The sequence below is a fragment of the Semicossyphus pulcher genome, unplaced genomic scaffold, assembly GCF_022749685.1.
Source record: "Semicossyphus pulcher isolate SPU_LCO1_2020_fin unplaced genomic scaffold, fSemPul1.0.p SCAF_16, whole genome shotgun sequence".
Classification (NCBI taxonomy): domain Eukaryota; kingdom Metazoa; phylum Chordata; class Actinopteri; order Labriformes; family Labridae; genus Semicossyphus; species Semicossyphus pulcher.
In genome coordinates this window covers 15,529,144-15,591,405 of record NW_027211670.1, presented here as the reverse complement: position 1 = coordinate 15,591,405, position 62,262 = coordinate 15,529,144, and the positions used below count along the sequence as shown (strand labels likewise).

General features: G+C 41.2%; 3 protein-coding genes across 4 annotated transcripts; 1 reads left to right on the top strand and 2 right to left on the bottom strand.

The window, feature by feature from the left end:
* Nucleotides 1-8,576: 8,576 nt before the first annotated feature.
* Nucleotides 8,577-39,808, bottom strand: LOC138593738 (breast cancer type 1 susceptibility protein homolog). The gene is made up of 21 exons (XM_069664830.1): nucleotides 39,760-39,808; nucleotides 38,549-38,630; nucleotides 38,400-38,453; nucleotides 37,979-38,059; nucleotides 37,806-37,894; nucleotides 37,677-37,713; nucleotides 37,479-37,576; nucleotides 34,720-37,377; nucleotides 33,492-33,565; nucleotides 32,555-32,678; nucleotides 31,960-32,017; nucleotides 26,891-26,979; nucleotides 26,446-26,654; nucleotides 26,268-26,355; nucleotides 23,871-23,948; nucleotides 23,671-23,711; nucleotides 23,128-23,211; nucleotides 19,693-19,750; nucleotides 14,461-14,534; nucleotides 12,716-12,776; nucleotides 8,577-8,796 (listed from the first exon to the last, which is right to left on the bottom strand). Exons 2-21 carry the CDS (start codon nucleotides 38,620-38,622, stop codon nucleotides 8,702-8,704), a joined length of 4,224 nt encoding a protein of 1,407 aa, XP_069520931.1. The 5' UTR covers nucleotides 38,623-38,630; nucleotides 39,760-39,808; the 3' UTR covers nucleotides 8,577-8,701.
* Nucleotides 39,809-40,920: 1,112 nt separating this feature from the next.
* On the top strand, nucleotides 40,921-46,342 carry becn1 (beclin 1, autophagy related). Its single transcript, XM_069664200.1, has 11 exons — nucleotides 40,921-41,196; nucleotides 41,320-41,384; nucleotides 41,530-41,588; nucleotides 41,723-41,813; nucleotides 41,899-42,035; nucleotides 42,110-42,304; nucleotides 42,384-42,530; nucleotides 42,706-42,855; nucleotides 42,952-43,012; nucleotides 43,113-43,255; nucleotides 45,459-46,342. The coding sequence occupies exons 1-11, from the start codon at nucleotides 41,070-41,072 to the stop codon at nucleotides 45,625-45,627; spliced, it is 1,344 nt and encodes a 447-aa protein (XP_069520301.1). The 5' UTR covers nucleotides 40,921-41,069; the 3' UTR covers nucleotides 45,628-46,342.
* Nucleotides 46,343-47,287: 945 nt separating this feature from the next.
* On the bottom strand, nucleotides 47,288-59,787 carry LOC138593176 (serine/threonine-protein kinase tousled-like 2). 2 transcript variants are annotated; one of them, XM_069664062.1, is made up of 21 exons: nucleotides 59,284-59,787; nucleotides 57,589-57,683; nucleotides 56,303-56,374; nucleotides 55,412-55,484; nucleotides 55,227-55,264; nucleotides 54,926-55,018; nucleotides 54,486-54,593; nucleotides 53,839-53,931; nucleotides 51,474-51,584; nucleotides 51,258-51,394; nucleotides 51,014-51,166; nucleotides 50,803-50,869; nucleotides 50,620-50,717; nucleotides 50,458-50,539; nucleotides 50,262-50,353; nucleotides 50,029-50,118; nucleotides 49,422-49,591; nucleotides 49,103-49,241; nucleotides 48,684-48,795; nucleotides 48,486-48,593; nucleotides 47,288-48,257 (listed from the first exon to the last, which is right to left on the bottom strand). In XM_069664062.1, exons 2-21 carry the CDS (start codon nucleotides 57,679-57,681, stop codon nucleotides 48,084-48,086), a joined length of 2,103 nt encoding a protein of 700 aa, XP_069520163.1. In that variant the 5' UTR covers nucleotides 57,682-57,683; nucleotides 59,284-59,787; the 3' UTR covers nucleotides 47,288-48,083. The 2 variants fall into 2 exon arrangements, with proteins under 2 accessions (XP_069520163.1, XP_069520164.1); XM_069664063.1 differs by lacking the exon at nucleotides 54,926-55,018.
* Nucleotides 59,788-62,262: the final 2,475 nt, after the last annotated feature.

Below are 62,262 nucleotides of genomic sequence, written 5' to 3'. Positions count from 1 at the left end.
CATTATCAGGTCAAATTTTTGCATCATCTGAAACATTGATTTATTCCGTTCTTATCAATCTCGGTACTTTCTTAACATCTTTCATGAAACACCAAAAAAAGTCGACCTTGCAGAGCTGAAGGAGGGAAAGTCCAGGGTCAATGAAGTCAGCATTTGTCTCTCTCTGGGAAACATGAAAGCCTGTATGATCCATATTTCCATTTCTACAGCCATTGTGCTGGATTGGCTGAAATTCTGCCTTTCTCAGGTGAGATTTTGTTGAATGAAGCATGCAGTCTCATTCATAAAAATGTGATTGGAGGTCGTGTTGATGAATCAAAATGATGAAACAACAAGCGTGGCCTAAACACAAAGGTTAGGGTTAGGGTAACAAAAGGTACCCTGTTGGGGTTCAGTCATGGGTTGATGTATATCAGTTGTTATCAGTCATCAATGTATTCGAGTATTTCTTTCCCTCCAAGACAGATTGTACTTTTTGCCTCTGGTCGGGATGTACACTTAAGCAGCTCTGTCAGGGACACTCCAACAATTAAGGCTTAAGCTGGATTGATTGTAGGAGGACGACGCCTCAGACAACTGAACAAGTGTTTCTTAGTCTTGTTCCTCAGGATGCATCAAGCTGCTCCTTTTCAATCCAACTATCTAATCACACAGCATTTAACTGGAATGTGGAGTAAATGTGTTACAGAGACCCAACAATCAACTCTAAGAACAACTCTCAGGTTGCAAATGCAGCCGACAACCTGCATAATAAGTCCTTTGTGAGACGAGGCAGTGATAGACTGTGATTTTAAAAGTTCAACTGTATTTATAGAAGATTTAACATGTTAAATTAAATATGGTCTCACTGCAAAGGAAGGACGTTTATGTACTCCAGAGCAAGACGGGAATCTATCCAGCTGAACTGCTCTTCCGACATCATTATTACATGCACCATTATCTTGATACAAACACACTTTGCAGGGGGTCCGTTTCTCATTTTAATTCCACTATAAAGCAGCAGTGATCAGTGACCGCCGAGGCTCAACCCTTCTGCATCTTTAATGCCTCTTCTGGTTGCACGGTGTCAGTAGCCATAAAACTGCACCCTGATGCTCTGAGGGGGGAAGATGGCCGACACAAGTGCTCTATTATCAACTTTGTTTTACTCAAATCCCTGCGTTTAACTTCACAAGGAAAGGGAATTAGGTGAAATAAGGCCGGCACTGAGCATTACAAGCAGCACAAAAGCAATGCCAGGATAATGGCTGCCGTGTCAGTAGGAGAGAGTGAGTCATTAAAAATTGAAAACCCATTTAAACAGTATGTAAAATTGAGCAGATTAAAAATATATGTGCCCTGTGTCCACAAGGGCTGAGGCTTTTCCTTCTGTTCTCTCTGCGCAACAATGAAGGCCACACATTTGAGTCAAGATGAGAGAAAGCACACACACAAAACAGCAACGCAGCTTTTAATACAAGCTTGCATACAGCACCAATACACTAAATTAAATTGGAGTTGCGCTTGCAAATTTAACCAGGAGTAAACAAAGCTGCACAGAGCTTATTTTCAATAGGGGAGAAAGTTTTGGAGGCAGCGTTGGCTTGCTCGCAAGGAAACCAAACCGGTTGGTTTTCTACAGTTTCCTAGTTCATGACCCCGGCTTTAAGGCCTTTGTCAAAGACAGGCTTGTAAGCAGTGTTTGAGCTGCAGCCAAAGGGTACAACCAAAATAGTGTTAAGACACTCTAAAAGGCTCCAGGTCAGCAACTAACGAGGATCACAGCAGCAAAGTGTGAGAGCAGGCAGGGTCATCATAGACAAGTGCATCCATTATTCACAGCAGCTCCACTACACAGGGATTACATGGACGAGTACATCATGTACACAAACATCAAAGTATTTAGAGAAGCTAAACTAGCCAACACAGAGGCGTGACAGTGGGGAGTCATTGTTGTCAGGGCTCAAAATCTCACTCTTCCTTGGGTAAACATATCTGTGTCAGAGCTTTGTTTTAGTCTTTTGGCTCATCTGAAAATTGGAACATAAGTCAATCTTCTGACTTAACGTGTCGAACACGGCTGGTACCTAGTATTTTAGCTTTTCCAGGTTTAATAGGTTGTGAGCAAATTTCCACCATATGTGCACAACTGACCCAGGCTGACCCTAACACATGAATACATTAACACATCACAAACAAGAAATTACAATCTTGAGAGTTGAACCCTGGGGCTTCAACTAACAGTTTTTCAATTATCAACTAGTCTACCTATTCATTTTTGAATCATCTGATAAGTCTAAGGGGAAAATACCAATTTAAATTTCTCAGAGCCTGAGAGGATGTTGTTTGCTGTTGAAAACAGTAAAAAAAATAAATAGAGTTTCCTGTCTAACAAGATGAAGAAAAACAGCAAATCTTCACAGTAGAGAGGCTACAGCGCAGGAATCATTTGCATGTTTGCCTGAAGGGAGGCTTTGTGAGGCTGTCAGGCACAGCAGTACACTGAGCCAAATATTAACGTTAGCATGCTAACATGATAATACTAACAAGCTTTTTTAGCGAGCTTAACTTGAAACATAATCACCATCTTCTGTTAGCATGCTAACATTTGTTGGATGGCACTTTAAACAGCTGGGGCTAACAGGAACAACATTAGCTTTAGAGCTTTAAAATCTTATTAGTGATGGTGCTAGATGAAAATTTAAGCTAGCAACAAAGTCATTACGATTAAACCAAAAAGAAAGACGAATTTACAAAATTGCATGTTAATTCGTCCGATGGTCGTTGGCATATTTCAAGTGTTGGACTGACTGTCAACCTTAGAGCATTACCACTAATCTGGCAAGAAATTTCTGGAATCAAAATGTATCGAAACTGTTGCACATTTATAATTTGGCGATCGACTACTTTGGCTAAATATCAACGTAAGGATACTAACATGAAAATACAAACATCCTAAATTTCGCAGGTGTAAGCTTTACCATGGTCACCATTTTATATTAGCATGCTAACGTTTGCTAAATAGCATTTAACCAAAAAAGTAAAGCTAAGGCTAATGGTAATGTCATAACTTTAGCAGGTATATAAGTGCTGAACAATTGTGCTAGATGAATGACCAACCAACAACACTGCTAACCCTAGCACCTTGTTACAAAGTGGTTGAAAACATCTTGTATCAAAATCAAATCAAATTGTAGCTAGCATGACATTTGAGGTTTTACCTCCTCACCCTGTTGGACTGTTGTTTTACCTCCTGTCAGAGCAGCAGAACAAACCCCAAGCTAACACATAATCATCTGTCACTGTAAGAAAACAGGAAAAATCACTCTGCTTATGCTGAATTTAGCTGCGAGGCAAAGTACTGCCCTCAGGTGTTTGAAGCCAATCTGCTTGTACATGTTTGCATACACGTACACAGATGTGCGGCTTCAGAAACAAACAAGCTCGCTGAAACTTCCAGATGGCCGAGCAGATTGTTTTGTGCTAATTTCCCCAGTGAAACGTTTGAACAGAAATATCCTCCACATAGGGATCGTCCAAGTCCACGCTGAGGCTTTAAGACAGAATCACTGCAGACGGATCACAAGCAGCCTACTTTGAAAAGTCAGTAAATGTGTTAAGATGGAGAATCTACAGCTTGTGACCAGTCAGTTATGTAGCTGGTCATTCCCCCTTATGTTCATGGTGCCCAAAGGATGTATCCCATTGACATTGTAAATGGACTGTACTCATATAGCGCTTTTCTAGTGAACACTCAAAGCTGCTTTTACACTACACTTTCACACACACATTCATACGCTCATGGCAGAGGCAGCTACGTAAAGTGCCCAACTGTCATCACATTCAGACACCGTTTGGGGTTCAGTGTCTTACCCAAGGACACTTCCACATGTAGACTTAGGAGCTGGGGTTCGAACCACCAACCTTCTGATTGAAAGACGACCAACAACCATCAGATGCCTTGTCATTCAATTTGGTGCAAACAAAGACGTCCCCCTTCAGGTTGAATTTAAATGAAATTGGTGCCTTTATATCTGCTGCCTTCATCGTATCAAATTTTTAATTAGTCCGATGAAATCTACAGACACTCACATTAGCCTCAGGCACTCATTGTGTTAAGCGCTAATTAGCAAATCTTAGCATCTTAACAAGCTTTGGAGAACATTGCAAACGTCCGCATGAAGGCACTGTTACTATGAGCATGTTAGCATTTAGCCAAAACAACACCTGGAGCCTGGAGAAGAGCCAGTGTCAGTCAAAGCTGGTGTTCTCTGTAATCGATAGAAGCAATAATATTTTAATTTGGTGCCATAGCTGTGGAGAAAGTTGTACAAACAGCTCCGTTTTGCTGCAGGCGATGGCTCAGAGCGGTACAGGAACCGAAACACGATGAGAATATACCGATGGATCGTCTAAAAAATCTTTCAAACCTGACGATTTTGAAACGAGACATGACATCGGACATTGGGGCGGCTGTGGCTCAGTGGAAGGGTCGGTCGTCTTTCAATCGGAGGTTCGATCCCCAGCTCCCTCAGGCTACATGTCGAAGTGTCCTTGGGCAAGACACTGAACCCCAAATTGCTCCAAGTGGCATAGCCGATGGGTATGAATGTGATATCTGATGGCGTCTGCCATCAGTGTATGAATGTGTGTGTGAATGGGTGAATGTGATATGTAGTGTAAAAGCAGCTTTGAGTGGTCGCAAAGACTAGAAAAGCGCTATATAAGTACAGTACATTTACAATTTATCGGAGGCGGGCGTCCTGGATTGAGGAAGTGTAGTTTAGCGAGCTCCCTGGCTTCCGTCAGATGACGTGTTTTACGTAGTCTGTTGAAGGTTTTCCAGGGCCCATTGGAGAAGCGGATAGCGTCCTCGAAAGGCACAGAGTGAAACAGCATTTTTTCCCGACCATAATGGCATTAGCTCCCCATAATAGCATGATAGGAAGGTTGAAAATCAGCGAACTGGCCCTTTAAGAAGCTCTCAGCTAGCATGGCTAGAAACTTCTTGTGATATGGACGACAGAACTGATATAAGAGTTAAGATATATTGTCCTGCACAAAGTCTGACTTTCAGTGACAGACTCTCTGTTACACTTTCTGTTACATTGTTAGGATTCAGGTTATTGCTGACACTACATTGAAAAACTAACATGATGTTGAGAGTAAGGCTGTGACTGTCCGAGGGTAAACAACGCCTGTGCCTTTACTTAACAAAAAAACACCCTGGCCTGAACAATTCCATTAACCGTACAGTAAAAGGCGGCACACAGTGCTGCATTGTGAGCCTCTGTTCCGTGTCATGCTGTAACCTCAGCTCTCATAGAGAGAAACAGAGCTGAGTGTACGCTCCGCTGCAGCTCAGCACTGAAAAATCAGCTGACTGGAGGAAAGCAGCGTCCTGGCGCTGTGGCGTCTGGCACCGAACATCTGGCATTCAAAAGGCCTCGGAGCGAACGTGCTGACATTACTGTTTCGTGTGGGCTCTTTCTCTATTTCCAGCCACCTGGTTTTTGAGTCGTTGTTGTCTTCATAATGAATGACGCTGGATACAGCATTTGTATTTATCCTGTAAGCGAGCGCCTCAAACACAAATTGCAAAGCGGGAATTGATGGGAAATGTTGGTCTTCAAAAATTCTGAATGAATAATAACAAAATTTAAAGAACTTTAAAGTCTTGAAATAAGCACTAAAAAAACTCTGTAACAAAACAGGAAGTTATAATCACCACTTCGCCCTTCAAACTGACGTCTACATAACGTTGATTCAGGGTTTAGTCATTAAAGACGACTCGTGCCCTTGAGGCAAAATTGTTCCAAGAAGCTCATTCTGCTTGAAATATTAACAAATGGCTGCAGGATTGATATGTTTTCCTGATATTTCTCTGCCCTTCAAACACTCTCTCGCTCCCTAATTCCTCATTGTCTCAGTGGGTTATGGTTTCACAGATATGTGTCCCCACAGCATCAGTTCTGGTTATTGCATAGATTATAATCACCGCTGTGCAAACCACGAACACATCCTGCGGGATGTTGAGTCAGTGCTATAAGTAGAAACATGCATTATTTAGGTGGCATGTTTGCCATATGCGGAGAAACATTGTCAACATGATGTAGGTGGTCTCATTTTTCATGGATGCGAGACGCAAGAACAGAATTTATGAATGAAACAAAGTGGCATTTGCAGAATTTTTAAACTGATAGGAGCAGGTTGAAATTCTGGGAAAGATGTGCGTTCTAGTGCTAATCTGCCCATCTGTATACTAATCGCATTTACACAACATTCCAACAGTGGAGCAATCTGGGGTTCAGTGTCTCGCCTTAGGACATGTCAACATGTGGACTGCAGGAGCAAGGGATCAAACCACCAACTGTCCATTGCAAGACAACCCGCTCTACCTCTGTGCCACATCCGCCCCAATGCAGGTGAAACAAACACATTGTAACACGCCGATTCCCAAGATTATAACCCTGTAATGGTCACTCTGTTTTATATAAAGGTTCCATATTTGTTGTTGCTAACGTGCTGAAAAGAGACATGAAGTATGTGGGATCATATTTGTTGGGTTTGGGTTGTTGAAGTCTTGAATGCAGATTAAAATGTAATCCAAACCTGTTAACCTACATAGCACAGCCACACTCATTGGATAATCAGTGGATGAACATTTGTCTTATTAGATTTGCAATACAATCAAGGCCAGTGGTGCTAAAGGGACTGGATGCTTTACTGAAAACTCGACAGGCAAATTAACAGGTCAGACTCGGGTCTTGTGAATGAGGTCAGGTTAAGATGTTTCACTGACTGCAGCGATCAAATTAGGTTTGTCCATTTAAGCAGATTAAGAAGAAAATCATTCAACTATTAAACTTAATGCTTAATGTTGTTAGAAAGCTATGGAAGCCCTTAAGGGACATGCATCCATTCATATATTTACTTAGGAGTATTTCTGGTTATTTTCTCGAGATCTCAACTATAATGAAATAACAACACGGCATCACCGTCACGTCACACGATCAACTCGTATCTCCAGAGTTGTAAAAGCACAAAACAAACAAACAGGTTTAACTTACCTCGTTGCTGTGGGCAACGGCAGCATGGCATGTCCTGGTCTGTAATATCACAGCGACCAGCCTGTTGTTTTGTTTTCTAGATCGCTGTAAAATGATCCCGTTATCGCGAGAAAACCAGCTTTGTTTGTCGAGATCTCGAGAAAACGACCAGAAATTACTCATTATCACGGGAAAACTGAGTAAATAAAGTCAGTTATAACTTCAATAAAGTTATTGTTATTAAATAAAATGTCCGCTAAGGGCTTCCGTAGATAATGGACGACAACTTCCCATCATTAAAAGTTTTCGAACAAAGATGTAAAACCTGCAAAACTTGTGTGTTTGTAGCGTCCCTCTACATTTCTTTAGTGTAATTTGAGGGTTTCTGTACATTTACAGTGAAATGTAAAATAGACAAATGTGTCTTGTGGTTGTATTAATCAACACTTGAGAGACACTTTAACACAACTTCCACAAGTATTAACTAGTGTTAGTGTCTTTTTAGGTTTGCTTTCTTTCCTTTATTGTACGTCAAAGCAAATGAAAAATATTTAGGTTTTTGTTTGAATAAAAGAAGCTCATTGAAGACAACACAAAAAATGAGTGAATCAAGTTTTACGACTAAATAATCAGTTATAAAACAAATGTAACACTGTCACATTTCATTCAGGAAAAAGGGTTTTAGGCTATTTTCTGACCACTGCACACAAACATGTGGCCATCTCCTACAGCAATGTTTAAATGTAGCCTAACCTGACGTGCACATTTTATCCTCCTCTTATTCTCATGAAAGCTGGTACAGTGCACACACAGAAGGGTCACTTTCGTGCCCGTTCCTGTAAATCTCTCCCGTCTCGTTTTATTCCCACACAATGGCTGTTAAATAATTCACGAAAACTCTGTTGCAGAAAATGTTGCAGCATACAGGACATGTGCAGGAGAGCTCCAGGATCTCTGCAATGACCTGAAAGCTGCAATACACGGGGGGTCTGCAAACAACAGTCGAACAATCCTGAAGCAGCTGTGGGAACAGCAGAGAACAGGGATGACAAGAGCTTATTAAAATACATTAGATCCGACAGCAGACATCGAGAACTAAATACTGTAAATGCTTTTTCACGACCCCAAAGGAAGATACTGAGCATGCAGACAGGTACGACCCTACTTTATATTTAATATTACCTTCGCTTGCTCTTAAAGGAAGCTTACCTCAGCTTTATGTTCAACCCTTAAACTGTTTTAAATATCCTGGAAGATATTATCATAGCGTCTATAATTAAAAGTTTCTGATGAGGTAAAAAGTTCGCTCACTATTTTGCATCATCTCTGCTGCTTTTATACAATTACAGGCTTACATAATGTATTTTTCTTACTTTGTAGAGCTGCTTTTAATCCTTCAACTTATTTTTCTCGCCCCCAATGCGATAAAAAAATATGATTTTATCAGTGTTTGACAGCACAAGGTGGAGTGTTTGGATGTATTAAAGAATAAAAGACACAATTGAAGTCTGTTTCTGTTGATTCAACTTTATATACATCATGCACACACACAATAAGAAGAGCTTTAAGATTATTGACAATCAGATGGAGTTAAATTACAGTTTGGGACATTTAAAATTGACGTTCTAAAAAACTGTCGATGGCTGTCAGTTAAATGCATTTGGCCCTCCGGCTCATGTTGTGTACTTGCTGTAGTTTTGGAGCGTGTAGGTGGCCACAGTGTCCAACAGCCAACCACGTGTCACAACTGTAGCTCTTCTAGAGAGACCTGTTGAGCAGATGACAGAGGGGTTTTCAAGTAAGGTGGCAGATGTCAAAATCATACATCTTGCACAGCACTGTTAAATGATACACACAGATATGAAAAGCTAACATACACATTATCAAAAACTTGCTATCATCTCTCATTCTCCTTAAAAAGACATGTTGTGAGCTAATTAAGGGCCTACTTCCTGTACAAAACCAAAACAGTTCAGTGTTTGTCGCTGCGCTCTCAGTTGAAAATAGTAAAACATTTTGGAACACCGTCGCGCTCGTCAGTGTCACTTCTCCCTCACCGACCAATCAAAATCAAGCAGGGGCGGGACTTACGATATCAACTTTGTCAACAACGACGGATGAGAAGCTAATCCTTTCATTTTTTCGAGGGTATAATTTCCAGGTGTCAAACTGCTGCTGATGCTGGGACACGATTCCTTTACATTGCTTTTATGTTTTTAAAATTTCCTTGAATAAAAGCAAATATCAATCATACAGAGCAACTTAAAAACTAACTTAACGGTCTCTAACAAGGGAAGCTTTCGTAACTTAGCAACAGTAAGCGTCTTGAGAAGATCTGAAATTGAGGTCGTGGGCGCTGTCAGCGCAAAATAAATACCCTAAGCAGACACAGGTGTGTGTCTAATATTTTTCTTCATTTTGTTTGTATATTAATATCTATTGTTTTTTTGCCAATTCATATAGTTTATATTATCATTCATTATGCCAGTATTTTTTGAGTGCTGCAAAACTGTTCTTAACCTCTCCTGTCAAGTCATCCGTTTTTATGGTCTTTAAACTTACAGCTACCTTTTAAATAGGTTTTATATACGCATGTCCAATTATTGTTCTTGGGAAATGTAATCAATTGAAGCAATTCATTCCTCAGTGTGTGCTAAATTGATCGCTAAAGCCAAGTTCCCCTGTTGTGGAGGTGTACTGGCAGTGCCTACATGTACCTACAGGATGTATTGCATATGAGCAGAAGCAGCATTTCTATGACACGGAGAAAGCATAGAGAAATATGATGAAAAAATGTCAAATATGTGCATTGTATATACAATTAAATAAGAGATATATAAGGATAAGGATAAGTTGCTGAATATCCACTGTAAAATATTTTCTCGTCAATAACCTTCTCTAGGCTTTTATTTTGGTAAGTTTGCTGTGTGAGGTCTAGTTTCTTGTCTAGATTGCAAAAAAAGCAAAGGTGGCAACTAGAAATACAAGCTGAAGTAGCATGTAGTTCTTCCGGGCCACCACCTACGTCAAAGCTCAAGAGCTTAAACCGAAACTAGGGGTGGGAAAAAATATCGATATGGCAATATATCGTCGTCCTTACTCGTGCAATACAATTATTGATAGGCTGGCACCAAATATGGATATTTTATGACATGAATGGCTGTAACGTCAACGGAAATCAATAGGCTGAAGAAGAAGTTGACCGCAGGACAAAAGATCGCGATGTATTATTATATGATTGTCTTGCAATATATCAATAATCGCAGAATCGCTGTATCGTGATATTATCGTAATTGTGGGCCGTGTATCGCGTATCGTATTGTGACTTACCCTGTGACTCCCACCCCTAACTTTAACTTCTCATTTCACTAGAGAAAAACCATCTTTGCTCATCATCAGAGATTTTATAACGTGTTGTGAAAAGACATATTCCTTTAAGGCGATAACCTGAACCGACATGTCCAGAATAAGTCTTACATAATCTGGAGAGGAGGAGATGCATTCACACGTTTCGATTACATCAGAGTCTGGTTGAGTGAAGAAAGGGATGTGTGTGATTTCAATCAATTGTGCAATACAAGAGGATAAAGGTGGATAGAGAAGGAAGGGGCGATGGGCTACTCGATTACCTGTGCTATGAGTGCCAAAGGACGTGGAAGAGGAAAAGCTTCATTAAATATGCAGCAGTGTAAATGAGGAAGCCAGGAGAAGGTTGGAGGAGGGGATGAGACTCGGAGCCACTTTCTGCCTCTCTGTTTCAATCTGTCAGCTATCCTTGTGCTGCGGCAGCCTGTCTTTTCTGAGGTTGTTTTGACATTTCCCCTCGCTCCAATCTGACATTTTCTCTTGGCCATTTCTCTGCTGCAACACTTTCTTCACTCTCGTTTGCCTGGCGAGTCACTCCCCTTTCTCTTGTAAGAGTACCTGTCTCATTTTGGCAGGCAGCATCTGCCATTTCGCAGTTCTGTTGCTGTCCAACGGGTCCTCACAGGCACAACGCATTCAAATCCATGTGCACAAGACATGCAACACAGACATATGCATGCCTGTGGGGACTGTGTATACACTACAACCTTTCAAAAGAGAAATCTGACCTCATACAAATTATTTTTTTCAGCTAAAAAAAGGAATAAATTGTGATGAAGTTGTGGATAATGTGAAGATATTATTTAAACTGAGTTTTTTTTATTTTAGTGAGCTAAAACAGTCCATGAAAATGAACATTTTTTAATTCCAGCCTGGAGCTAGACCTCTGAATAGCTTTACCCATCTCAAATTCTGTCAAGCGATTCATAAATGATGTTGCTTTAGCTAATAAATGTTAGCTAATGAAGACAGCCTGGGAATGCTGGTTGGTTAGCGTTTGCTTGCTAGCTAAGATACGTTGCATACCAGCATGAACTGCTCTTAAAATCCTGCTCCTTTCCCCAACAACACTATTTCTCTTTTTTTGTTAACATACAAAACATTTTTTTTGTATGTGAAATGTTTTATGTTAAAAACACTTGAAAATGAGAAGATATCTTTTTAATGGTTTGAGCAAACTAGCCAACATAGTTTGCTAGCTTGAAAATATTAGCCAATTTGCTCACCCTCTGTCGTAAAAGGACACTTGAACACTCTAGCAAGGTAGAGCTGACTGTATTCAATATATCTTAATTACATAAATAATTATTTTAAAAGTCCTGCGGTGACACTCCTCTGAATAGCTTCACTCATCTTAAATTTTCTCAAGCGATTCAACAAATCGTGTTGTTTTAGCTAATGGTTGTTAGCGTCTGACTGTGACAGCCTAAATATAATTACAGTCAACAGTTCATCACTTTTCTAATCTTTGTAAAATGACTTTCTCTAGGAGAAACAGCTTCACAGGCATTAGCAGATAAAAGCTAATACAGACAACCTGGGAATGCAGTTGGTTAGCACGTGCTTGCTAGCTAAGATACGTTACCTACAAACTGCTCTTAAAATCCTGCTCCTTTCCCCAAGAACAATTTTTGTCGTTTTGTTAACATGAAAACGTTTTTAAGTAAGATTTTTGTTTCACGTTAAAAACACTTTAAAATGAGAAGATCGCTTTTTAATGGTTTGAGCAAACTAGCCAACGTCGATTGCTAGCTTGAAAATATTAGCCAATTTGCACACTCTCTGTCTTGTAAAAGGACACTTGAGCACTCTAGCAAGGTAGAGCTGACTGTAATCAATAAATCTTTATTACCTTAATAAAATACAATACAATATATTAAAAAAAGACTCGCAGGGAAAACCTTTTTGTCTATTATTCTTCAACAAACGTTTACCTCATCATACTTTTGTAGAACACAGTCATCCTGTACTCTCAGTAATAACTCTTTTTCTCTGTAAAGTGCTCAACCTATGCTAGCAGCATGCCAGCTAATATAGCCTCAAGGACACCTTTATATAAAACTATTGTCAGCTTTTCCATCACACTCTGTTCCTGTCTGACTCACCTCAGGTCTCTGCTTGTGCCAGATTGAACCCCCAGGCGAAACCTTGTATGAACTTAGTAATCAGTTACTACTGCTACTGTCGTATTTCTATTCATGATCTCTATATTGGAATGTGTGTAAGAGAGAGACTCGAGGAGAGAGAGAGTGAGTGACACTAACTGCAAGATTGAAAGTGTGTTATAATAGGTTGAAAGTGACATTTATTTTCAGACTCACTGCTGTATGTAGATGGCGACGACTCTGATCCCGGCTGCACAACGATCAACTGATGAGACTTCTGTGCAACAAAAAGGAGGAAATGAAACATAATGTGACTTTGCTAAACAACACTGTATTTATGTTCCATTTTGAGACGTTTAATCAAATCCAGGAAACAATTAACAGGCATTAACTGTGATAATGGTTGCTGCTTTGAGAATCACAGAAGTGACGCACTTCACTGACTGCCTCATGTTCCCAGCAGGTTACAGTTTGTTATACTGCTTTGATTTGAGTCATAGGAACCTTAAAGAGCACTAGAATCATGGAGTAGGACTTTACAGCCCTGCTTGACTTAATGCAAGGCTGTACTTAAAGCTACATGCTAACATTACCCTCATGCCACCTTTGTCATTTTACATTGGACTAAGCAACGCCAGCATAAAGCCGCCCCAGTGTTTTTAAACAGAGTGAGGTGTAAACGGCATGCTTCAAATACACACACACACTACGCTGTACCGCCCCGTAAGCTCTGCGGTTTACACAGACGCCGTTTCGCCTCTGTTACAACCTCCGATGCCGGCTCAGAGCTGGAACGACTTCACCCCACCATTCTGCCTCCGTGCGTTCTACATAGAAGACGGAACGTAACAGAGGTGTAATAATCCCGCCTTGAACTGGCAGAGTAAAAAAGGCTATTGTCACATTTGAAAAGACAACGCTAACAATGCTGAGAGGGTAGAAAGTACACCATAATTTTGCATGTTAGCATGTTTGCAAATTAGCACTAAAGACAATGTAGAGCTGAGGTTGATGGGGATTTCAGTAGTTTTGCAGGCATCTTTTTATTACTCAAAGTTTAAGGGCCTGTGTCCACTAATGGCGGTTTTTTTTGCCTATTTTCTATACAAAATGTAACAAACAACAAACAAACATATCCTCCTGGGATAAATAAAGTTTTTCTGATTCTGATAACCAATGCAGTTCAGCGCTGAGCATCCTCAGAGCAAAAACAACCTCAGCATCAGCAGTTTTTGCGCTAACAACGCTCTCAGTTGAAAATAGTAAAATGTTTGAAACCCTGACGTGCTCGTCAATGTCACTTCTCCCTCACAGACCAATCAAAAGAAGGGGCGGGACTACCAATATCAACCTTGTCAACAACAGTGGCGGAGGTGAAGCTTATCCTTTCATATTTTGGAGGGCACAATTTCTCGGTCTAGAGCTGCTGCTAATGCCAGGACACGATTCCTTTCCATCGTTTTTACATTTTCTTTGTAAAATGTCCTTGAATAAAAGCAAATATGAAGCACACTGAGCAATTTAAAACAGACTTAACGGTCACTACCAAGGGAAGCACAAGTGCCACAAGACAACTTTCGTAACCTAACAACAGTAATCGCCAATGAAAAGCGCCCTGAAAGTGAGGTCGCAAGAATCGCTGTTAGTGGACACAGGCCCTTAGTCACCTTATATTTTCTGCTGAAAGTGATTTCAATTTATACTTTAGGGATTCATGAATATCTACTGGAAATTTCATAGCAGTCTATAAGTTTTCGAGGTGTTTCAGTCAGAGAGATGACAGACAGACCAATATTTGCCCATCCTGTAGCCATGATGCTAGTTGGGCTAAAAACTGTAATCCAATAATAAACGAGTATTCAGATCGGAGGGATTCTTAAGTTCTTTTCCTTAATTTGTCATCTTGCATTTCACAATAACTATTAATCTTCTTTCATGTAGGAGAGGCTGGATACTCTTACCTGTTTACTGTCGAGGAGGAGAGGATCTTTGACTACTGCTGCTCCGCAGAGCTCCACCATCCACTCCATTTCATCTACAATAAACACACAAACACATACACAAAATAGTGGGCAGTTTATGTTGACTGTCTCTTTGGTCACACCTTAATAAAATCCTCTCTACTTTCATCCTATTTAACCCCAGGGGGACACAGAGCAGCAGACTCATTTCAAACCCAGACTTTGAAAGGACGGACGGAAAAACAGGTCAATATGCAAGTCTCTGCTCAAATCAATACGTGCATCTCACTCAATCACCCAAACACATTTTACTTGGTTTGGAATACATTTGTTTAGAGTTTAACATAACATGCCTCGACTAACGTAAAATAAGCTGCTTCCCGTGAGAACGCCGGTGTCAGGAAAACCACAATCCACTTGAAGTATTTGCTGCACAACTACAAAACCTCATCATTTAACATACACCAACGTGAGCCATTAAATAATGGATGAAATCCCGTTGGGCTGAAGACAACAGACTCCATCCGCGTGTTTGTGCCATGTAAGAAAAAGTCTTTAAAATCATCACGCTAAGCTAGCAGATGTCGAGCCATTAGCAAAGCTTCATCGATCCAGCGGGCGGCAGGAGGAGGATGCTGCAGGAGCACTTTAAGAGCTCCAGGAAGAAGGAAACCAAAGAACGCTGCCTGGTGGGTTTTTAGACAATGAGCCCCCTGGGACCTTCACCCATGATCTATCCGTCTACTCATTCATGCTGGAAGGATGAAGCAATAAAGCATCAGTATGAAGGGCAGCCTAACTTTTTCCTGCCTTGGTTTTTACAGTTTAAAGGACTAAGCTTATGCAGAAGCTGCAAGACCAGTATTTATACACTGGAGCCCGACCGATATATCAAGTGGCCGATATTACAGGCTGATATAGGTCTAGTACAGATATATCGATATCAGTTTATGTTTTTGTTTCTGCAATGCGTCAATATTGAATTTTTTTTAACCTATTTTTTCACCTATTTACAATACTCTCACACATAAACTGAAAATCTCAAAGACTTCAGTTTCGATCTCTTGGGCGTCCCCGAATAGCGATATACGGTAATGGCCGGAGGACACCTCCCAATTTAACCAGATATCCACAGCTGGCTCCCTTTGTCACGGTTGTAACTCTTGATTTCCTTCTCAGTTTCTTTTTCTTTGGATTTTCACTTATTTTTGAAGTTGTATCTGTAGTCATCGATCTTTTCTTTGTTTGTTCAGCCATAGTAGATTACTGTTTACTCGCAACACTTGCAGAGACCGGAAAAGCAGCCGCTTAGCTCCGCCTACCCTCTCTAGCAGACCAACCACTGCTGGATGATGGAAAACGCGTCACTAACTGGGCGCCACTTGTGATTTTTTCCCGTGAATGTCGCCACAGACACCCTAGATAGTGACTTAACAGACATTTATTTACATGAAAATCTTGATTATTAGGTACAGCATATCACAATATTGTCATTATTTTATGTAAACCAGTCACATTTTCTCACTAAGCATGTGAAAATTTCATCTGTTGGAGCCCCGAGTGTGGCCATGCTTTCACACAATTTCAATACGATTAGATGAACCCCAAGCTAGCTACCCTAGCTAGCTAGCTACCCTCAGATTAATTGGTGTCAATTTAGCGGTAAAAAAAAAACAGGTTTTGTAATTTGGTGGATAAGACACACTTTTAATGATTTTTTATAATTTATACAGTGGGCTGCGTCCTATATACCGGTCTGACCAATATAGGAATATAAAACGCAGAAAGAGGCATTTTACCAAGACGATGGTGCTATAATCTAGCTAAAGCTTTTTCAGAGACAAATAGCTGTAGAAAACCATTTTTCCCTCTGGGTTACCCCAAAAACAGACTGCGTCTTGTATTCCAGTGCGTATTATATCCCGGTTTGTACGGTAAGTAAAACTAGCAGAATAGTAGATAGACATAGAAACTAGAGTTACAGCTAATATACACTCTAATATTTGTTTTTCTTATCAATTAAACTTCATATTGTTATCACAATATTGACCAACGTAATTGCACATTGCAGTTTTCTCATATTGTGCAGGTCTAATGAGAATGTATAATAATGTTGAATAATCATATTAAAAGTTATCTGTTCCAGACGTAAGACTCCTGGTAACCTAATAATGATTTACATTCTAGCTCAACAATTCACTATATCGGCTGCCATATTGATAATAGGTGGATTTTTCTCCCTCTAGTATCGGTATCTATCTCAGTCTAAAAATCCGATATCAGTCTAATACCAACCAATTTCAGAAGATGAGGAAAGCAGGAGCACTTCGGCACGACTAAGGGCTCATTTCCTTCTTTCTTGTCAGAAAAAAAATCCTTGCAGCAAACTGACACCATGGCAACCGCTGTGCAATATGACAAAACCTCACCAAAAAAATGTCTCCTCACACAACTCCTGAGTCTGTATTCAATCCACCCACACTCTGGAAACACCTGTCATTGTGCGCTAGTGCTGAAATGACGAGGGGGGGTTAAAAAAAATAAAAAACAGAAGGTTTCAAGCTGCGTCAGTCAGACGCTGTGTGAGCTGCCCTTCTTTTTATTGTTATTTCTCTTTTTAAAAGCAAGGTGAATATCTATTGTAGTCCTGCAGGAAACAACATCAATAGCCTTGAATAAGTTTGGCTGGGCAAAGGAATTTTTGATTGAGAAAACACAACAAACAGCGTGACGGCCGCGGGAAAAAGGAAAACATTTGATGACAAAAGTTTATTCTCCCCTGCAGTCTTTCCTTTGAAAGCATATGCAAATAAAAGAGTGAAAATACTTTGTTTTGTTTAGGAATCAAAAGACATTATTCATATTATTTTGCATTGTTTGTGTTGTTGGAGGCCTGTATTTGTAAGACAAACAGGAAACCAAACATAATAGAGCAAAAGATAGCATTTAGAGATGTTATATTCTACGATATCTGTGTCATTATATACACCATATGGTATCAAACATTACAGTTTTACATCCTACAACTTCAGTGACCCGCATGAAACTCTGATAGCAGCTGGAATATTACAAGTTACCCATGACCTCTCCATTTAACAGAACTCCCTTTACCTTTCACTTTTTCTCACAGAGCTCGATAGATAGCGTATCCCCCGGCCTGCTGGATAATTGAAACAAATAAAAAACTCACTTCAATAACTCCACTCACTGCAGGACCCTCTCTGCTAAGCTTAATGAGATCAATATCTTCACTTTACATGCTGACTTCACTGCAGGAACCAGGGAGAGTAATGTAGGCCATTTTAAGTCATGTGCGAGGTGGACGGTCGGCTTTGGGAAAAAACTGCTCTGCTACAAACTGCTTTAGAAATATATTTTCATTCATTAAATAGTATAACCTGACCTGTTAAACAGCCGGTAAACATACCAAAGATAAGGTAAGGATTCAGAAATGGTGGCTTTAGAGCTGCACGATAAATCGCTTAACTATCGCAATAGCATGTGCGCATGTGCAATAGTCACATCGCAGGACGTGCGATTGTGAGGCTAATTAACTGCAACAAGTCAAGCTGCTACTTTATAGTTGCTTGGTGCAAAAGGAGTAGTCGCCATTTTCTCGTTTTCCATCACTACTCTACAACAAAAGTCCGTCTGATATTAGTGCAGCCCGTTACGTGACTCACCTGCCTGTAAACTACATGCATGCAACGCTGCTGCTAATACGATGATCGTGGCTTTTCAGTGAGTGTATTGCCGTTATCAGCGGCACCTCGTCCTAGTGCTCATTAATGCTGCGGCTACATATTCGGGCTGGGTACAGAGCCGACGTACTGGACAGTGTTTACTTTGAGTGGCATTACCGGCAGCGCGCACACGGTTTGAGGTTGTGTGTGTCGACAGGAAGTAGGAGACGGTGAGCTTTCGTTTCCAAAAGTTACCAAGCTGGTCACGCCGATTAAACATACATTTGAACACTGTTAGAAATGGTAGATAGATAACGTAAAGTAACACAACTGCAGCGCCTCACCTGTTTTCTCTCTACTATTTAATGCGGGTGTCAGAGTCGCTAAACCAAGAGTGATTGAGATTGAGAAGTAGTTGATTGTGTTTTTTTTACAAACAAAACATTATCGCAACGTCACATTTTTCCAGTATCGTGCAGCTCTACGTGGCAGAGAGAGTACTTAGTGCATATTGGTCACAATTCTTTCATGTGTGCTGAGATTTACACGAGAGGATTGATGTCTGTCGGCTTACTATGAGTTCCAGCCGGGAGCAGGTTAGCTTAGCTTAACATATAGACTGAAAACAGGGCAAACAGCCAGCCTGGCTCAGTCCAAAGTTTATACAACCCAATTACAAGCACCTCACTTTTTACCTTGCATTTGTTTTTGTTTAATCTGTATAAAACCAAATAATAAAACAACGAACAGTTGACATTTTGAGCGACGAGCCTGAACTTTTGCTTTGCTGCACCAGTGTGACACGACCAGATTAAGACTCCTCTCATCGCACTGTTGCCAAGACACCAAATAAGTATTATTTCCCCAAATGTCAAACTATTTCTTTTAATTAAAGAAACTCTCAAATATCAACATGAACCTTCAATGTTGGTCTCTACAAGATGGTGCTAAAGAGAGCTAGAGTCAGTGTAAACGGACTGTATTTATATAACGCTTTTCTAGCTTTCAGACGTCACGTTTACCCATTCACACACTGATGGCAGAGGCCTAAGAGCCAATGTCCAATCAGATCTATGCCCAATCACACCCGATGGCTTTGCCTTCAGGAGTACGGAGTGTGCAACGGCACAGGACCTCGCGCCTACAGCAACGCTTCAAAAGTACCTCAACTCAGCTGGGAAACCACAGACCTGGCAACCCTGGCTTCGCATCCCATAACATGATATGGAATTTAGTTTGATCATAAAGCCTGATGCTCCTCTTCAGCTCTGTGTTATCAGAGAAATATATATATGAACTACACAGCATATGGACATGTGACAGCATGTGGAGACAAAGTTTCAACTGTGCACGAAAATACGGACGGATTGCGACGTCTGTGTCATGTCTGCTCCTCTCCTAACATCTGCCTCCTCCCCGTGCTCATGATAACTCTGATAAACTACTCATGGATCACCTCCTGCTCATTTCATTCAGTGGTGGAGATGTATTTTATTCTTCGTAAAGGTTGTTGTTGTTGTTGTCACAGTCATAGTGTTGATGTGTTTACCTGTGCTCATGTCTGTAAACGGCCCTTGGAAGCAGATCTTGAAGCCCTTCATGAGCAGCTAAAGAGAAAAAGAAGATGAACAGTGAGGGTGATCCTTCCTAATACGTCCGCACAGACACATTTATTCAGTGAGTTAACCTTTGCTCATTATGTTTCTGAACTCTTCCCCCCGTCTTAAAGGTGATACTGCAAGGGAAATATCCATCATAAGGAACGTTTTGCAATCTATACCAGGTTTTCCACACTTCGAGACCTGGTTCGTTTTTCACCCTCGCTGTGACTCAGGGATGAGTCGGACAGAAAGGAGCAAACAGTGAGGTAATATCACGCTTTTAACACGCAGAGACAAACGACCCGCCCGGCTCTAGACACACTGTTTTATTGCACTCAGGGTCAATCAGCTTGCTTGAAACGGGAATGTAAAATTGTTTCCTTGAACCGTGGTAACAACCCGAAAGGAAATGTGCAGCTCCCGCCGCGGCCTCGCGTACAGGATGAGAGTGTTTGGAAGATAAATGTCCGAGCTGCTGGAGAGAGAAATTCTAATTTCTCACACCTCCCCGTCCCTCCGTAATGATCATTAGCCAGAGGTGCTTGCTGAGATGAAAAAGTGTTTCTGTTACAGATTTTTAATTTAGACAACACCTAATGTCCTTCGGGAGGTATTAAAGTGTGCGATAACGTGCAAAGCGCACACACACAGTTTGTTTGACTGATTTCCTGTGCATCAACATTCAGGAGACAGACTCCTGCCATTTCAATTCACCTGCGAGTCCGTTTGTCGCCGCGGTGCAGGTGACGGAGAGCGAATGCGAACAGGACAATCCGTCTGGCTCCATCAAAGCGGCGCGGCTGTGTTGAAGCCACTTAAATAAGCCTGAAATTACAGACTAATTCAATTAGCAGAGGTTCTTCAAAGGCAGCGATACAGCCGACATGGCATCCAGCCATTTCTAATTTTTCCCCGTCAGAGGGAGGAGAGCCGGGGCCTGCTGGCCTTACACCAGGAGGAAAAGTACAATTAGCTTTTACAGCATAGCCTCAGCTAAGAGGATGGTGCAACAGGAAGAAATAGGTTTGAGCGTTGTTGGTTATTAGGACGCTGCATTTGATTTTCTCCACAGAACAAGACGATTACTTTTTATTGGAGTTCATGTGAGGTGTGTTTCTCTCTCACCCTGAAACCTTTCTGTGTTAAGATGAGTGTTTTACCACATTCTCATTGAGTATCTACTTTAGTCCTGATCAAGACAGCAGCTTAACAAAGGCTCACAAAGACTTAGCAGTGTTTTTTCAAATCAGCCCTAATCCTGTTTTTATAATCTTCCAAGTTTATAAAATCATTTAAAGTTGACTCGAGCAAAAACTTTTTACCAAAGCCAAAGCAGGTCAAAGAATGACTTAAAGCCCTTTCCCGCTTATAGATGCCGTTTCTGCTGCGTCATCGCCTGACGTCACAAACGCGCCTGAGACAGGGTTAGTAAACAGTGAAGATGTTACGGGGGTTAGGTCTTTATTGTATCTATTACTCATTCAGTCTGTTTATCAAACTCCGCGCCGACAAATTTGGAACGATGTTCGAGCGCTGCTCGGACGGAGACGGGCAGAATTTGTAGCTGAGAGGACAAGAAGTCGCAGAAGTTACCGACGGAGCAAAGCATCGCGCCGGAGAGGGGGCGGAGCCTTTCCCTTTAGCGGATGTTAGCGGGTTTTTTGACCAGTGGGAAAGCGGCTTTACATTCTTGGTCAAATCAGTATGCTCTTCTCTCACAGAAATGTTTCCTGTTTGAGTCAAAAGATGTTAAATGACTCTTGAATAAGAGCCCCCTGGTGGTACAGAGGTCTCAAAGCGAAATTACATAACTGTGCTGCTGTCTCTTGTTTGATTCTGGCCATAAACCTTTGATATGTATCAATGTTGAAACCCTTCCTCTCTTTTAACGTCTGTTTAACCCCAGAAGAGAGCAGGTGAATTTAGTATTATTACATTAGTTTCAGTATTTTCTAAAAGGCAGTAGCTGCTGTGAAATGCCGACAGGTCAGCTTGTGTTTGTGACCTGGTTTGAACAGATTCTGCTGTCGTTGAGCTGGGGCCACCTCTCCCATCATACTCAGCGACCAGCCTCGCCTAGCAATGCCACGCCAGAATCTCCTCTTGACTCATCACGGTCGAGCTAGCAGCACCGTGAATGAATGAACGGAAGATGAACTCCTTCTGCACCTGACAGTGTTTACTTTTACAGGGACACTGCAGACAGTCAAGAGCAAGAAGCTTAATCTTTAACAAATGCTTAGGATCAATATTATACAAAGTCCCTTACAAACAAATATTATAATTTAAATAGATGAATGGCTGAATGGCTCTTTTACTATTTTTTTTAAAATAATTTTTTTGGCCTCTGTCTATTTTTTTGAGAGAGTCGGACATGAAGGAAGAGAGAGTGGGGATGACATTAAGCATTAAGGGCTGAAGGCTGAAGTCAAACCTGACTCAACCGCTGAGCTAAACCGCTGCCACCACAGATCTGTTTCTAAGGTTTGGGAAAGCTGTAAACACTTAAATGTTTTCCACCTAAATGTTGCAAGTTTTTCAGACCCGTTTAGAGATGCCGATTGTCTCTTTTCCCATTGCCCGTGAAGTATACTCCTGTCGGTCTCTTTTATGCTGCGTCACCGTCTGACGTCACAAACACGCTGGAGACAGGGTTAGTAAACAGTGACGATGTTAGGGGGTTAGGTCTTTATTGTATCTATTACTCATTCAGTTGGGCGGAGATTAGCGTGTCGACACAGGTTTTGTGTTCCCATCAATGCCGATCGGAGCCGAGGCGATAATTACCCGGGTCTACTGCAGAGTCTTTAGACACGGGTCTGAATGCCGATTGTAACCTTTCCCACTGAGCAAAACCGGTGGGAAAAGGGCTTCAGCTAGTCTAACAGACTTTATTGGCAGAAAAGCCTTTTTTCAGCCATTTTCTTAAAGCGACAGGATCATAAATGAGAGCAACATTCTCTGTAAGTATTAAATAAGAGAGATAACTTTATGTGTTTTTGTTTGAGCTCATCTTGTTAAAGAAATATATGTTTTTTAAATTGTTAATAAGTAATACTCTTTTATCTGAACTTTGACTTTAATTGTTTCTAATTTAGTTGTTCGGCTTTGAGAAATACAAAAGCTTATATAATTGTATCAAATCTAATATTCATTCAAATGTATCGAGGACATCTTTTAAAGACTTGTAAGGTCAAATCTTGTAACTTAGATTAAAATTTGCAACAGGGAAAACATTTCTTCAAAAAACAAAACAAAACATGGATTTAATAATTAACCCTTACAGTTGCAGGGGAAAGAAAGAGCCACGGTTTGATACCTTGAGGAGCTTTACCATTAATGAAACACTGTATTATAACCGTACTGTTCGGTTTGAGACTCACGTTATTGTCTTCGGTGGTGCGAGCTCTCATGGGGCCCTGATGGTTCGGTCCATTCACGACGTCACCCCTCACTTCATGAACGCTCTGTTGGCAAACAAAGCAGAATGACTCCACGATACACCTTTCCTGTTGCTATTAGCTTTTAAATAAGTGAAGCTATTATTCACCGCGTCCTGATAAAAACACTGCTGATAGACAGATTATATTATTTGATTTATTTCAAGGGTCAAAAATGCTCCTGCGCAGAGCATCCTTCAGTTTGACAGAGCTCATCTTGTAATCGTATTTTCTACGTACACTGTATGATGCATAAAACGCTTATAACAGCTCTGGATGTCTCAGAAATAGTTTTGAATTAATGGGGATATTAAACAAAGTCTGGCAAAAGATTCTACTTGCATGGCTCAGAATAAGATGCAGAGGTTACTAAAACAAATGCATGACGAATAATTTATGAGGGATCACAGCGAAGCACATGGAGAGATTCATCATGCAGCCTTAATTCAACAAAGAGACATAGAGAGCGCACACAGGCGGGCGTACCTCCTCTAACAGCTTCTTTTGTCTGAAGCACTCTGAGATCCCTGCGGAGAGGAACAGAAACTTATGAGCTTATTGTCAGAAGCACAAACAGTCTTCTGGTGGCGACGGCGTTATGTAACTCTGCTTTTGTGTCAGCCGATCCATCCCAATCACGCTGCGTGGAATTACGAGAAACTGTTGTGCGAGTCAGAAGGACTTACACTGGAAGCTCACAACCCATTTCCTGCCCGCGATGCCGAGGAAGTACTTCAGCGTGCGCTCGCAGACCAGTTGTTCATCTGCCGGAGAGAAACAGAGATGTGTGAAAAGATTAACGATTGTTCACTGGGTTATAAAAACAGTCAACAGTATGCCCTGAGTTTATTTGTGACACAAGCAAAGTTGAGGCCAATCCTTTTTTATAATGTATTTTACTTTGTATAATGCCGATACTAACAGATAACACTCCTGTATGTGGTGTTGAAAGCTTTAATGTGACGCAAAATAAAGCAGAATATATGTTAACAACTACTGCCCGCTCTTCCAGGAAATTACTTTTTCACTGTGTTATCATTTAAGCTACTTACATTTTTATCTGCTCATAAAGTACCATATAAAAGGACTATATGATGTTCCACACAGACGGCCTCGACAGTAAATCTGGGAAAATCTGCAAGCTCATGTTTTTACTAACTGTGGCAGATACATCTGACCGTCCCAGACAGAAACATTCAGACACGTTTCCATCAGGAAAAAAAGTTCATCTAATATGGAGCGTGTTAAAACTTGGTATGAAAATCGCAGGGTAACTCAGGATACGATACGCGAGACGATAATATCACGATGCAGCGATTCCGCGATAATCGATATATTGCAAGACAATCATATAACGATACATCACGATATCTGATTAACTTTTTCTTCGGCCAATTAATTTCCGTTAATTCAGTCATGTCATAATTAGCACTGCAAGGAGTCATGATGTTGCGATGCAGTGAGTCAAAATCGCAGGGAAATCTGTTCAGAGCGCTAAATATCGCAGCCTATTGATAATTTTATTGCACGAGTCAGGACAACGATATATTGCTGTATCGGTATTTTGTCCCACCCCTACTTAAAATGTAGTTGAGGCATATTTATAAGAAACCAAGATGGCCGCCGCTGATGCTAACCATTTTGATTATGCTAATGAGTCATTATGAAGCTAAGTGAACTGTAGTTCACATCAGGTACAACGATGCCTACTTAAAGCTCCTGTGAGGAACTTTCAGTTTGCGACGATTTTGGCGCCCCCTGTGGACAAAGAAGTACTTCTTATCTCTTTGCTGATCTCGTCCTGTACATGCGTACGTTGTGTTTTCTGTTAAAAAATCTTCTTCTATGATTTAGATGTATCTCTCATCGAGAATCTTTGCAGTGAAAAATGTAAACAAAAGTTTTTTTCGCCCACATGCTGTCAACCTCCTCGTCTGACACCTGACCCGCAGCAGCAGTTACAGGCATTAAGAAATAATCAATCCTGTCACTGTTGGTCTTGCTTACTTTTGTTGGTCATATGGATGCATCAGTGTTAGTTTCAGTCTGTGTCATAACCACAAAAAACACACTCACAGGAGCTTGAATCATGTCACACTAAACGTCTATTATATTTGTATTAAGTTAAACTAGGAGCCAGATGAATCGGACGTTGGAGCTAGCTACCTAGCTCTGCAGCCTACCACTACGTTACACGTTTTGTTGCTTGATTGGTTTTAGCGTCCAGGGGAACTTTGGTTTGCTATAGAAAACCTCCCTCTGGGATTCCCCCCAAAAACAGACTGAGTCTTAAATTCGAGATTTTACGGTACCTGGTTATTCAACAAACAGAAATTTGATGCCAAAAGAATAAGAGCAAAAATAAGGATAAAAATCTCCTTATCGTTTTCAATTTTCAGATAATGAGACAATAACAACGAAACACGACGTCTGCAGGGGAATTAAAATGAATTTAAACAGTTGAGTCATGAACACAGAGAGTAAAACAGTGAACAGCTTCAGAGGCATTTTGTGTTTGATCATCAGGGTCAGGAGGTTATTCTTCCCTCAGGAGATACACTCATTATCTATTGATCTGTGTTCCAGGCAAGAGTCAAGTACACCGTATTGACACGCCTCAGACATAATTTCAAAGGATTATTACTTTCCACTAATGATGAGAAAGGGACAGCTCCCACTCCTCTGCGACCTTTAACCACAGAGATCAACCGACCCAATGTTCCCATTTTTCAGTTACTGGGGAAACAGCTGCCATTAGAGACGGAAAAAAGTCTTAAACAGTGACAGTTAATGTGGTGCTTTGGAGACAGCGAGCTCTGAAATTAAAAATAATCTATCAGAGAGGGTAATTAGCAACAAGCGGATGATTGGAGGAGAGAGCGAGTGGGTGAGAGAGAAACAGAGAGCTTATCTCGGAGGAGCGCTTTTAAGAGACGCGCAGAACGAGCTGGAACGTCGTGTACAAAGAGGAACGGACGTCTGGAAATTCACATGTTCCTGCCGGAGAAAATATGTCAAAGCAAGACGTCGAATGACGTGAAGTGGAATCAACCATTATCAAAGCATGCAACACTCATACTGACCGGTGTGCATGACGATGTGGGTCACCTCTGGCGTCACATGGGGCGTCACACGGGCGCCAACTCGCTTTGCAAACTTTTTCACCATGATCTGCAGGAGACAACTTGTGATTGGTTAATGTCCTCTACTACAGAGAGATTTAAACAAACACATTTACTGACTGAACGGGTGACCGGGCACCTGTTCGCTGGGGCCTAATCCAGACGACGCCAGCACCATCGTAGCTTTGCCTCTCTCTCTCGGAGGAGTGTCGTTCTCTTTGTCTTCCTGCCCATCTGATGGAGGGGGGTTGTTCTTTAATGTTTTGGCTGCTGAACTTGAAATAAGCGTCGCCTTTGAGGCTCCGGCGCCTTTGACACTCGGCAGTGTGTGTGTGGAGCGCTGCACTGCTGAAGAGAGAGGAAACAAATATAAAGTCCTTCACAGATAGACAGAACTAGTCAGTTAAACCTTCAATAAGCACACAGTGAGGCCTCCAGACACCTGACCTTTTATTTTCAATAAAAAAAGACTTAAAAATAATGTTTCTTTCTACTTTTGTGCTCTATAAAACTGAACCCTAATAAATCATTTACAGAAAAAACCTCAGCCTGCCTCACATTGTGTCCCTCACCAGCATCCTTACCCATCTCTGCAGTGCTGCTGTGCTGTGGGACCCCTTTACCATCAGATGGTGTTGTGCTGGGCTCTCCCTCTGCTTCTGGAACAACTCTCCTGCAAGTAGAGACAACAACTTTGGTTCATTTGAGACGAATGAGAAAACGTGTTAAAGAGGTGGTAAAGACAGCATGGACGTGCTGCTGAGGGTTAGTTTTGTTGTTTGTTCTTGTTTGTATTTACAGGTGGATGTTTGCTCTGAAGTGCTGCTGTAGTCTGAAAGCTTTGAAGAAGATGAAGAAATCCAAACAAATCGTTTCCAAACATTTAAGCTAAAAAAAAATCATTGCATATGAGTGCTTTTAAAGTGCTGAGTGTCAGCTTTAATTGAATGTGTGCACCCACAGTCAGTTTAAAGGGACAGAAAGTAACTGGTAAAGCAAACATGCGCTTAAAGTCAATGTTTGGTGGCAAATACTTTGCAGTCAATGATTATCTAAAGACTTCGATCCACAAACATCAGCAGATAGTTGGTTTCTTCCCCTGCAAAGCTCTGACTGCTCTGTACTGCAACAACACTCACTTGTCGCCGAGAGTCTCATGTTCAGTGAGTGAAACACGAGATCACTTTGATTCAAGCGACCCACAAAACCAATGTTGGCAGTAAAATACTGGATGGACTTTGTGTTTGTTTAGAGTCATTATCCTGCTACAATATGCGCCCCTTTAATTTAAACTCATAGTCATTGCTTTAGGAAAAACAAGAGCTGCCTCCTGACGGTTGTACGCCTCTGCCAATCAGTCAGTTTGCAACACGCATGAGGGTTTCCAGTGGCCTGGAAAATAAATAGAAAATAATCAAAAGAATACGTTTACCCTTAAAACAATCCAACTGCAAATTTTGGCCTAAATTAAACAGGAGACGTCGCACCACAATCATCTACAGCAGCGATCATCTCTCGCTCTATTTCCAAGCAAACGTTTGATGGTAAAATAGATTTAATTTAATTCCTTCCAGTTTTTCTGAGATTTCGCCTTGGTCACAGTGACGTTGACCTTTAACCCCTAACCACCATAATTGAATCAGTGCATCCCTGAGTTTAAGTGGAAGTTTTTGCCAAATTAGTAGAAAATCCCTCCAGGCGTTCCTGGAATATTATATTTGCAAGAATGCGGCAGGAAAATGGTTAAAGGTGTTTTTGATGGCACAGTGAAGACGACATTTGACCTTTTAGGTTAAATCTGTCATCACTGCATCATTTGATCCTTTTAGACGTGTGAAATGTGCTCTGATTAGAGAATGAATTCTTTAGTTAAGGCAAAATGCTTCTGAGAGATAAAAGTGACCTTGACGGGGCGCCGGTTTAGCTCAGCGGTTAAATCGTGTGTCCCACATACAGAAGCTACAGTCCTCGATGTGGCGGCCCCGTGCGCGAGATATGAAGGCGTCTGGGACTTCAGGGTCTGAGACCTGAGGGAAAAAGAATTCTGGGAATTTTAAAAACTAAGAAAATTATTTGGGATGCATCGATTGAGAAAATCAGTGCTGATAAAACAACTATTTTGCAGATGGCTGATGTTTTTCTAAAAAACTGTAATCTTTGTAATTATTAATGCGCTCGTCTTCATACGAGGCCAAAATGAACTTTAATTATAGAAAATAAATGTATTCAGGCTTTCATCACACTTTGAGAAAGCATGAATTCAATCTTTCAAATTGCCAAAACATCTTTTGATTCAAACTTCTTTCACATACAAATTATCTTTTTTCAAAAAATAACTGAACCTGAAAAGCCTCCTCAGCCTGTTTTAGAATCACCTTGTCACAGTACAAACATTTTTCTGTGCTAACGTAACTTAACAAAAATCTTTCTGAGAGCATAAAAACTTCAATGTAACAATTAAATTTACTGCTCAATTAAAGCAGTTAAATAATAAAATCATCGGCGCATGGCACTGCCACAGCCGACGTCTGTCAACACGGCCGATACCGATGTTCAGCCGACGCATCGGTGCATCCCCAATAATTATAACTGACGAGTTATAATTAAAGAGAAAGAAGACTTCATCTTAAAGCTCCTGTGAGGAACTTTCGGTTTGTGTTGATTCTGGCGCCCCCTGTGGACAAAGCCGTACCTCTGATCTCTTTCCCGATTTTGTCCTGTACATGCTTAAGTGTTGGTTTTTAACAAACATCTCATCCTGCTTTCTTTAACAGTCACATGTATCACTCACTTTCAATTTTGGCCCTGGAAAATGTAAACAGACAGCATGCAGTTAATCGCTTCATCTGACCCCTAAATCCCACAGGATCCGTCTCCGGTGCGTTTCTGGTCCGTCAACGGCGTGAGCCATCGCCCACAGGAAGCGTGTCTGGTCCGCAGCGCAGCGGAGCGCTGGCCCAAGCAGCTGGATTTGTAAGATCACAAGATCGCGGGAGAACTACATTATCGCGCGAGAATTGAAAAATCACGCGATAACATCAATGCTAACAGAGCAACACACAAACTACAGCTCAGTTTGCACATCCGAGGTTGATTTTCTGCTCATTTGGAAATCATTCAGCGATTATTGTGCTTCTAGCATGGAGGAGTAGACTACTTAATTAAAAGTGTTCTTTTTTCAAGATTTCAGTGTGTTGATCTTAAAATAAACAAGGAGTCTGTACCGGTCTGAACATGGTGTTTTATTTTGAAAAGACCGGATGCTGTATGCTGCTTTCGTGTGTCACTCTCTGTTTGGAACGATCTGCTCTGTTGAGCTTGACACGTGTTTGAAGCGGCCTCCGTCAAAAACAGACCGGAGACGGACCGCGGCACGTGCTGTGGAATCACGATCATTGACTTGAATGGGCGCGATCGACTCTGGAGGTCGCGGCGCACACGGAACGAGCCGGAGACGGATCCTGTGGAATCGAAGGGTTACTCCTTTAGTTATTAAAAATAACTATATAGAAATAATCAATCTTGTCGCTGATGGTCTGGTTTGCTTTTGTAGGTCATATAGAGGCATCAGAATTAATTTCAGTCTGTTTCATAACCAGCAAAAAACTCCTCACAGGAGCTTTAAGCTTATACTGTTGCACTGTTACTGCGCCTGGTCCTGTAGCCTATTTTGAGATATTTTGTCTTATTTTTCCTGAATGTGATATTTCTTTCAATGCTCTGTTTTTAACTGTGTAAAGCACTTTCAGTCGCTCTATGTATGAATGGTGCTTTATAAACAAACCTGCCTTTTGGGTAAAAAATGTTACTACATTTGTGTGAAATGGTGTCGACACTGGTGAATGAATTCTTCATTTTGAGAGACAAGAACGACTTTAAATTTTGTCCCTTGATGACCAAAATCGAATCAGTTCATCCTTGTAGCAAAACAGAATCAAAGCAGGAGAGATAAATCACTGTGGCACCACAAGTTTCCCTCTAAGTGCTCTAAATGACATATAAGATGCAGTCTGTAATGACTTTCTTATTCTCCGCAGCATAAGCAGATTCTGGGTTCATTAGTGAGATTATCCGCCTGTCCTCTCCAGATGCATCGCACGCCGAGAACCAGACGAGCAACACACACACACACACACACACACACAGACGCTAACTTTCTCCTTCAGTTAAACACTCAAAGAGACCAATTACATGCCACTCGCTCCAGTTATTGTTCTACTTAATATGTAGCTCCAATTAAAATGTATTAACAATGTATACAGCCCTCTGAGGAGAGAGACACAACCCACTGAGGCAGATATTAATTCATTACATTTGTTAATGAAATCACGTTTGACTTCAAGGATCGTCTCAGCTGATTGGCCTAGTGACCGAAAAACCTCTTTGTGCAAGCCGGGCTAGCTGTCTTCACCTGTTCACAGTCTTTACGCTAAGCTAAGCTAAGCTAACTAACTGCTGGCATGTGGATGCATATTTAAAGTGTCACACTCTTATCTCCCTATTTGCTGTCCTTAATGGATGCCTAGTCACACAGCCAGTGGTTATTAAAAGAGGGATGGCTGAAGTGATTACGGGGACTCTGGAACAGTGTGAGGAAACGTATGCGAGTGCAGCGACAAAGGACAGACGTGGAGTTTCCCCTTTTTATCTCTAAAGTTATTGTCCACGTGTTTATGTTACAAATGATCTGTCAACGGAAGCACTGGCGCAAGGACGTGTAAGAGCGCGAGGTGCGAGCTAGCCGGGTGAAGAGCACTGGAGAGTTTCAGGGCCGGGAATCACAACAGGTGGGCCAAAGAACACCGAGGCTTCATATGCACGGGCAACAGAGCCCTTAGACGAGAGCTGGTATTCTCCCAGGGTTGAGTTTGCAGTGACAAACATGATAATTCTCGGCCAGAAAGTAAAGAAGTATATTTTCCAAAATGGCTGGTTGTCGATGGCGCCATAATCTAGCTCAGTGGTTACCAACCTGGGGTCCGGCACCGCCTCAAGGGGAAGCCAAAGATCACTGGGGGTGCGCGAGGCTTTGTCTGCACTGAGATTGTCAGGATTAGATTTGCACATGTTAAATAAAATAATAAAAAAAGCACTAATCAGGCGCTGGTTTGGCTCGGTCGGTAGAGCAGGCGCCCCATGTATAGAAGCTACAGTCCTCGTTGCACTGATCGCAGGTTCGACTCCCGGTCTGCTGATCCATTTGGTGCATGTCATCCCCAACTCTCTACTCCCCACATTTCCTGTCTCTCTTCGGCTGTCCTATGAATAAAGGCAAAAAGCCAAAAAAATAATCTTAAAAAAAAAAAAAAAAAAAAGCACTAATCTAATAAAAAAGATTATAGTATTTACACCGACTGTATTGTCCTGCTGTGTCTGGCCATGTTGTTTGGATTCCTTTGTTGCTTACTGTGTTTGTGATGGCTTGTTTGTCAAAGCACTTTGTAAAATCTTGTTTTTAAAAGATGCTATAATAAAATTAAGTTATTTTTATAACTCACAGATAAACAATTCTTTCCTTTGGATATGCGACAACACATTGTGATAAATCCCTTTTCTTTTACTATGTTTATTAACACGATATTTTTACACATCAGGAGACAGTAAAAATGTCAAAGCACTCGTACTAAAAGTTCATTTTACCATGTTTACTTACTGGTCTGAACCTTGGTCTGTGTCCTGGTTACACGAGAGGGGTCTGTGAGCGTCCGGGCCTGGTGACACAAAACAATCATCAGCTCTCTAAACTTCCACCAAGCTAATCATGAGTTTGACTGAAGAGTAAAGACTTCCGCTAGTCGTCACTAAGATACAATCTGTTCCTCAGACAAAGAGCAAAAGGATGAAATCAAGTATCTTGTCTTTGATGTGCACTTTATGCAAAATTTGAACCCAGGGTTAACTTTGATGTTGAAGCATTTGTTATGAAGTCAAGTGGTTAACTGATTTGTCCATTAAATATCAGAAAATAACAAGGGCCGCTGGTTTAGCTCAGTTGGTAGAGCAGGCGCGCCATGTACAGAGGCTACAGTCCTTGAAGCAGCGGCTGCAGGCTCGACTCCTGCCCTCAGCCCTTTGCTGCATGTCATCCCCCACTCTCTTCTCCCCATATTTCCTGTCCCTCTCAAGCTTTTTTTCAGCCAGTTTTCACTTTCTAGAAAACCAACCATTTAGTTTTGGCTTAAACAATCATTTTCTAATCAATTTTATGGATGTTAGCTCTAAATAAAACCTTCCTTTAGTCTGCTCACCTGTGGTTTTGCTGCTCTGTTGTTCTTCTTTTGCAGGACTTTCTTCTTTCTCCTGAAGCACCTCTGACACCAGAGCCATCAGCTTCTCCAGCCGCACCAGCTCCTTATGCATCTCGATCTTTTGCTGGAATAAGAGACAATGACAAAACAAGAACATCTTATAATTAAAAAATGGACATTAACTTCAATAAAATTCAGGAAGGAATAAGAGTAATTACAAAAGCAGCAATGCAACATACACTACAATTAAAGGGACAAATACCAGCTGCAGGATTGCCTCCTTTTTTTAACTGGTGCTGGTTTGCAACAGACTGTGTTAGTTTAATAGTGTTTCAATGCTTCACTGGACTTATACTTTGAATGCCATCCTTTGAGTTTACCCCTCAAGTAGGTCCATTGATTATGTTAACAGATGCACAGCACAACAACACCAAACCTCTGTATTCTCAGATGTTTTTAATCCTGGGCTTTTTCTAAACCCTGGGGGTGTGAAACTTGAACTCCCAGTCAAATTCAGTCGACAGATAAAAGTGAGAGCGCTGGAAGATGGATGAGGTAGAAAACAAGAATCATCTCCTAGGCGGCATTTCTTCTAACGTAAATGAAATGCAATTTAGAAAAGCTGCTGAGGGGGACATTTTTTACTGAGCGAGGTAGTCTGTCATCCAGGAGCTGACAGTTTGGTTCGGGGGAAATGCGGTGGCTGCCCTCTCTGGGGCGTAGTGCGACAGTGCATCAGAGGGAGCACAAAGCAGGAGGGTGATGCTGAACAAGCAAATAAATGGACTCAAAATTAAATGTGTTTGATTCAATGGAAAATCAAATCACTTTGTCAAGAATCAGGTTGTTTATGCAATCATTTTTTTCTACAACCGATTGTGCATTTACACAGCTATGCATAAAAGCAGGGAGTAAGTGCAAACATAATCATATTTACCTGAGTTACAAGGACCTCGCTTGAAAATTGTGATGATTCCACAGAGACATTGAGGTCATTTACTGGATTTTCACCTGCAGAGAGAATATAAAAAAAACAGTTTTGTGTCTGAACTGTAGACTGCATAAAAGATGGACGACATGACAGCTCTTTAAAAGTGAAACCAAAACCTCTCCAGCGCCCCCTGCTGACTGGCTGCAGTATAGGTCATAAAGCCCGCCTCCTCCATGTTAACAGATGGGACATGAGTCAAACTATAAAATCAAAATACACACCAAATAAAGTTTTCTCAAACATGGTTTCTGTCATTATAGTTAGTTCTTATGATGCTGATTTACATCCAAGTGTTCATTTTTCTGACAAGCTTAGTTTATATTGGTTATTTGATGCTGTAAAAAGGGCCACTAACAACATGATTGACAGCTCTGTTGACAAATAAGGCTCCTGTAAGCGATCTGTTCCTGGATTAGCAGAGTAGACAAAAACCTGGCATTTTAAGGGTTAAAATTGTAAAATTATTGAATATTTGATATTTATGATTAGGACTGATGTTGGTTAAAAAAAAATATATATAAAAATATTTTTATAGCCTGATTTTGAAAAGCGCATTTTGTGTGCAGAGTGGTATGAGTGTGAGTATTTGACAGTGCAAAAAAATGCATAAAAATGTATGTTGCAACGAATCATTGATGTAGTATATTGAAAATAATTCATTTCTTAATGTTTTTTTAATCTAAAAACATAGTGACATCATGACAAAGACCTAGCATTTTAAGGGTTAAAATTCAGAAAATTAATGTAACGAAGAATAATATTACTTATTTGTTATTATTACGAAAAGCGCAGCGTGCACGCTTAGCAATATGAGTATGTGCCATATTGAAGCGGGCCCTAAGGGTTAAATGTGTGTTTTGGATAGCAAAGGGGGTGGAACATCAATACCAAGGCTCCACCAGTGATCTGCGGGAACTCAGGCTCTAAATGCACAGGATGGCAGCGCCCGCTCCGGGCATGTTTTGGCTTCACTTTTGTACAGTTAGAGGAGATCGATAGGTGTTGTCCATTTATAGATACAGTCATTGGTCTAAACCCTTGAGAGTTCTAAAAATTGTAAACAACAGTGCAAGAAAATCTTAAGCAGATTTGTAACAAAAGAAAAAACTTATTGGATGCTAAATCTTTGCAGGAAGCTGTCCGAGAAAGAAATATCACGTTTCTAACAACTCACATTCATCTGGCGTTCCGAACAAGTCCACCGACCCTTGGCTGGACTCAACAACATTGGGGCTGGGGCAGGCAGGTGGGCGGCTCAACTCTTTTCCTTCATCAGCTGCAACACCGTCACATGGATTAGCTTCTTTGGAGTCATCGTTTACATCACACGAGGGAGCTGATGTTCCTAAAATATCTTTCAAAGTTGGCAATTCCTCTACGCTGCAATCTGACTCGGATGAAGAGTCAAGCCTCTGGGTCCTTCTCCTCTTCCTGTTCTTGATGGAGGACTGAACGCTGAGTTCTCCACTACCACGGCTGGACAACTTCGCTTCGTGGTCAGTTTGAACGACTGGTATTCCAAGGCCATCAGGAGTTAAAGAGGACTCTGCGTTTAAGATATTTTCAGCTGCGCTGACTGAACGTTTCCCACTGGAAGATGAGTTTTGAGTTGAAATGCCATCTCTTATCTTCTCTGCTCTGCAATCAAGCTGATTCTCTTTGATTCGAAGATTCCTTGAGGGTTCATTTAGCTCCTCATGTTCAATGCCCATGTAGCAGAGCCCAGAATCCACCACATGTGGCGAAACGGAAAGACTCGGACTTCCAGTTTCACGCTTTGAGACTTTATTGGGAGTAAGGACACTACTGACACTATTCCTTGAGACACAGTTGAACCCAGCATCGTCCTCTACTGAATCACTATCAGGGATCGAGGCTTCAAACACCACTTGATCTCCTTTTCTTGTCTGACCTGGTGAGTTCGAAGGGGAGATCAAATCACTACAGGATGAGTTGTCATTGTCTCTTGATGCCTCTTGTTTGCCGTTTTTAGTATTCTTTGCGTGGATCAGATTGTTTGCGGCTCCAACACCCGAAGAAACACTCTGGTTCTCCTCTGCCTCAACACCTTGCTCTAAACTACGGCTCCTTTTAACGTTCGGACCGCCAAGATGAAAAGACTTCCTCTTAGTGGCTTTGAAGCTCCTGAGAAGTTGCTCTGTGTCCAGTTGGCTGTCGTTTTTATCCTCCTCGTATTCTTTTTCGGCACGCTTACTCTCGCAAGCTGAGGACTCCAACTGAATACCGTTTGGTAAATTATTTGTTGGACTGTCGATTTCTGGTGTTGGATCTACAACAGCTGCCTCAGCTGGACTTGTAGAGTTTGGAACCACATGGGCATCACAAGCAGCACTAGCTTCAGACGGGGTTTCAGCATTGGGAACTTCTTCTCTTGTTGGTCCCAAATTAGAACTCCTCTCACCAGACTCCATGTTTTCTATCCCACCCAGATCTTCATCATAAATACATCCGTTTCTTTCAGCCACCTTTGTCATGTCTCCATTCAAAACTTCAGCGTCTTCAGATTGCTTGGTAGCATTGCTCTGTTTTTCAGGTACATTTGCTTTCATGTTTGCTCTCTTGTGTCCCTCCTGGACTTCCTCAGCAAAGTCTTGAAGTCTTCTACTCCTCCTGGTGCTCCTTGTGATAGGAACTTCGTGGTCCTCGCTGCTGGGGTAATTCTCAATATGAACTTGAATTTCTGATCTTGGTCTTGTTGTCGGACTGGTTTCTCCATTTTGGACGCCGACCAGAACAAGAGGTTTTGGCACTCTAGTGGGCCTCCCAGCTTTTTTCCTCCTGCCACTTTTCTTTTGCTCAGTGATTTCTTGATTCCCTTTCTCTTGCAAATCACTGTCCACCTGCTGCACGGCGTTACGTGTTCTTTTCTTTGACTTTCTTTCTGGTTCCTGTTGTCGTATTTCAGACACAAGACAGGGAACCTCATCTTGGCTTTCATTTTTGTCACCCTCTGTCAAGTCGATCAACGTTTCCCCAGGTTTGTCTGAATAATTATTTTCCTCTACAACTTCAATAAGTTCCATTTCTTTAAAAATGTCACTGCTGGTCTCCTTAACTTCTTCTGTCATGTGTTGCTCTTCCTCAATATCACTTTCAATTTTATCTTCTGAGCTCGTTTTCTCGACAGAATCAGCAGGGGTGAGAGTCTTTTTCTTCCCTCTTTTGGAAACTGTTCCATATGTCTGGATGTCTTTAGGTTTTGGTGGTTCAATGAAAACATTACGTAGAGGAAAGCTGGCCCTGTTCCCTCTTCGCTCACGTTTGTAAACAGCCCCGAACACTTGGTCTTCAAGGGCTTTAGCACGATCCTCTCTTCTGGGATACACATCACTGTTATGTTGCTTGACATCGATTGTTGAAGTGGAAGAACAGCTGTCCGAGTCATTCGTGTCTTCATCTGGCTTCTCAAACTCGAGACTTCCTTCAGTTGGAACTTTCATGAGCCACTCGGCGACCTTCTCTCTACTTTTCTTCTGTTTTTCCTCAAGAATCTTGTCAGACTCTAAATCCGTTTTCTTCTTCTTCCTTGAGGACTTTCTTAAAGGTTGTTGTTCGGTCTCGTCCGGAGTTAATGATGGTACAAGGGAGGCTGTTTCCAATTCGGGAAGCCTCGTTTTGCCTCTAGTTTTGTGTGTTGATGTTGCATTGTCCACTGCTTCTGATACTTCTGTTACCACTTGTTCTGAATTATCTGTAATTTTCTTGACAGATGTCGGTGGAGCCTCCCCAAGGCCACTGTCCAAGCCTTCGTTTTCTGTTGTCAAAGGACTTGAGTTCTCAAGTCCCATAAGTCTTTCAAAATCATTGTGAGCTAATAGGGAATAGAGAAAAGACAAATAATCAGCATTTAGGAAGACAAAAAACTTTCAAAATGAGGAATTTTCACCACCGCATAAGACTGCGAGATTCTACCTGCTATGGTTGAGGAAATAGACTTTGGAAGATCATCATTGTTTTCCATGTTGTCATGGTCAGTGCTTGGGGTATCTCTAGCTTCAGCATCCCTGACTCTGGGTGGAGGAAAATACAGGTGAAAATACAAGGTGAGCTGATATTACAGATGAATTAGCATTTGTATTATTTCTAGTGAGAAATGTAAAAATTTCTAACCCTGCTTCTCCATTTTGCAGGAACATTCCAGTAAAGTCTGAAAACATAAAAGTAAAGTCATTAGATAATACAGCATATATCTAAATAAAGGTGGAAGGTGGTTTTGAGAAGTCTGTGATATAGTCTTACAGTTTGTGCCTGTGTCATGTTCATACGCCTGTATCATGTCCTGCAACCCTGCAACAAGTCTCTGAAACCCCGGGCTCTCCTGCAAGCTCCTGCAACAGATACACAAGGGTTATGATTATGTAAGTATTTAAAATAATGAATTATACACAGTAATTCTTTCAGTATTGTCCCACCTTTTGGTTATCTTGGCTTTACACACGGGACAGTTAGCGCTGTTTTGTTTGGTGTTGTCCAAAAGTTTCATCATACAAAATCTGTAAAAAGAAACACAAACATATATTGTTAAAGGTCTGATCTCAAAGATTTCAGTTGCGGCTGCTGGGTGATGGAAAACACATCACTAGCTGGGCGCCACTTGTGATTTTTCCGAGGATATCGCCACAGACACCCAGTCTGTAATAAAACTATATACTGCAAATGTAAAGGCTTTCATCAGTGTGCCACAGGCTCAATCACCATGGTGTTACCTCATTCGGCAATAAATAGTGACTTGACATTGATTTAAACAAAAATCTTCGAGATTATACCTTTAATTAGTGCAGTTAAATAAGTACTAAAATATCAGCGTCTTTAAGAAAAAGTAACATAACTTACTTGCAAAACTGATGGTCACACTTAGTTGATACAGGAGCCGTCATTAAATCCAAGCTACAGATGAAAGAAAGAGTTAAGTAAAAAACAAGTTACAAACTTAATCTCCTCACTCACCAAAATCATAGTAAATGTAGAAGAATTACACTTACCATATGGGACACTGAAGAGTCTCCCAAAGGACTGAAATCCCCTTTTTGACATCTGTGGCCTTTGGAGTTTTCATGGTGATATCTGTCACAAGACAAAACTATACAGTGAGGTGATACGGGTCTGGTGGAGTAGCAATTTGATGTTTTTCAGCCATGGCAATGTAAGCATCATGAAAACAACAATATAGAAAATATTGATAACTGTTTAAAATCCATAAGTAGCACTGTAATTTGACTTTGTCTTTTAAAATAAATGACAGTATTTGGCATTAGTGCATGTTTGTGGTCAATTGTGAATCACAAATTTGCTCTTAAAGTTGACAAAACAAAATATTTGTTCTGAAAAAACCTCTAAATATCTGAATATAACTGTAACAGATACTGAAATATTACCCTATATCTTTCATCGGATCCAGCTCATTTTTATGGTTATATTTTAAGTGTTACTGTGTCATACGGTTTATGAAATGGTGATAAATGACAAACTGGCCATGCTACAGTTCAGTTATGCCAACTAAATAACTGTGTGTACTCTGGTAAGGTCACCTTTTTTAGATGTATTGTTATCCAGCTAGCCAGCTGAAATGCGCTGGCTCAAGAAATTAAGTTACTAAGGCGACTATAGCATTTCGATTGTCATACTACACACATGGCCATAAACTGGTTATAAAGCACAAATTCAAGTGTCTATGCTGTGGATTTTATGTAGACTTAACACAGAGTAACGCTAGGATTAGTTTAATAATATCAGTGCATAATTAATAAAGTTTTTATAAGATACTCCATGCATATGTTCAGAAGGGGTCTTTGATATAACTCAGGGTAGAGTTATAATGTAAGCTGTGTCTACAAAGAATCATATTTGTGGTGGTAAAATCGTATAACGTTAAGACCAGACGACATGTCATGCAGCATTATATAACAGTGAGGTCAATTAAACCAGCCATCAGGAATATTAAGTAGGTGTATTGTACCGTTAGAAAATACTGTTTCATTAACATATTACATTGTCAGAAGCGTAACCACCAGACTTGCTAGCAGCCATGATTTGTTTTCACAGGTTACACAACAGACTCACCAAAACCCCCGAAACTTCAGAAATCAAGACAATTCACGAGGATACGTCGGCGGACAAATATGCGACTAAAGGAGAATATCATGGATTTTAAATGTCATTGGCATACTGTAAATATATATATTTACAAATTTACCTCGTTTTGTAACAGTGTGGAGTTAACAACACAGGAAACATCCGCTTCAGTTTTCCCGCAACTATTGTCTTCTTCTGCCTTTGTTGAACGTCGGATTGAAGTTAGTGTCACAGCGCCGCCTTCTGGTCCGGAGAGCAAACAACATACTGCCAGTCGAGTATGCGAAATGTGCTTTCTTACATCTTTTGTTGTTGTTGTTGTTGTTGTTGTTCTGAAGTAACACGTTTATGTGTAAACTGGGCAGGCAGTTTAAATAGTGGGTATAATAAAGAAAATGAAGGTCATGAGTTTAAAATAGGTTGGAAAAATGTAGGGGAGACTGGGCAACGTTTCAACAAGGGATGGTTACAAAAAGTCAGCCCACCAGTAAGACAGAAAACATTTAACCATTACTGTTGCATTTATTGAAAGAAAAGAAAATGTTTTCGAGGCATGAAAACATGTTTTTAATGAGTTGTGTTTTTGTCACAATGTTTTAAAAAAGCTTACTTAGTTTTGATCCTTGTTTTGTTAAATTCTAAGTGACACTGTTAGCAAAGTCAGTGGGTTTCTTTCACAACTTCTTCAACTGTATTATTATCCTGAAAGAAATTTGATCTGCAGCTGGCAATGCACAAAGGATGGGGAAGCAACTGTCTGCAACATGTATTTCTTGAATAATGATTCTGTTCTTCCTGTCTCGCACTGAAATATAGAGATTAAGGACCATCTGTTACATTTGTAAATTGACATTAGATAGGCCTTTATAATATGCATACAAAAATTAAAAATAAAATGTTTCATATATTATACAAAACAGATCAATTATACTTAAATATATCAAAAAAAATACTAATCTTTATACGCTTTTTCACTCAATTTAATTTAACGTGTGTTCACGTTGACGTTTATAATCTGACGTCACATCCGCCGTAAACAACAATAAGGAAGTGGAGAGAAGTCCCGAGGTGCAAAATGCAACAGTCACGCAAAATATATTAGGACTGCTTTTTTTATTTTTTGAATTGTCGGCGTTTTTCACGTAAGGATTTTTATGCAATATATTTGAGTCTTTACCCGCGACAGTTAGTCCATCTTACGCTTATAGATGTTTTAATACGCACTAGCTAGCTGCAAAGCTAAAGTATGCTAGCTAGCCGTTAAGCCAAACAGCTATCTACGGTGACAAACTGTTCTGTGTAGCGTTAACTTCCAGACTGTCGAAGAACACTTTTGGAATAAGGGCTACCAAGCTGTCAACAATGTGAATCACGCAGACTTAAAACATCCTGTCTTTTTTTGTTTTTTTACATCTCTTCTTGTAGTCAGAGATGGAGGGCTCCAAGTCATCCAGCACAACCATGCAGGTCAGCTTCGTGTGTCAGCGGTGCTGTCAGCCGCTCAAACTGGACACATCCTTCAATGTGCTCGACAGGGTCACGATCCAGGAACTTATCGGTATGTATAGCCATAAGAATCAGCCATCGGTGCTGTGAAACGATTAGGAGGTGTAGTGTTGTGGCGTTTAAACTGCTCCATATGTCATGTAAAGACTCTTGTATAATCCTCACTCCTCCTCAGCTCCATTGGTCACAGTGACCCCCAGCAAACAGACTGACAGCACTGAGGGGGAGACGGCACCAGAGGTAGGTACAGCAGAAAAAAAGTGCTTTGACCTGGTAATGCTGGTTTACTTAAAGCATATGTTGCTTGACTTTTAGAAGACTTAATTATGTGTAAAATATTCTGTGCCACGCATATTTGAGTATTATAATTATATTTTCTTTCCAGGAGACCTTTGTAGAAAACAAGCAAGATGGAGTATCAAGAAAATACATCCCCCCTGCACGGTGAGTACAGAAGTCTTCCCATTGATTATACTGAACTAAATATTATACTACTTAAACTAAAATTCAAATTATATATTTACGGACTTGTAGCATTTTCAATAAAGCTGACTGAATTGCTGAATTTTGGCCTGCAGAATGATGTCCACAGAGAGCGCCAACAGCTTCACGCTGATTGGAGAAGCATCTGATGGTGGCACCATGGAAAATCTTAGTCGTAGGCTGAAGGTAACAACTCTGTCACCTCGATCATTTTAAAGAGAAGCTGCTGACAAACTAGTTAGTCATGGTGCTCTAATCCTGTCCCACCCAGGTGACCAGTGACCTGTTTGACATTATGTCAGGCCAGACGGATGTGGACCACCCGCTGTGCGAGGAATGTACCGACACCCTGCTGGATCACCTGGACACACAGCTCAACATCACAGAGAACGAGTGCCAGAATTACAAGTGAGTTAAGTTAAAGTCTGTTCAAATGCTGATTTAAAATATGTATTTCATAAAATATTTGAATGTATTTTCAGGCAGTGTCTGGAGCTGCTGTCACACCTGCAGGTGGAGGAAGAGGAGACCCTGCTGGCAGAGCTGCAGCAGCTGAACGAAGAGGAGGAGGCTCTGGTCCAGGAGCTGGAGGAGGTGGAGGATCAGAGGGCGGCCGTGGCCCAGGACCTGGCGGAGAGCAGGATCCACTCTCAGCAGCTTGACACGGAGGAGCTACAGTGAGTTACTGAAGTGTGGTGTAAATAGGCGATAAACTCAGTGAAACAGAAGCTAACAGCTCGATCTTTGTGCTAAAAGGTACCAAAAGGAGTACAGTGAGTTCAAACGGCAGCAGCTGGAGCTGGACGATGAGCTGAAGAGTGTTGACAACCAGATGCGCTACTGCCAGATTCAGCTCGACCGCTTGAAAAAGACCAACGTCTTCAATGCCACATTTCACATCTGGTATGCACACACACACACACACACACACACGGACACACATGCTGTGAGAATAAATAATTTGTTTTTCTGTAAACCAATCAACCGGGACTTTTCAAACATTTAATATATGCCTCTTGGACAAAAATGAATCAATTTTAATTTTCATTGACTGAGAATCTTAATCATCCGTTTCCAGGCACAGCGGGCAGTTTGGTACCATCAACAACTTCCGTTTGGGTCGACTCCCCAGCGTGCCGGTGGAGTGGAATGAGATCAACGCAGCCTGGGGGCAGACGGTGCTGCTGCTGCACGCTCTGGCCAACAAGATGGGGCTGCGCTTCCAGAGGTACACACACAAGCACACATTTAAAGCTTCCGTGTTAGTTTTTATTATTCTGCAAGTCAGCATAAAATTAAGCCCGAACAACCTTTCTTTCTTCAGATATCGCCTTGTCCCGTATGGAAACCACTCGTACTTAGAGTCTCTGACAGACAAGTCCAAGGTAGAACATCCCGTATTCTCAAGCGCGGCTCTCCTAACTGTATTCAAACACTCCCTCGGGCTTCAACCCTGCTCTTTTTCTCTGTTTAATGCGTGTCCAGGAGCTTCCTCTGTACTGCACAGGCGGCCTGAGGTTCTTCTGGGACAATAAATTCGACCACGCCATGGTGGCCTTCCTGGATTGCGTGCAGCAGTTCAAAGAGGAGGTGGAGAAAGGAGACACTGGCTTCTGCCTGCCGTACAGGTCAGAACCCCCTCTCACACCCGCACTATGTTAACAGCTTCCTCTGTGCTCATTACCGACCGCATCACTGCAGCCATTTAGGATGAAGCTTTAATATTCATGAAGTTTAACTGCAATTCTAAACCATTACGTCTAACATACTCCAGAGGGGCGGGAGGATTGTCTGTGTTGACAATTCTGTTGAGGCCAATAAGGGACATTTGGGAAACCTTTTTTTCTTTATAACCCTTTGAATTATTCAAGCCGGGCCTCCAGTACAACATTTAGTAAAACACTTCAGAGTCCAAACTCAAATTGTGGATTGTGGTGAACAATTAGATTATGTTCATTAAACTATGCAGATACCCCTGTATGGCCTATGGGTAAACTCTGTAACACAGTTTTTACCACAGACTTAAAAGCTTGACATATTAAGATGAGTAGTTTTGAGTGTGATCCAGATGGCTGCCATCAAATCCTTAGTATAGAGTTGCATGTGTCTATTTTTTGTGCACTTTTTTTGGGGTGTTCAAAGGTTTGAACCTGTTTTTATTAATACTATATGGATTAACATGTTAACATGATGATATTCATCCCTAAAGGTTGATTCCTATTGATAAGGGTGATCAGCTGTCCTTACATCTAGCGCCAGCTCCAGGTCAAAGTCTTCACCTGAACACAACAAATGTTACAGTTAAATGGCAACTGTGCCATGAAACACATTCATAAGATTAAAGAGGGGGTATTATGCTGTTTCACATGTTAACACATATATATAATGTTACAATGTTGGATGTCCAGACTCAACGTGGGTAAAGTTTCAAATCTGTAGGTAAAAGTATGTTGGAGTAATCCCCAGGCTTCTCAGCTCAGTCTGCAGGCTGCTGTGAATGCCAGGTGTCACACAGTTTTTTCTACACGCTGCACTTTGTGATGTCACAAAGTGCAGCGTGTAGCAGGCCAATCAGAAGAAAGCAGGATTGTAGGGGCGGGGTTTCAAATGATCCAAAAATGATGAGTTCTTTATAACTGTATATTCTACTGAGCTACTCCACAGGTATCACAGAGTGAAATATGAAGCTTGAAATGAACATAATAACCCCCCTCTAAACCTTCCTCATCTACCATCTACCATCAGGCTTTAATGTCATCTTACAAATAAAAGGAAGCATTTTGTAATCTAAAAGAGAAATTAAAGACCCTCACATTCCAAAAAGGGGAAATGTCTCCCCAACCTCCCTTTAGTCACCCACAGATCAAACCCTTAACATTTCTTGGTACAACCACCAAAAGTTTGAAGGTGTAACACACATTTCAGCCACTAGGAACCACAAGCAAAATAAGACTTATTATAGTACAGTTGACTTGATATACCCTTACTATTTTGGACTATACATTTTCTCTTGCTCTACCCTCAGGCTTTAATGTCATATTAACAAAAGAGGTAGTATTTTGTAATCTAAAAAGTACAGAAGCTCTTAGCATCCATAAATTATATTTACTCTGTTTTCCCGTGATAACGAGTTATTTTAGGTCATTTTCTCAAGAGTTATTTATCACATTATCACAAGATAATGACACGCCACCATTGTAACTTCAGATGATCATAACTCGTATCCCAAGAGCTGTAAAAGCACAAAACAAACAGGATATAAAATATAAATAGGCCTAACTCGTCTCATTAGTGTGGTCAACGGCAGCATGGCATGTCCTGATCTGTAATATCAAAGTGACCAGCCTGTTGGTTTGTTTTCTAGATCGCGGGAAAATGATCCCGTTATCACGAGAAAACGAGCTTTGTTTTCCTGAGATACCGAGAAAAATAAGTTAAGAGATCGCAAGAAAATGACCAGAAATAAGTCGTTATCACGGGAAAACGGAGTAAATAAAATGTATGGATGTCTGCAAAGGGCTTCCATAAAAGATTAACAGCTTACTTGTTTAGTCTTACTTTTTCTGTATTTTTTCCTCCTCCAACAACATGACTGTCTTTTAAACTTTGTTAGTGCGTCTGACATCAGGGTTTATCAACATATGGACAGATTTAGATTATAATTGTTTGATACAGACTTGTGGTTAAGAAATATTTGGCCATTTATCACACAGATGGAATGCACAGTATGTACACCACTAACTATATAATGCAAGGTTATGATATAATTGCCATTACATGCCACAGAGTTTATGTGACGCCTGTAATTGATGTTTCGTTTCCATGTCTCAGGATGGATGTGGAGAAAGGCAAGATCGAGGACACGGGTGGCAGCGGCGGCTCGTACTCCATCAAAACCCAGTTCAACTCGGAGGAGCAGTGGACCAAAGCGCTCAAGTTCATGCTCACCAACCTGAAGTGGGGCCTGGCCTGGGTCACCTCGCAGTTCTACAACAGATAGACCTGCTGGACAATAACTCTTTATGGATATCGTGTGAATCTAATGTTGATTCTTGGCCAAAGGAAAGGATGTTGTGCAAGACTTTTCAGTGTAAATAAAACACGGGGGAATAAATCTTCAGTGTTTAAAAATGTTACAAAGAGGGGTTAAATGTAACTACTGTGCTGCAGAATGGAGATTATTAATCACGGAAGAGCAGAAGACAGGCACAGGTTTGTTGCGATGTCCCTCAAAGCAAGCAGAAGATAACGTGCGTCTTTTACTTTCCCTTTATCGTCTGCTTTATTAATTAATATCTGAAAAGTTGAATTAAGGCAACACGTCCTCACACTAGAATGTAATTTAAAAATCTTCTAACCACTTCATTAGGTTTCTACTGCTCCTGGACACCTTTAACATCACTGTGTAAACTCCACAGCCAGAGAAACCTTCCTCGTCTGCGTCCTGATTTAATAAGCTGTATGATTTGATAATTATTGTCAATGTAGGACTTTTGAATAACAGTTTAGTATTCAACAAGAGTATGTCAGTATTTCATTAACCTTAAATGCAGTCATCACATACATGCTCTGCAGGCCAACTGTTGTACTTGGAGGTGAACTGATACAGCCTCCGAATGTTCAGACTCTGCACCATCACATGGACTTATCTGTTTTAGATGTGATGGTGCTTTCATGTCCGCATTTGAGCTAATAAACATTTTATGCTGTGAAAACTGGTGTTGATTTCCTGATAGATGCATGTATTACATCAGAGTTTACTCCCAGCACTTGTGAGCAAATTATATCTCCAAACCAGTCAAGTTGTTTGTGTTATTTAAAATCAGATCAAAATCCAGCTTGGACAAACTGAAGTCTGCCCGGAACCTAGGTGTCATAAGTGACGACCAGCTAACCTTTACGGTTCACGTGGCCTCGATTGCTCGGTCATGTCGATTTGCCCTGTGCAACATCAGGAAGATCAGACCCTACGTTTCAGAGCATGCAACACAACTGCTGCTACAGGCTCTCGTGATATCACGCATGGATTACTGCAACTCCCTACTGGCAGGCCTTCCTGCATACACATTCAAACCGCTGCAGATGATCCAGAACGCAGCAGCGCGTATCCCTCCACTGGCTTCCAGTTGCCGCTTGCATCAAATTCAACACCCGGTTGCTCGCTTACAAAAACGGCTCCTGTCTAACTGAAAGCCCTGCACTCCGTCCCGCCCACTACGCTCTACCAAGGAAAGGCAGCCTGGTGCTCCCATCACAACAGGGCCCTAAGTCGCTAACTAGACTCTTCTCCTCAGTAGTCCCCCGGTGGTGGAACGAGCTACCAAACTCCACTCGGTCCGCAGAGTCCCTTTCACCTTTAAGAAGAAGTTACAGACCCAGCTCTTTCATGAACACCTCCGCGCCTAATGATATTGATGATGATGACATTGAGGATGTCGAACAAAAACAAATCTTCTTTACGCTCTGCGCACTGCCTGTCGTCCGATCGCACTTGAAGCCGTTTATTGGCTCTTCCTGACTTTGTTCCCTCCTGTCTTGATCGTTGCTTGTGTCGTATTAACTCTCGTCGCTTTGGACTAAAGCGTCTGCTAAATGAAACATTGTAACATTGTAAAATAAAATTCATTCATTTGACCTACAAATTAAACGAGACACCAACATTAACCAAATGTTTTTTAATAGTTTCATAATTATTTCTGTTGAATCTTAACTCTCATCACAACACTCACTCATTCCACTCCCCACTTTAGTGTTAAAAACATTACAGGGGGTAAATTTCATGGAAAAATATGGACTTAATTAAAATAACAAGCAGCTGACTTCCAGTTATCCAGTAAAATCTTACGAGTCAAAGCCAGTTACTCTTTCCAGAATCAGCTCTCCTCTGTGTCAAGTCATTTATGAACCATCAAATGGTACCACGTCCACAAGGCCGGCCTTGAACTTTGGTCATTCCTTATTACTTGCACGAGCCCTTCCTTTACGTCCCACACCTAAAGCGGGACATGTTTGCAAACGGGCGCTCTAGTTTTTGAAAAAAATAGTGTGCTAGATGTTTCATCTCAAGCAGAATGTGATGACATTTAATGAACACTTCTTCCTCAGAGTGCAGGCACATCTCTTCCACACACGGCGCACTTCTCAGCCTGTCACTTGTGCAATTTCTCAGGTGCTTTTACCATTCACCTTGTAATCAGCCAGTTTTTGTGTTAGTGCATGCATATGGGCAACTCTTTGGGTTCGACAGAGCCCACAGCCACAAACTGGCTCTTCATTTTTACCACATCTCTACATCTCCATCATTTTGGTTCCATTCACACTTTCAGGATCCCTTCTTCCCATCATGCTCTCTGCTTTTCATTCTTCACAAGAGCAAAGGAGGAGTTTCATCAAGTGTGTATCGTCTCCGTGTGGCTTTGTCCTCGCTGGGTTTTTTTTTTTTTTAATCAGCTCGCTTCATTCGGAGGCACCGCTGCTGTAGACGCTGGAGGTGGAGGGGAGGGGAGGCGCCTGAGGTGTGCTGTTTCCCAGGGCTTTGCGAATGTGCGGCATGAGGAAAGGGTCGCTGGCCAACTGCAGCACGTCCACACGGTCCTCCTTGTGATAAGCAAGGCAGCGTCGAATGAAGGCCTGCGGAGGGAGAGAGGGGAGACAAACGGCCTCATTATTTCTGGATCTTCTTTTCCTTCTTTCTCCCACATTTTCTGCATGATAAACTTTGATCCATTATTTTGTTCTGTCGAGTCAAGTCCCTTCAAAGAGCTATAAATCAAAACTTCCCCTCTGCCCCTTCTATTAAATCTAACAACCTCAGGAAATTGTCCTTACTGTTGGGTTAAACCACTACTGAGTACACACCTTTGCTTCTGTGGTGACCACAGGTTTGGGGGGAAACTGCACATCAGTGGCTTTTAAAATAGTGTTTTCTTGAAGGATATCCTGCTGTGATTGGTTGTGACCGAAAGGCTGGAGAAAAACAAACAGGAAGTGGTTAACACACTTTTCATTTTACACATAGACTCAAGAAAATCTGACAATAACATAGGTAGTGGTTACCTTGCGTCCATATAAACACTGGTAGAAGATGACCCCTACTGACCAGACATCAACCTTGTTGGATATCTTGGGCGGCTCCTTACCCACCACAAAGCACTCAGGGGGCAGGTACCTGTAAGACCAACAGATTATGTTTCCTACTATATGTTCTATTTAACCTTTACACATTTTTTTATGCCTCTTTATTTTTCGAGAGGAAAGTGGATAGTGGTGGAAATGGGGAAGAGTTGAACCCGGGGCCGCCGCATCGAGGACTGTAGCCTCTGTATGTGGTTGCCGATTTTAACTGCTGAGCTAAACCAGCGCCCCCGTTACACAATTTTATGAATGCAGCATGAGTTTTAATTCAATAAGCAACATTTCCAGCAAAAGGCTACACTGTTGCATGTTGGTAAACTAAGCGAAATGTGTCTACGTACCAGTAGGTCCCCGCTCCTTGTGACGTCAGCTCCATGCCATCTGCAGAGCTGTAGCTGTCATCATCCATGATCTTGGACAGGCCAAAGTCAGTGATCTTGATCTCCCCACAAGCTGTGCCATTAACCAACAGGATGTTTCCTAAGATCAGAGCAGTAAACACAACAATACAATTAAAAGCACTTACATGACTTTAAACCGATTTCTTTCCACATTTTTCTTAATACACGCACATTAAAAAACATTAACCATGAGGAATTTCTCAGAGGTACCAATCTCAGTTATGATTACAATCATGACCAATTAAAACAGTGAGATTACCAGGCTTGAGGTCGTAGTGAATGATGGGAGGGCGAATCTGGTTGAGGTACTTGAGGGCGTTGACAATCTGCATCACAATAGAGCGACCCTCCTTCTCGGTCATCAGCTTATTCTGCTTCAAGTAGAAGTCCAGATCGTTGCCTTCACAGTACTCCAGCACTGTGCAGAACCTGCCAGAGGTGACACAACACACCGTTGGAGATGCTTTCAGTACTAATGACTGGAGATGTTTGTACTTTTTTAGCAATTGACCCTTGGCAAAGCCTCTCCCTTGAACGGTCCAATGCTATGCTAGCGACCGTAACTAGGAGGCTTGACAAGCTTTCAGAACGAGTGTGCATATGGGATCAGCAGTCCGACAGCAGATATCCTCAGTTTCTGTCGACTTCTCTCTGATATTTGGGAACTATTTTTCCAGAAATGTGCTCTTATTTCCCTTGAGACATCTCTCACTGTTATAGTTGAAAATGCCATACTATGTACATGCTGGTGCGAAAGCTTGACAGGCGTAGCAACAGTAACCAAGGGTCAATTCTCCGTGGCACATACCCTTACAAAATCTGTATTGACAAACTTTTAAGAGTCTTGCGTGGGACAATTCACTTACGAGTCTGTTTCGAGTGAGAAGTAGTCGTAGAGTTTGACTATCCTGGGGTGGTCGAGTTCTTTGTGGATTCTGTACTCTCTGCAGGCGTGTCTGTAAAGACAGAAGATATTGATTACCTTTTAAAAACATCATTAATAAGAACATTTAAAGACAGTTTTAAGCTCAAAGATCCACTGTATGAAATGACATTATAGATCGAAACATGAGCACAGTAAGCAGACGTTCAGACTCACTTGTGGTAGTTTTGTTTCTTCTCCTCCCTCCAGTTCTTGTTGAGCTGATGGATTTTAATAGCCACGTACCTTTGCTCTGTCAAATCAAAAGCCTGCAAAAAACATCATATGGTCAATAAAAACACTTTAAATTATAAACTGGTACTAACACTTGCACTAACACAGAATGGAAGCTGACTAAAAGACCCTTACTTACCTTGAAAACTTCACTAAAGCCTCCTCTTCCAAGTAAATATAACAGCAGATATCTCTCATTCAGCGTGGGATGGTCTTTAAATCTACAGAAGAAACATTTATTTAAATCACTCGGCTGCTTGAAACAGATTTTAGTAAAGTTACTAAGAGTTAAGATTCGTACTGTGAGCTGTCCTCGTTATGGATCCTCTTCAGCTCTCGGATGTGCAGGTTTCTAACTCGCTCCAAATGCTCCAGCTCGGATTGGATCTCTGCTTCTTCCTGCAAATACACAAATGTATCTTCCTTAACTCTTGTTAAAGAATAAGTAACAGCAGTAATAGGTCTATAGGTTAGTAGCTGGTACCTTTTTTAGATGACCAATTCGCAGTTTGAAAATCTCCTCTTGCTCATGATACTCTGCCAGCGACAACCTGTAGAGAGCAGCAACAGTTACATTTCAGTGAGGCCCTTAAGATCAGAAAACAGCTCGATCCGATAACTAATGTGTACACTTTAGGCTTGTCCATTTAAACAACTACTAGCTGAAGTCTTTAAGCTATTGTTAGTAATCTCACGCTTCATTCTCCTGGCCGTTGCTCCGGCTCTTTCGTCTGTTCTGCTCCAGGCTGGGCGGAGGCGTCGAGGACATGGAGGGAGGTTTCCTCTTCCCCAGCAGCTTCCTCTGCCTCTCTATGTCCTCCCGCTGCGAGTTCACTCTCTCCTGTTGCCTACAACGTGCGAGAACAATCTGGTGTGAACATTCTTGTGTGCACGATGGAGAAAATGCACACATATGTCTGAGCCTGTTCGCATGCTGACTTGATGAGGTTCTGGAAGGCGAATCCATCTGTCCACTGCTCAGTGAAGGAGGCTCCGTGCCGGACGGTGGTGAAGTGGCCCAGACGCAGACGGTCCTGCATGCTCTTGTCCCTGCAGGCTCTCTTCTCCTGCTTCGACTACGAAAAGAAAGAAACTGATCAATGTTCATGCACACTCACTAAACAGCTCAACGTGTTATAAAAAGTATACACCCACCTTCTCGATGAGGAGCTTCTTGCTCATGGTCACACACTTGTTAAGCCGTTCCTTGTAGCGCTCCAGCATCTTCTGCTGCTCATCCACCTGCCGCCTCAAGTCACAGTTAGCCTGCCAACACATACAGAACCACTGTGACATCTTACTCTGATTACATAAAGGACTCGAGACAACAACTGGCGTGTTGGTGACATTTACAGCAAATCTAATTTAAGCTGCGGTGGCATTTGGAAGTTAACGTGGACGTCCTTCGCGATGAGCGGCGACCAGACCGGAGCAGGTTAATTACTGGGGCTGTTGCAACAAGTGGGAGCAAATTATGAAGGACAGCTTTATTCTGTGTGATTTTTATCATTGCAAGTCAATTAAACTATCATTTCTATTTACATAGAAATGTAGAATGTGTAGGCAGGGTTGTGGATTTTAGGGACGGCAAGTGTTCTGGTTTGTACTATGCTTGTAGTCCGAGTTATATTGGCCAATCACGTTTGAGACTGCCGCATATACAGGAAAAACAAGACAGCAAAAGCAGGCAGAATGTACGACGTAATGACATCCCAGCTCCTGTCAGTGGTTATCTGACAGTGATCTAGCTTCCTATTAATCTCTATAAACCAGGGTTATTATAGTTAACAAAAACTAAGACGAAAACTATCAGTAAAAAACAGTTTTGTTAACTGAAATAAAAAATAAAAACGGCTAAAAACTAAATAAAAACTACAATGAACAGTGCAACATGAACTAAAACTAAACAGAATTGCAGGTAAAATCAGCTTCGTTTTTGCTGCAAAACCACTTTGTCCTATTCTGGTTGATGAGAGACACTGGACGACTAAAAAGAACCTAGAATGAAGTTGACACAGTAACAAAGTAGTTCCAGGAGGTGGCAGCAAAGCAACATAGCAGATGTCAGTTCCCGTGGAAACTCCAAAGACGACTTTGGCTGTGTTCGAAATGCTGTACTATATACTACATACTACATGCTACATACTATATACTATATACTACATACTACATACTATATACTACATACTACATACTATATATTATATACTACATACTACATGCTACATACTATATACTATATACTACATACTATATATTATATACTATATACTACATACTATATGCTACATACTATATACTATATACTACATACTATATACTACATACTACATGCTACATACTATATATTATATATTATATACTATATACTACATACTATATACTACATACTACATGCTACATACTATATACTATATACTACATACTATATACTATATACTACATACTACATGCTACATACTATATACTATATACTACATACTATATACTATATACTACATACTACATACTATATGCTACATACTATATACTATATACTACATACTATATACTATATACTATATACTACATGCTACATACTATATACTATATACTACATGCTACATACTATATACTATATACTACATACTACATGCTACATGCTATATACTATATACTACATACTATATATAATATACTATATACTACATACTACATGCTACATACTATATACTACATACTACATGCTACATACTATATACTACATACTAAATACTATTATTCTTTATCATACCACCTGTAAAACTAACACTAAACCTAAAACTAAATAAAAACTAGACTAAAACTAGTCAATTTCTCAAAATAAAAATACGTATGAACTCTTAAAACTAACTGAAACTAAACTGAAATCAAAAACCAAACAGAAAGAATAAATAAAAATAAAAACTAATGGAAATTTCAAAACTATAACTATAACAATCTGTTCTAGACCAAAAATTCATCTGGAGACAAATTCCCTTATCCCTTATGTGTCACGAAAGCCGTTCAGCATTTAGATTTCCCAAATTCCTCGAATGCATCAGAAATGATTGATCCGACCTCCGTTCAACAAATGAGCATTTTAAAGGTTTTCTTCTCTTGAGGACAGACTTGACAAAGCTTCATTTTGACTTCTTACAAATCTGCATCATGATGTTGAAATTTCGGCAAAGGTAAGACCCGTTTATTAAAGTCAATCACAAGACAAAAGGGTTATTTTTCTGTAGGTAATGCAGCACGCGGAAAAGGAAGTGATCGCTGGCTAAAGTAGACACGCCCGGCATGTTCACTGTTGTCCTCAGAGGCTATATCGTCATCAGACTATAACCGATGGGATCCGAGATTGACTAAACTAAAACATTTCTTGTTTGCAGCCTTTCCAAGAATAAGGATTCATCAGAGATGAAATGACAACTGTTTCTATTTCCATCCCTGCTCCAAAGCTGTTTCAGATGATCCAAATGAAGTTCTGTTTTTTTTTGGGAAAGAAACATCATCTTACCCTCAGCAGGTCGTCTATCCTCCCCTCCTTCTTCTCCAGGTCAGAGTTCTTGTTCTTCTCCAGAGCTGTCAGTTTCAGCAGCGTCAGTTCTGACTGAGAACAGAAGGCAAAGACAACAACACGCCGACCATTAACATCTCATCTTGATCAAATAAAGCAGACATTAAAAAAAACCCATCACTTTAAATGTATCAAAATCAGCCGTTGGTGACATGGTTATAAGACCTGATATCAAAATATTGACCTTTAATTAAACCAATTAGCGCAATATGCCAGGACAGCTGGAGATGTGTTGCATGTATTGTGTCAGATTAAGTGCCGTGTGGGCGGCAAAGCCAAACAAAGTTTGACCTTTGATTCTTCACACAAAACAAAGTTTTACTTCTTCTAATGGAGGAACAAAGTGTGACTTTTGGGTCATCGATATAAGTTCTGTCGGACTCAACTAACAGTGAGATACAACTTCTCTAAAGAAGACGCAGTTCATGATACAAAAACACTTTTCACTCAGTGCAAATATATGAAAGGTAGATCCAGATGAATAGCGTCAACTTAAAGAAGCGTTTCTACAGTGCGACTGAGATTATAATGAAAGAAAACCAGAGGAGTTGATGTCAAGTGGAGATGGAGGTCAGTCAGTCAGTTACCTGGATGGCCTTGTGTGAGCAGGAGTGTGTGGGAGCCGTCTTAATAGAGCTGCAAGAGGAAGAGTCTGTGTGGGCTGAGCCTGTGGACGAAGGACTGCCGTGTTGAAACTACATTTGAAAGACAGACAGGAGAGAAAGGTAAATACTGCATAAAATATAACAGTAGCATAATAGATATATTATTGGGGGATAATAAAGGGAATAACTACTATTTGGAGGGAGATACTTCTAGTAAAATTGCAGGAACGCCACAAAATGGTGTTCCCTTATGAGGCCGTAATGATTAGGAAGGGTCGGGTTCATCACACATTTATAAGCCAAAAAACAGATGAATCTGACTCTGGTGGAAGATTAAACAGCAGGTCAATCAGTACAACAAATGAGGAAAGAGAGAGCCAAAGCAGGAGAGAGGAGCGATGGAGATGGAAGCTGGTGCTCACCAGAGGATTAGACAGTGAGTGCTGTGGAGAGGAGCGCACCAGCATGGGGATGCCCCGGGCAGGACTGGTGCCAGAGCCGCTGCTACCAGCGAACTGGCCACAGGGCAGCGGACAAGAGTGTAGACAAGACGGAAAGAGAGATAGAGTTGTTATTAAGGAAGATTTTGATGAAGAACCATGAAGGCCAAGTCAGAAAGAGAGCGTGAAGATAAAAGTGGTTTGAAACCAGGCACAGCAAAGTGGATAGAATGTAAATATGTTCATCGGGACCAATGAATATGAGCTCAGTGTTTGTACTCACCTCAAAATAATCGCTTATTTTGTGCCCTCTCATTTTTCCTACAAAAAACAGACATGTATAAAAAGCAACGATTATTACGATTCCATAGAGGAAAAAGTAAAGTATGACGCAGGACAGCTGAACACATCGGAACATAAAGAGCTGTTTCTGTTGGAACGTTCTGTCACTTGGTAGGATGAACTTACCCTGGCTGTTGCTGTCGTAGATGTCTCCTTTTCTCTTCCGGCTCCTCTGGTCATTGCCCTTCTTCTCTGGTGTCTGACAGGAGCAGAAACGCAGCACTACATTAGCATAATGGGTACGTAACTCAACTGATAACATTAAGCCTTGCAACTTTAAGTTATACGGGTATAAATTGATGCCTACATTGCACTGCACTAAGTTGTAATCTCAAAGATCTCAGTTTCGTTGGCGATAAACGGCAATTGCGGGAGTACACTTCCCAGATAACCAGACGTCCACGGTTGGCTCCGGTTGTAACTCTTGATTTTCTTGGCTGTCACTTTCCTTTTTAGACTGTTTGCCTTCATCTGTGCGTCGAAACTGTTTCTTTTTCTTTGGATTTTCCCTTTTTTTTGGCCCTACACACGGGTCATTATGCGACTGACTGAGTGAGTGAGTGAGTGACCGTACTTTCAGAGCCGTGGAGGGAAAGAGTTGGCAGATCATGGAGCATATTGGACCTCCTATCCCAGCTGTCATTGGGCAAAATGCGGGGTAAACCCTGGACTGGTCGCCAGTCAATCACAGGGCTGACACATAGAGACAGACAACCTTTCGCACTCACACACACCTATGGGCAATTTAAAGTCACCAATTAACCTTACAAGCATGTCTTTGGAATGTGGAAGCAAGCCGGAGGCCCCGGAGAGTAACTTTATCATTTATTTAAATTAAAATCTTCAAGCTTATATCTTTAAGTGTTAATACCTCTGTATACAAAATAATGGACCACCAATCACAAAAAATGCCTGGGGATACAACTGAGAGTCAAGAAGGGCACACTTGGTCAAAAGGACCAACAGACGAGGGCACAGTCACTTGACATTTTGATTGACATTTTCCACCCAACCAACCTCCAGTTCCTTGTCACTGAGTGATCCCGCGCTGCACAGAGACTGGTTGGATGATTCACTGTTGGCTGAACTCTGGAAACACAGAACACACACAATAGACCTGATTGATCGTCTTTTGCAGTCTTGTAAATAGATTGAAAATAGACATATTAAAACAAAAACATTACTATAATAATCAGAATTTGGGTGGTGTACCGGTGCAACTTCCCTCAGATTTTAAGCTCTTTTACAGAATGATGTGAACTTTATTATTAAACTTCCTGTAGCTCCTTTAAGGAGGATTTCAGCACATGAATCTAACAGTTATAGCTCTTAAATTACCATCACTAATCTAAACAAACCAGTTAGGGCGCTACTGTAATATACATTCCTCTGTTAATCTGCAAATCTTCAGTTCCCATCCACTAGGTGGAATCAGTTGGTGTCATGCATACCATTCACAGCCAGCTGCACAGCCTGATGAGACTAAGAAGAAACAGCAGGCTAATTGGAGCAGGAGGCTAATGCTTTAAGGCCTGCTGGCTCTCTGCCGCTCAAGGTCACACATACAGCCAGAAACGTTCTCATTTCAGCTTTCTTAACATGTGCACTGAATCGTACTTCCATAAAACATTTACAGACTCGACATACTCCCAGCCTGCAATCATTCACACTCTTATACCACAGCGAGCAGGCCTCACACTTCATTTCAGAGCAGCACACTATAGGCCGGAGCGTGAACGACAGCGATTCTCAGGGGTTGCCATTTTCTGTGCTCCCACACACACTAATACCCAGTTCAGCAGAAGGGATGCAGCATCGCGCGCAGCCTGCGATGTGAGCTTCAGCTGCGGTGCCATTTTAGTGTCACTAGTCACTGAAACAAAGAGCTGCTGGCCAGCTCCCATGTCAGCCAGGACAGACATCGTCTTGTTGTGGCTTTATCTCAGGAGACACGATCATTCCACTGAGGGAAACTCCCAAACACAGACCAGTCAACACTAGAAAGAGAGAATACTTCCACGCTGAGGGACTGAGAAAGAGCGAGCTGACAGGCTGCTCATGTTTAGATTCACACAAAAATTACAGTGAAGCTTTAGGACATTTGTGTGCAGGAAAAACAGGAGCTACTCTTTTCTATATCCGAATTCATTCTCGCAGGGATAAAAAAAGGAGCCCTCATTAGTGTTCAAACCACACTCTGCATCATAAATGCATTCATTATAACTCTTTTTAAATTCAACATCTTAAACAATCATCATTTTAAGAACAAAACAACTATTATTAAGCTATTAAGAGATGCAAACCTTGGTCACACCGACTCCAGTGAAGCGAGCCTCCAGCAGCTCCTGCCTGCGTGGGTCCAGGCTTATAGCCTGGCTATGAAGTCCTTCCATCATGCCTAGAAAGACAGAGACAAACAGAGAATGAAAAGATGCAGATCAGCTGGATTGGGCTAATGTTACACAAGAACACTGACACACATGAACAGGCAGGGAGTAGCATATTTGCTACTAATATCACATGTAAAATGTTTTTTTCCAACATATTTCAATACAGATTTCCATTACCCTGGGCTTATGTTGTATCAGTAAATCTGACAGCCCACTGTTCAAAATGAAGTGCTACTAATAATAACTCAAAACATCAAAAAAAATAAAAAATAATAATTATGTGGAAACAAAATTTTATAAACCCTTTAAGGAATAATTGTCCTGCACTGCCTCTACAAACAACAAGAGGTCACAGGCATGTTGACCACACCAGAAGGTTGAAGCTTTGCAGTACTAGTTTTAGTTGGAACCACAACAATGTAACAAGAAGTATTAAAGACTTTCTCAGATACTGGTATATACAATATGTAGGCAATTTATGTCTATTCTTTTTAGTGAGGTTTAGAATTTTAGAAGTCAAGCGTTTAGACAGGTGCAAGATGTCTGCGGTATGGCAGTTTTTCTAAGTTTCCAAAACAGACACAATACAAGGTTGCTATTTGTAATGGTTGCTCAGCATCGGTCATGCAAGGAGGGGCCAAATCTCATCATCCATAGCCTGTCCAAATACATACATATACATATGGCAATTTGTACTGTATTATGTTATTTCTGCATCTGCCAGTGCGCCACTACAATAGGGGTAGGCATGATATTAATTCCACTACAGGGGAGACTTGATGTTCTCTGCAATTAGGTGGGAAAAAAACGTGTGTCTAATATATCGGAATCATCAAAAATGGTTGGAAAATATCGGCATACTGGATATCTGGGGAAAAATTCCATTATGTTTATCCCTACCTATAATATTAATCTAACTCAGTGAGACATTGAGGCAGAGAGTCCAAACATTTAATAACCATATGATATGGCAGGTCAAGACTTGATTTTTCCATTGGGAACTCCTACCTGACACCAACAATTGATTGATTTTGATTTTTCTGAGAATACATCGATGTCTAATGATGATGATGACAGTCACTCGAAAGCAAAAACATTAATAAGTAAATAATAATAAACCGTTTTTTCCGAGGCAGTAAACGTTAAAGTAAATGTTGCCCAATAAGCCAATGAAAACAAAGCTGGTCAGCAAATGGTACATAGCTTTAAAGAGTTATGGCTTCGAAATCACGACTTTGAAGTTATCCAATCTTTTAATTTAATAGACTTCAAGGCAGTTGGTGGAACAAACGTTACATTACTTTTACTGATTGACAAGAAGATGCTAAACTCGGCTAACACTAACAGGCTAGTTAACGATGTCAAATGATTCTATGCTTAATAAAAGCTCGCCAACATTTAAGACCCAACGCTTTTTTCCACTGTAAAATTATTGTTCATCAATTATACTAAAAGTAAAATCCGTGTTTATAGCAGTTAGGATTTTACTCGATACAAAAAAAAAAGCTAAAGATACATGGTAGGTTAAGTTACATCAACTAGCTAGCGTGAAGTTATCTATATAGCAAGCTAACGTTAACATTGGCTGCACTTAGCTACAAGTCTCACCTGAAGAGCCCTCCGCAGTTTTCACTCACACGTCTATAATGGATGTTGTCCGTCCATCCGGTGACAGCGAACTCCTTAACAACTCCCAGTCCCAAACACATCAAATAAAGTTGTTTGAATAAGGTTATCCATTTACAATTATATCGAATACAGGGAAGACATTTGTTAGCATAGCTAATGCTAGCTCAGGAGGGCATTGTGGCTGGCTCCTGCTTGTGTCATCCGGACAGGAGGCCTGATCCTCGGGGTTTCCTCGTCCCTCTTGGAGCCCCCGCACGGGCAAACCTGGAGCTGTCAATGCTCTGATGCCTCCTAACAAGTGTTGTTACATTTCTGCTTCACTCGGTCTTTCTGTTGTCATTATGGAGCGATGTGAGGTTCACACCGGGAGGAGAAGTTCAGCCACCTCGTTAGTGTCCATTCTTTGACTGTTAATAAAAGATCATTACCCCCTATAGCAAGGCCGCACAGGGCTCCAGGGAGAGCTTTATGTGATGCTTCCCATGCGCCTGTTTAATAGATAATGTCAGCGCTCCTCAGGTCAGAACCTCCCGGAAAACAGTCAGGATACGGGAGGCAAGGCTGGTGTACAGGACGGCTGTCCTGGGCCCCCGACCCCAGGGGCCCAAAATGTCTCACGGCTATTATGTGCCAGTTGTTTTGGTTGTTACAAATTGTCATCGAAGATATGCTTACAGCATGACTGATACAATAGTTGGAATTTAATGCATGAATTAATGCAGTCTCATAGATTTCATTTCACTGTGTTTAAGTGATAAGTTAACACCTTATGGATCATTAATCAATGAATGTTAATGTTTGAACACAGAAAAATATTGTTTAAAATACATTCAGCATTTAGACTGAGAGAAAATGAAAAACACAGATTTTCACTCGGGACTGTGCCACTTCTTTGTATCAAAACTGGATGAAGGATGGTCATACAATGAGTGACGGCGAGATTGATAGGTGGCCAATGGCATGCCACAGCATGTGTCGGTAGTTCAGCAGCATGTGCAGTTGCCTATGGCACGCCACTAGGGGGCTAACGGGAAGTGCCGATCGTTAGACTGGTGTGCCGATCCCCTTAGTGTCACTCGTCTTCTAAAGGCAGATGGCGCGCGTGGAATGCCAATATCAGACTGTCACACCAGTACCGAGCCGTGTTCCACCCATATGATGCATATTTGTATTGCAGTGGTCTTGCTTTACAACATTTACTGCTGTAAACATTTTTTGTTTTTATTGACAATGCAAGTACAACATGTTAAAGGAATGTATACGTTTCTCGCGTCTTTCTTGTGTATTGAAAGTAAGGTAGCAGGAAGCGAAACAGAACAACAAAACTCTAGTATAAAGCTGAATTGATGGAACCTCATCCGTTAATGCCAAAATCCAATTGTCTATTCCACTATTAACTGTACCCTCAGTTGTGACGGAAATATTTTCACAGTTTCTGCTCACCAGACGACACATTTGTCAATTCATGTTAGACTTCTGTACTTGTATTTTGCTCCCTGTCATCTTCATTTGTCGTTATACCTGTCGTCCTGATTTATGTCTGAACGCATCGTTACACGGGTCGTCTTGATGTGTGGTCTGACCATATCGTTATACCTGTCGTCTGACTGTGTCGTTATATCTGTCGTCCTGTTGTGTGGGTAGTGGGAGCCATAAGAAATAAAAAATTCCTTTACAAAACCCACGATGCTGGAAGCTCTTTTACTTGTGCATAAAATGGGGTCTCAACCATTTCATGTTTATTGTTGTAGCCTGAGCAGTTTCTACTACAAAATGAAAAAAATATTAAAATGGCAGAACATCCGGATGTGTCGTCAGACTGTGCCGTTATACCTGTCGTCGATGTTATGTCGTCCTACTATGTCTTTACACCTGTCGTCCTCTTGTGTCGTCTAACTATGTCATTATACCTGTCGTCCTGTTGTGTCGTCTGACTGAGGCGTTATACCTTTCATCCTGTTGTGTCGTCCTGTTCTGTCGTCTGACTGAGGCTTTATACCTGTTGTCCTGTTATGTCATCTGACTGCATCGTCAAACCTGTTGTCCTGATGGGTCGTCTTACTGCGTCATTATACGAGTTGTTCTGGTTGTCATCTTACTGTGTCATTATACCTGTCGTCCTTATGTGTTGTCCTGATGTGTCGTCTTACTACGTCATTATACGTGTTGTCCTGGTTGTCATCTTACTGTGTCATTATACCTGTCGTCCTTATGTGTTGTCCTGATGTGTCGTCTTACTACGTCATTATAACTGTCGTCCTGATGTGTCGTCTTACTGCGTCATTATACCTGTCGTTCTGATGTGTCGTCTTACTATGTCATTATACCTGTCGTCCTGGTTGTCATCTTACTGTGTCATTATACCTGTCGTCGTGGTTGTCATCTTACTGTGTCATTATACCTGTCGTCCTGATGTGTCATCCTGATGTGTCGTTTTACTGTGTCATTATACCTGTTGTCCTGGTTGTCATCTTACTGTGTCATTATACCTGTCGTCCTGATGTGTCATCATACCTGTCGTCCTGATGTGTCGTCTTACTACGTCATTATACCTGTTATCCTCATGTGTCGTCTCACTGCGTCATTATACCTGTCATCCTGATGTGTCGTCTTACTGCGTCATTATACCTGTCGTCCTGGTTGTCATCTTACTGTGTCATTATACCTGTCGTCCTGATGTGTCATCATACCTGTCGTCCTGATGTGTCGTCTTACTACGTCATTATACCTGTTATCCTCATGTGTCGTCTCACTGCGTCATTATACCTGTCGTCCTGATGTGTCGTCTTACTGCGTCATTATACCTGTCGTCCTGGTTGTCATCTTACTGTGTCATTATACCTGTCATCCTGATGTGTCGTCTTCCTACGTCATTATACCTGTCATCCTGGTTGTCATCTTACTGTGTCATTATACCTGTTGTCCTGGTTGCTGTCTTACTATGTCAACATACCTGTT

What these genes read in the sequence shown, in the direction of transcription:
- LOC138593176 (XM_069664062.1), bottom strand. Translation starts at nt 57,681, where the DNA reads ATGATGGAAGGACTTCATAGCCAGGCTATAAGCCTGGACCCACGCAGG. An exon ending in GGATAGACGACCTGCTGAGG is followed by an intron (nt 51,585 to 53,838) that starts GTAAGATGATGT and finishes ATGTGTTGGCAG; the next exon opens with GCTAACTGTGACTTGAGGCG. An exon ending in AGAAGCTCCTCATCGAGAAG is followed by an intron (nt 51,395 to 51,473) that starts GTGGGTGTATAC and finishes TTCTTTTCGTAG; the next exon opens with TCGAAGCAGGAGAAGAGAGC.
- LOC138593738 (XM_069664830.1), bottom strand. Translation starts at nt 38,622, where the DNA reads ATGAAAACTCCAAAGGCCACAGATGTCAAAAAGGGGATTTCAGTCCTT. An exon ending in AAAGCCAAGATAACCAAAAG is followed by an intron (nt 37,895 to 37,978) that starts GTGGGACAATAC and finishes TATCTGTTGCAG; the next exon opens with GAGCTTGCAGGAGAGCCCGG. An exon ending in ACAGACCAAGGTTCAGACCA is followed by an intron (nt 26,980 to 31,959) that starts GTAAGTAAACAT and finishes CTCTACTTGCAG; the next exon opens with GAGAGTTGTTCCAGAAGCAG.
- becn1 (XM_069664200.1), top strand. Translation starts at nt 41,070, where the DNA reads ATGGAGGGCTCCAAGTCATCCAGCACAACCATGCAGGTCAGCTTCGTG. An exon ending in CACGATCCAGGAACTTATCG is followed by an intron (nt 41,197 to 41,319) that starts GTATGTATAGCC and finishes ACTCCTCCTCAG; the next exon opens with CTCCATTGGTCACAGTGACC. An exon ending in GGCTTCTGCCTGCCGTACAG is followed by an intron (nt 43,256 to 45,458) that starts GTCAGAACCCCC and finishes TCCATGTCTCAG; the next exon opens with GATGGATGTGGAGAAAGGCA.